At 44.1% G+C, this 72089-nt stretch overlaps 2 protein-coding genes and 1 long non-coding RNA gene across 8 annotated transcripts; 1 reads left to right on the forward strand and 2 right to left on the reverse strand.

Moving 5' to 3' along the window:
• Positions 1–4129: 4129 nt before the first annotated feature.
• LOC129823019 (G-protein coupled receptor family C group 5 member C-like) lies at positions 4130–14881 on the reverse strand. Of its 2 annotated transcripts, none has more exons than XM_055881690.1 (5): positions 14461–14881; positions 12330–13330; positions 9113–9213; positions 8869–8991; positions 4130–8615 (listed from the first exon to the last, which is right to left on the reverse strand). In XM_055881690.1, exons 2-5 carry the CDS (start codon positions 13321–13323, stop codon positions 8583–8585), a joined length of 1251 nt encoding a protein of 416 aa, XP_055737665.1. In that variant the 5' UTR covers positions 13324–13330; positions 14461–14881; the 3' UTR covers positions 4130–8582. The 2 variants fall into 2 exon arrangements, with proteins under 2 accessions (XP_055737665.1, XP_055737659.1); XM_055881684.1 differs by having other exon boundaries at positions 9113–9216.
• A 5399-nt stretch (positions 14882–20280) lies between these two features.
• On the reverse strand, positions 20281–30663 carry amdhd2 (amidohydrolase domain containing 2). Its single transcript, XM_055881703.1, has 12 exons — positions 30574–30663; positions 28476–28627; positions 28166–28302; positions 27813–27952; positions 26109–26163; positions 25643–25855; positions 25086–25174; positions 22693–22837; positions 22362–22469; positions 22220–22288; positions 21655–21756; positions 20281–21228 (listed from the first exon to the last, which is right to left on the reverse strand). The coding sequence occupies exons 2-12, from the start codon at positions 28556–28558 to the stop codon at positions 21155–21157; spliced, it is 1215 nt and encodes a 404-aa protein (XP_055737678.1). The 5' UTR covers positions 28559–28627; positions 30574–30663; the 3' UTR covers positions 20281–21154.
• A 272-nt stretch (positions 30664–30935) lies between these two features.
• Positions 30936–40763, forward strand: LOC129823101 (uncharacterized). 5 transcript variants are annotated; one of them, XR_008754561.1, is made up of 7 exons: positions 30936–31381; positions 32037–32075; positions 34008–35439; positions 35549–35642; positions 35743–35867; positions 37987–38097; positions 38372–40763. It is a non-coding gene; the product is annotated as an uncharacterized LOC129823101 (long non-coding RNA). The 5 variants fall into 5 exon arrangements; XR_008754569.1 differs by having other exon boundaries at positions 34008–34689; XR_008754573.1 differs by having other exon boundaries at positions 34008–34320.
• The last annotated feature ends 31326 nt before the right edge of the window (positions 40764–72089 follow it).

Genomic DNA, 72089 nt, shown 5'->3' on the forward strand with positions numbered 1-72089 from the left:
GATCCCAGGGCTGCTGACTGACTGAACAGCACAGGTCACGAGGAGAGGAGTGGGTGGGTGAGGAAGAGGTTTCTCAGCCTGCTGCTGCTAGGCAGCCATAGCTCAATGAGAGTAATTTTGTGTGTTTGTGTATGCCTGTGTGTGTGCAATGACAACTTACACATGAATAAATATCTTATAGCTACTTCTCCCAGTGGGAAGGGAGAACTCATTTTAATGAAGCAAACAAGAGGGCAGCTGCCTCAACTCAGACTGGGCCATGTTTAGTGAAAAATCAAATAATACTGTGAATAGAATATGGCTCTGAACTTGTATTTTTTACACAGCTGCTACTCTTCGTACAGCTGTTACCATTACCCATACACTATTGTATATCCTGTGTAATATAGAAAATATAACAAACATTCTTGTGTAGGTTGGTTGTGAGAGTGCTCTACTCGCAGCCCACTCAACTCCTTTTATATTACATGTACTCCTGCCTTCTAGCCCTGGATACCTCTGGATGGAAGACTGTTCTTGATGAATACACTGACATGACTCACCGGTTTCATAACCACAAGGACTTATCGCATCTTGAATCGATGTTTTCATCTCAAATGGCACCCTATTCCCTTTATAGTGTACTACTTTTGAACAGAGCCCATAGGGGATATGCTGCCATTTGAGATGGACACTATACTGCATTAATGTACTGCATCATTCCACTGTCCCAACAAAACTCGTATTAAGAATCCTGTTCTCATATCCTTCTGGCTTGATTGAGGGGATACACATATTCAGGTTCTTAGTTTCAGCTACTTCATTCAAGGATAGTTTGATCTCTATCAAAAGCAGTGTGGTTGGGTAGTATACACGAGTGGACATGCAGTGTGTAGCTGTGCAGTATTTATTTCATTGATGTTTTACCTTTATTTTAACAGGGAAGACATTGAGACCTAGGTCTCTTTTACAAATGTACCCTGTATATACAACAGATATACACATTATAACCAACATGTATAATACAAAAACAGTCACAGTCTCCCCAAATCACCCAGACAAACATAACTCCACAAATATGCAGTGTGCCTGTGTGTACAGTAGTATGCAGTGTAGAGCTCTGCGATCCGAGCCCGATGGGCCCCGAGATGATACTTTGGGTTAGTTTAAATTATTATTATTTTTAAATCAATTACTAGGTTTACAGGTGGGACGCAGGTATCACAAAATTGATCGGTAACATTTGAAGCTGAGCCATTTGCTTGTGCTCTGCTGCGCAGTACACAGTACGCAGTACACATACTGATAACAAGTTCAAACAGGTGCCATTAATACAGGTAACGAGTGGAGGACAGAGGAGCCTCTTAAAGAAGTTACAGGTCTGTGAGAGCCAGAAATCTTGTTTGTAGGTGACCAAATACTTATTTTCCCCCAAAATTTGCAAATAAATTCATAAAAAATCCTACAATGTGATTTTCTGGATTTTTTTCTCTCATTTTGTCTGTCAAAGTTGAAGTGTACCTATGATGAAAATTACAGGCCTCTCATCTTTTTAAGTGGGAGAACTTGCACAATTGGTGGCTGACTAAATACTTTTTTGTCCCACTAAAATTACAATTGTCTGTGTATAGCAGTGGCGGCTCCTCAGAGGAGGAAGGGAAGGACCATACTCAATGAATTTCATAAAAATAGTGAAACAAAGTTATCATTTTTAGATAAGAAGCATACTAAATATATTTTGGTTTTTATTAATTTATTGCCACGGGGCCTGCCGTAACTCCTAGCTGCTGACTGTACAATGTACTGCATGATTGTAGCGAGTTTACTAATGTCTTAGTTCTAGTAGCCATGTTGACTGACATAGCAGCGACATAGGCTGTGTGTACCGGTTAGGGTTTTTTATTTGCCTGGTTACAGACAGCTGATGTGTTGTGCACTGAAGTCCACTTGTGAAGGGAAAAGGTGAGAGGAGGAGAGTGTGTAGATGCGAGAAGGAATTCTACAACAATCAAAGGGATCATGCTGTTTGTATGTGGCTGCTATGAAAGTGAACTGTGTTTGCGTGTGATCAGCGGTGTATTCATTCCACCGATTCTATTGAAAAACGTTTCTGAAACAGAGATAAACATACCTGAATTCATCCAGTAGAAACTCTTGTTTGCAACTATTGGACTAATGATTACAGCCAGTGGCATGGATGCCAAGGGAAGCCAGGCTTCCCCAAAAATGTAAAAAAAAACAATTATAATAATTTTTCATCTCTCTGTGTTTCATACATTTCCTTCAGTTTGCAAGAGGCTGAATGTATCTCACCGGAGAAAGCATCCGAGCGAACAAAACAGCGCCCCTCTGTCTCAGTATGTGTAGTATATTTAGCTGATGCTGTCTGGTCAGAAAGAGTATGACATTGTTGCTGCCTGTAGCATTGAATGCAAGGGAAGCCAGAGAGCATTTGGCCTCTAAAAATAAAATAATTGCCAATCAAAGTTGACCTAAACAGTGAGCTCAACTGTGAATGGTCCTGGCGCACCAAAAAAAAAAAAGTGTCAAGGGGAGCCAGTTTGGATTTGGCTTCAGACCAATCACATCACACATCTGCACATCTGTCATTATTGACAGAAAAAAACTTGAATTGTTGCATCTCGTTGTGTTGTGCGCCGGTGGATAGCTAGTTAGCTAAATTCGTCCCTTTCCTAAATTAACCATGGATGGAGATAGGGATTTGGACTTGTGGATTTACTTAATTCTCCTTACTGGCCAATGATTTATAGCAGTGATTCTGATCCAACCATAAATTCATACATTGTACCCCTGGCCTGAGGATGGAGGTTCAACATGTAGCTAGATGTAGTATGCTAATGTTAATTAGCTGGCCTGGTGTATCGTTGTCCATGAAAGTAAGTTAGGCTAGCGAGCAAGTATTTTAGCCAGGTAGCCTAGGACAACACAAACTAGAAGTGTGTACTGTATGACAGTCATAGACAAAACTGTCTAGACAGTTTAGACAGTTTAGGCAACATGAAAGAGGATAGTACTGGCGTTTCTCTACAAGTAGGGTGAGTCAACATGTTTTTTTTCTACTTGTTCACAAGAAATCAGTACCATGGACAGCCACATATTTAGCTTACGTTGATTGGACAGTAGTTTTTGGTATCTTTTAGTTGTCACTATATTAGACTAAGCATAGGTGATTAGTGGTGCTGGAATAGTGGAGGCAGATCCTGTTTTCTTTGTGACTTGCGATAACTCTGGTTCTAAATCAACAGTTTAGTAGTCCGAAAATGTCTGAAACATTACCTTACTTGACCATGCTATAGGTTACGTAACTGACAAGCAATATGTTTTGTGGACATCACCGGAGAGATGTTGCTCTCAGGTTTTGTAATGAAACAAATTTGTGGTTGAATTTATTCTGCCACTGTGTCTTATTGTCTCAGTCTTATATATCACGGTATATGAACCGTGATATATAACTAACAGGTTATAGAGCAAACAACGCAATTATCACAACACATCGGTTGTAATATGGCTTTTTCCCCCCCCTGGATTGGCTTCCCCAGGGATTTTACCCACGCACCTCTACTGATTACACCCTAGATCAGCTAGATGCAGGCAAGAGTGTTTCTCTCGACCGGTGCACCTACGTTTTAAACATTCATAGGCTAGGTTGTAGCAACCTCATGATGGGTATAGAGCATTTGAGTATCATGTAGTAACTTAAACCTATCGATGTTACATTGAACTGGGTGAATGGAATAAGAATGACTGTCATCCAATATGCTGTAATAGAAATAAGGCCATGATCATTTAAAAAAACATCATCCCTCATCTTAAACGGCACAGACCGCCACTAGTGTATAGTGTGTATAGTATGCAGTGTGTCTGTGTTGGTGTGTAGTATGCATGTGCTTGTGTGCGATTCAGGAACACTGATGCCCACGCAGACATCCATGTCGGAGGCCCCAGCAGGCAAAGAAGCTTATCAGAGCTGTGTATGTAAATAACTCCTCAGAGGTGTATTTTCATCCTCAGGACACTTCCTCTTGCAATGTTCCCTACTACACTATCTGCATCTTTTCCAGGTACAGTATTGGAGCTATTCCCACCTTGACCGTTTTATCCATGGGATGATATCAAACAATACTTGTAGTTTGATTTAATAATTTATTTAATGTTGAATGTTTCTATTGACATAAAATGACAAGTTAGCAATATTTTCTATTATGGCTGATATGGTTAATAATTAAAAAATATTTAGTTATTACACTTCTGAACAGTAAAATGTAAACACAGAAGCACCCAAACAAGTCCCTATTGAGGGAGGAATTCATAACCAGTAAAATAACAATTTACAGGAAAATCAAACTAGAGAGAATATACACTGCTCAAAAAAATAAAGGGAACACTTAAACAACACAATGTAACTCCAAGTCAATCACACTTCTGTGAAATCAAACTGTCCACTTAGGAAGCAACACTGATTGACAATAAATGTCACATGCTGTTGTGCAAATGGAATAGACAAAAGGTGGAAATTATAGGCAATTAGCAAGACACCCCCAATAAAGTAGTGATTCTGCAGGTGGTGACCACAGACCACTTCTCAGTTCCTATGCTTCCCTGGCTGATGTTTTGGTCACTTTTGAATGCTGGCGGTGCTCTCACTCTAGTGGTAGCATGAGACGGAGTCTACAACCCACACAAGTGGCTCAGGTAGTGCAGCTCATCAAGGATGGCACATCAATGCGAGCTGTGGCAAGAAGGTTTGCTGTGTCTGTCAGCGTAGTGTCCAGAGCATGGAGGCGCTACCAGGAGACGGGCCAGTACATCAGGAGACGTGGAGGAGGCCGTAGGAGGGCAACAACCCAGCAGCAGGACCGCTACCTCCGCCTTTGTGCAAGGAGGAGCACTGCCAGAGTCCTGCAAAATGACCTCCAGCAAACCTTCTTGCCACAGCTCGCATTGATGTGCCATCCTGGATGAGCTGCACTAACTGAGCCACTTGTGTGGGTTGTAGACTCCGTCTCATGCTACCACTAGAGTGAAAGCACCGCCAGCATTCAAAAGTGACCAAAACATCAGCCAGTAAGCATAGGAACTGAGAAGTGGTCTGTGGTCACCACCTGCAGAATCACTACTTTATTGGGGGTGTCTTGCTAATTGCCTATAATTTCCACATTTTGTCTATTCCATTTGCACAACAGCATGTGACATTTATTGTCAATCAGTGTTGCTTCCTAAGTGGACAGTTTGATTTCACAGAAGTGTGATTGACTTGGAGTTACATTGTGTTGTTTAAGTGTTCCCTTTATTTTTTTGAGTAGTGTATATACAGTCCTGTATATACATTTAAAGAGCTCAAGGTGAAAATACAATAAATGATACATTTCCAAAATATGTAAAGACCTATATTTAGTGTATACCTCAGTGGTGCCTGGGTGTTTTAAGCACATAGAGATAATGTAAGACCAGTTTCTTAAACAATATCACTGTGTTTAGACAGGCACCCCAATTATATATTTTTCACTAATTGGTATTTTGACCAAACCGTGCTGCTGTGAAAAGATATGATTTGATTGGTCCACCCAAAACATGGCGGAAATGCAGCTTAAAAGCCCTGGTTTGTTGATAAACTTGTTTGAATCCCTTACCTCCATTCCCTGTACAATATAACAGAACTAAAAGGAGACTCATTGCCATCCTGTGAAAGTCTGTCGATTATAACAGGACAGCAGTGACCCCAGAGAGAACAGAAACTAAACACACTAGTCTTAGGGGTCAGGGGTGAAAGTGGATGCTGATAAAAACAGGTAAGCGTAAGATAAGAACAGACAACGTGAAAGAATCCATCCTATCTCTCCTGTCTCACTGTCCATCTCTCGCCTTCCCTTTCTCTTCATTATAATGTGATTCTCAGTCACATTAATTTAACCCCCTAGATTCAATGTTTGCACCCCCAAGGAAATCAAATTAGAATTAAAAAATATGTCTCTTTAAGCTAGAGATATCTTGCATTGGATGCGTCTCAATCACCCACATCAGCCGATGTCGCACTTGCGGTGAAAGAGTGGTGTTTGTCAGACCATGAGACATCCTGAAACACAACATTGTCTGTAGCATCGAAACGGTTTGGCCTACAAACTATTATAAAAGTTGAGACTCTCACGAACACGATGGTGGTCTCCGTTTTGCTCTACGACCCCCACAAGCGTCTTGGGACTTATCTGAAGTAGTTACAGCTGATCTGCCAATTTCTGTCTGTAGTGTCTGAAAAGTTTGGGCTACACACTAATAACCCCTCTGTAGAAAGGTGAGTATTTCACATACATGTCAGTCATATAGTGCCTTGCGAAAGTATTCATCCCCCTTGGCATTTTTCCTATTTTGATTCATTACAACCTGTATTTAAATAGTTTTTTATTTGGATTTCATGTAATGGACATACACAAAATAGTCCAAATTGGTGAAGTTAAATTAAAAAAATTACTTCTAAAAAATAAAACATAGAAAAGTAGTGCATGCATACGTATTCACCCCCTTTGCTATGAAGCCCCTAAATAAGATCTGGTGCAACCAATTACCTTCAGAAGTCATATAGTTTAGTTAAATAAAGTCCACCTGTGTGCAATCTAAGTGTCACATGATCTGTCACATGATCTCAGTGAATATATATACACCTGTTCTGAAAGGCCCCAGAGTCTGCAACACCACTAAACAAGGGGCACCACCAAGACCAAGGAGCTCTCCAAACAGGTCAGGGACAAAGTTGTGGAGAAGTACAGATCAGGGTTGGGTTATAAAAAACTATCTGAAACGTTGAACATCCCACAGAGCACCATTAAGTCCATTATTAAAAAATGGAAAGAATATGGCACCACAACAAACCTGCCAAGAGAGGGCCGCCCACCAAAACTCCCAGACCATACAAGGAGGGCATTAATCAGAGGCAACAAAGAGACCAAAGATAACCCTGAAGGAGCTGCAAATCTCCCAGTGGAGATTGGAGTATCTGTCCATAGGACCACTTTAAGCCGTACACTCCACAGAGCTGGGCTTAACAGAAGAGTGGCCAGAAAAAAAGCCATTGACTAAAGAAGAAAAATAAGCAAACACGTTTGGTGTTTGCCAAAAGGCATGTGGGAGACTCCCCAAACATATGGAATAAGGTACTCTGGTCAGCTGAGACTAAAATGGAGTATTTTGGCCATCAAGGAAAACGCTATGTCTGGCACAAACCCAACACCTCATCACCCCAAGAACACCATCCCCACAGTGAAGCATGATGGTGGCAGCATCATGCTGTGAGGATGTTTTTCCATCAGCAGGGACTGGGAAACTGGTCAGAATTGAAGGAATGATGGATGGCGCTAAATACAGGTAAATTCTTGAGGGAAACCTGTTTCAGTCTTCCAGAGATTTAATACTGGGACGGAGGTTCACCTTCCAGCAGGACAATGACCCTAAGCATACTGCTAAAGCAACACTCGAATGGTTTAAGGGGAAACATTTAAATGTCTTGGAATAGCCTAGTCAAAGCCCAGACCTCAATCCAATTGAAAATCTGTGGTATGACTTAAAGATTGCTGTACACCAGCGGATCCCATCCAACTTGAAGGATCTGGAGCAGTTTTGCATTGAAGAATGGGCAAAAATCCCAGTGGCTAGATGTGGCAAGTTTATAAAGACATACGCCAAGAGACTTGCAGCTGTAATTGTTGCAAAAGGTGGCTCTACAAAGTATTGACTTTTGAATAGTGAATAGTTATGCACCCTCAAGTTCTGTTTTTTTGTCTTATTTCTTGTTTCACAATAAAAAAATATTTTGCATCTTCAAATGTTGTTGTGTAAATCAAATGATACAAATCCCCGAAAAATCTATTTTAATTCCAGGTTGTAAGGCAATAAAATAGGAAAAATGCCAAGGGGGTGAATACTTTCGCAAGCTACTGTACATTTGCTCTAGGATGCCCAGAGACTTTTACAGGACTCGTCTGAAGGTTCCCCAGTACCAAATGAATGGAAGTATATATGGAGACTGTTCAGTTCCAAAAAATAAGGGGTTAAATACATGTATATTAAAAAAAAAAGTATTTCTTATATATAGGACAGACACTTCAGAACAAACTTACTTTAGATTTTTTTACAGGGCTTAGACTGAAAGGTTTTTATGGCTGTGCAACAAATTTATCTTAACTGACTCATTGTCCATTCACTCTGGCCACACTGCTGTGTGTTGCTGTGTTGGTTGGATCTCCCATCAGTGCATGGCGTTGTGGGGTGGGGAGTGCTGGCTTGGGAGATGGGTAGGTAGAGGGTGGCTAGTACTGCCACTGGGATAGACTGGGTGAGACACAGGGAGATGAGAGACACACTTGTTCTGGGTGCACAGCACCAAGACTGTGGCCTCTCCTCTGACACTGGCTCCCTCCAGCCCTACTGTATGTACAGAACAGCCTGGCCTCTTACAGTGGTCAAAGGCTCTGGGTTTTCTCAGGGTCCAATCCTGACAAACACACCCAGGGGCTGCAGGGGAAATGAGAGCACAAAGTAGAATAGGGGGAGGCTCTAGAACAGGAACCAGGTTGTAGTAGCGTAGCGTAGATTCACCACAGAGGCTTCTTATACACACCATTTCCCTGAGAAAGACAAGGCAGAAGAATTAGACTTGAAATCCTCCACCTTCCACTTATATACTTTTCACACCGTCGTGCCAACCCAAACAGGCTCAGATATGTTCTTTTCACTTTTCCAGCAACTATGGTGGATGCATAACCAGGCCAGCATAGTACAGCTCAGCTCAGCTCAGTAGTTTTAAAAAGGGAAAGAAGACAGCAAAAACACCATGGATGCACAGTATCCTGTTGTGTATGATGGCAGTGAAGTGCTTACACTGACTGCTGGGGACAGTCCTGTGGTGGGTAGGGGCAATAGGGAGCGAGGCAGGGAGCTGCTGCTCTGGTTTAGACGGGGGGCCGTGGCCCTGGGGAGGCCAGTCTCATGGGAAGGGTCCCTCTGTAGAGAGGACACGCACACACAGAGAATTAAAAAACAGTTGGTTTCGGTATGTATTTCTTGGAGAATAACACTAGTGATATGAGGGTTTAAGTCCGTGTATTGGGTAAAACCCACTCACATTTGCCAGGCTCTTGGTGATTAGAGCTAGTTCTGTGGGCTGGTACACACAGCTGCGGAGCTGACCACTATAACCACCGTATGGAGATACAGGCTTGTTGGCTGCTAGAGAGAAGATGGAGAGAGGAATGGAAGAAAGAAATTAAAACTTCAAATCTCAGCTGCAAGGGCTGAATGATCAAATACACACTGGAATTACACAAATACACACTCAGCTTCCCTAAATGAGACGTTAGCTCTCCTAAATGCAACAAAAGTCAAACTTTGGGGGGGGGGGGGGGTCTTTAAATAATGCTAATTGAACCATGAACCTTTGTTTAAAATGCAATGGTAAATATTAAAATAAAAGCTTCCAATGAAATGAACACCCCCATCTCTCTGTCATGGTTTAAACCCTTTATTTCTATGTGCTTGTGCTGTCCACTTAGTAGTGCTGAATTTCGGCCTCAGCTGAGCACCTTTTACGCATAGATTTTCCTTTGTACTTCCACATTTTCGCCATTTGTTTGCCATGCGTCCTTGATAAAAATAGCATATGCCTTTATTCCAATGCATTCAATTTATCCGTTGATTTATCATTGTTTGCTTTTGTAAGTCAGCTGTTTAGAGTGCTCATTGCTTTGTTTTTCACGTGCATCCGTTCTCCATGCCATCCATGGCCAGAAGTAGTAGACCACTGATTTAGCTTTATTATTTTCTATAAATATCTGTTTTCTTTGCTGGTAGCCTAGTGGTTAGAGCTTTGGACTAGTAACCGAAAGGTTGCAAGATTGAATCCCCGAGCTGACAAGGTAAAAATCTGTAATTCTGCCCCTGAACAAGGCAGTTAACTCTCTTTTCCTATGCCGTCATTGAAAATAAGAATTTGTTCTTAACCGACGTGCCTAGTTAAATAAAGGTTAAAAAAATGATGGTCGACAATATTACTCGACAACTAGTCTACAGCTAGACACCAATGCGCATCCATCCAACAAGTATACATTAATGACAGTTGGCCTATAGTTGACTCTTTCAGTTAGAAGCAGTTGATTTTGCATTGGCATACATTATTTGGGATTTGTGTGCCCATGAGAACTGTTTTCACTGCGATGCATTATGAAATGTTACATAGACAGTTACACTTACTGTGCATTTTTGAGATCTCCAAGATCCATTATTCATACAGGGTTTAAGTTCAATGTTCTAATTCAATTGTTAAATGCTTAATATTTACAAATAACACTGTCATAAATGTAATTCATGTAAGGAAAGAAAGGTAATGTTTTATGTCACGCATCTGTGAAGACTCCAAGCATTAACTCATGAATTATGGACAACTCATGAACTAGGGTGTAAACCTGTTTTGATTCAACTCATGGATTATATTGAATGTAGGCTACCTACAACTTTGAGCGTGGTATGATTGTCGGTGCCAGGCACTCTGGTTTCAGTATTTTAGATGACCCCTAGATGGGTGTACTTAATAAATGTATATTTAAGTGATAATGACTGAGGAGCCAGTGTTTGGAGGATATATTGGCATGGGTGTTGTTAGGCCTGAGACGGCACGGGTCAGTGCCAATATATCCTCCAAACACTGGCTTCAAGGGCATTATCACTTTTATACAACGGGTTACCAACATATTCAAATAATGATTGACATTTTCATTAAAAACGTTATTTTGATTAATGTATTCAAACTATTTCATCCTTCAACAAGATATAGTCCCGACACAAATCTAGGCTTGCTAGAGACGCGACCCTGACGTTCAGACTTCTTGTTCTGCATCTATGGACGCGACCCAGTCGTTCGTTCTTAATGTTCCATTGCCATACTGGCTGGCAACATTCTTATACATTGCTTGCTAGCTAGCCAACTACGGCTAACGTACAGTCGCGTCAAAAAGTGCAGCCAGAATAACAGCAAAGTAGCTGCATTTGCATTTGTTTAAGCTGTTTTCTAGTGGCATTTATTTGGATACATCCTCCCCCTGGGGATCTTGGTTTACACACCGCAGTCATCTTTATTATGATTGGCTGGACAGTAATCATTTCAGTCTGATTGGATCAGGCTGCAAGTTATAAGAACGTTGACCTAATGAGTCGCGTCTTCGCCTGGAATAGAAAATGTGCTCACTCGTAAGGAAACTGTTGTTCAGAGGAGCTAGCCAACGACACAGCCACATGAACACAATCACTTTAAACTGAAGCTGCAAAGACTGCAATTTAGCTGTGTTTCGTTTCACCTTTTTCAATTGACTTTTTTTTTGTATATATCCATTAAAATGATGCCAGCTGATTCATGATTTCGACTGGCTGAGAAACACTGCCTGCCTGTCTGTCTCGTCCCAGCTCCTGACACGTTCATTACAATGGGACAGCAGGAGATTGAATTTGAATATTGAAACAATGTTGCAAATGTTGGAGAGATAGACACAAGGTTTATACAAATCTCCGCTGTTAAAAACGAAATGTTGGTCTGTAAGAAATGTGAGATAATGTCTAGATGCTTTTTATAGTGGATATCAAGTGTATAACTTGCCTGGCTGGGCTGATGAGACAGTGGATTACGCAGTCAGATGGAACAGAGTAAATAGGCATTTTAAATAATAGATTTAGCCGTGGCAATTTGTAGAATAGACACTGGCTGGAATGCGGTTTTAACCAATGAGCATTCAGGATTAGACCCACCCGTTGTATAACATAATTTACATCACTGTAGGGTGAGAATGGGCAAAGAATTGCTAGGAACAGAACAGATCAAACCTAGAAGAGCGCAAAACTATTTAACCAAGATTAATTTTTGTTTGTCCGCTTTGAGTTGATCTCTGTCCAATCTATACATAATAACACTGTGTTACTGCGTAGACCAGGTATGTAACTTGTCACTCTATACGAATGTTGAAATACGGGAAAATTAATAAGATAAGGGCGTGAGAGACTGATACTATTAGATAGTATTATTAGATAATGATTAAGCCCTGTGATAAATAAACATGGATACCGATGTAACAGAAAATATTCCAATAAATCAGATGGAACAGATTCAAATTATTAAACCTACATGAAATACATTTCTAGTGGATGGAAAAAAAGGTATTCATGATGCTGTGATGGCACACTTTTTTTTAAAAGTTTGTATATTTTGTTGTTTTTATCCTGACTGCACTACAAATTTCCCAAATGGGACAACAAAGATATTGATTGATTGATTGGTTGGCTGGGCCTTCTTACTGTACCTGTGTTGGGTTCGTCCATGGAGAAGGCCTTGTTCTCCATGTACATGTTCTGATGGGCTGCTGCTGCTGCAGTGTTCTGCTCCTTCAGAATGTTATCATAGACCAAGCTCCTGACCGGGTAGATAATGTGTTCCCCATCGCTGGGCTGCTCATCCTGATCCTTGGTGAGGGAGCAGATTTCTGGGATGGTGTATAGGACCAAGAACACCCAGGCATTGCTGACCAGGGCAATGGCCAGGGTGGGGTCGTCCCAGCTGGGGTCCCCGGCCACCTGGTTCCCATAGATGTACATGACGATCCAGGCCACCCACACGGCCATGGAGCAGACCCCGGTGGCCAGGATGAAGGCTCCGTCCCGCCGCCAGGCCTTGTGTTTGTGTGTGAGCGAGGGCACGGCCATCAGCACCACGCCCAGCATCAGGGCCATGACATAGATCAAAGCCATCACAAAGTCCTGGTTGGTGATACTGCAGGAGATGTCAGGGCTGCCACTGGCCGTCATTGGCCTCCTCTCCACCGTGATGATCAGCCACTCTGTATTGATGATGATCTCAACCAGCCAAAAGGCCAGGGCCCCCAGACACAGCATCCAGCCCTGGGGGTCCTGGCCCTGCCGGTTCAGGAGCACCAGCCACAGCCCATGCATCAGGAGGCAGGCAAGACCACCGGCAAACAGTACACCAAACAGGAAGCGGCGCGCAGTGCAGCTTGTGAAGTCCCGGCCCACGACAAAGGCAAAAGAGAGGCCAAAGAGGCCAAGGGTGAAGACCAGAAAGCTGGCCTGCAGTGCCACCATACCTTTCCTCTTCCTGTCTGTCACGAAGGGAAGGCTGGCCATGAGGATGATGATGAGGACGAAGGCCGTCACCACACCTAAAGCCGCCAGTGACTCCACCACGATGCCCCACACTGCAGTCAAGTCACACAGGTTGAAGTACAGGGAGCCCACGGAGGGGCCACAGCCTTTAGGAACGTTGGTGGTGGGGGCCGCCATGGCACTGCTGGGACACACACACATCAGAAACACACATTCAGAACATCTAGAGCCTGAGCCCCCCTTTATCCCTTATTATGATTGAATCAGTCAAGTACTGGGGATGGCAGGTACTCAACGTGATATTTAACCATCGCATGGTAACCACTTAGCTACATGCAGTAACCTGGTCAATGCATCCTATAGGTTATACAGAATACTCTCAGTGATTCCAACAGGTTATATTGAATCCTGGTGCTACCTATTCAACATTACATGAAACACTGTGTGTCTTACATAAGCTGGTACATGACAGAGTGGCTGGCTGGATCAGAATGGCTTCAGTCCTTACATCACCCGCATGGCGCCAGCCAGGTAATGGAAGGTGCCACACACACACCTGTTTCCTGGATAATTCTACCACTGATTAAGAAATCCCACACAACTGAAAGTGATCACTGCTCAGCTTATCAAGGACTGTGTGTCTACAGGTCTAATCTTTGTGAGAAGAGACCCTTAAACAGAAAGCAACCCGCTGGGCACACTGATTGAGTGAATAAAAGTAGTTTCCATGTAATTTCAATGAAATTACATTGAAATACATTGTAATAGAGGTTGAATTGACATCTGTGCCCAGTGGGAAGAGTGTACTGTACATCCAAGATGGAATATCTGGGCAAGTAGGGGGCTAGCTAGCCTATATTTAAAAATAACCAATGCATTGCCATAGTAACTATGTAGCAGGCAAGGAAGACAAACACACTGATACAAAGAAATACTTGTGTGTCTAACATAAAGGTTGGGTGACTGACAGCCAGGCCAAAGCAACTGCTAAATACATTTGTCCTGTTGAACTGCCTCCATTTGAGGCAGTTCAACTACAGAAACATGATAAACAACCTATTTGAATGGTATTGATTAATCAATAATGAGCCATTTGATCAACTGAATACTAGTAATACCAAACTTCCATAGAACACTAGTATGCCATTTGAATAATATTATTTTCTTATCAAGTATTTAATTGTGTTCCTAATTCTAATGAGTAGCCTATGCCTATAGGGCATACTGATTAATGAGTAATACTATTAGGAATGATAGATAACCTTTACAACTCAGTTTCCAGTCATTTATCATTCTACTACGCCCGTTTATTACCTGCCGACAGGGATTCGCTCCGCTCCTCTTTCTCGTCAAAAGCAGACAGAAGAATACAGGTAATTTAAACTAAACCTGTATTGATATTTACTCCAGAAAAATCGAATTCCTTTTCGCAACGGGTGTTTATTTTCTATTGATTTCAATATGTTTTGATTTGAAATAGTTTACAAAGAACAATCCGTAAAGACACTGCCAGTTTCAATTTGACAGATTTCGCTCTACGTGTCCAAGTGTCTTCCTTTGGTGGTCAGTGTTCGTCTCCAATAATTCGCAAAGATTTTGAAGGTGTGACTTCTTGATAACACAGCCAGTATTTTTTCTGACTACTCCCACTCTGCTATGATCGACGGCATACCAGGGCCGGCTTACCAAACGGGCACGCAGGGCACGTACCCCGGGGCCGACCTGTGCGTTTGGATTGTTGTGTAGTCTAAAAGTTCTCTAGGGCTATTTTGGAAGGATGGGGAGGCTGTAGTTGGCAGGGCCGGACACATTTTGCTATCATATGCCATCTGGGGGGGCCCTAACCTCCAGCCCCCCCCCCCCCCCCCCCCCAAACAATTATGGAATCATTTTTACACCCTTTCCATAACCAGTTTAGGGTCTCTCACCAATATGCCTCTCTTTCTCACTCAATCGCACCAATGGAACCCCTGTTTAACTAAAGCACCCTTACAGTTGAGCAAACTCTGCTACAGGTTTTGTTTGGGTTTGAGACATAAAATAGAGAACGTTTTAGTAAACTACCAAACATACATAGAATGAAGGGATACATTCAGCTGTGCATACTGGGACAAGATACACGTGCATGTTATTAAGTACTTATTTTAATTTCCTAAAATATCTTAATTCGATTAAGAAACATGCCTTTAGCCCTCTTTTTAAAATGTCATGATATGGTATCGAATACTAGGCTAATCCATAGATTTGCAAAGTGTGAACAAACATAATTAGTCTTGGTCTTGCAGTGCCACCTGGTGGATGATTATGATACAGGATTAACTGAGATTTTTAAATATGCCAGACATTTGATCATAACCACTTGTATTGCGCTGTCTTTAGCCTTGCTCATACCTGGGGCTATGTGTCCTTTTTCCTGATCTCATATACAGTCAGAATGTCAATTGCGTGTGACAACTTTATTACATTTTACATGTAAAACCTGAACATTTCAGGAAAATTTGCAACCCTATTCCTTCGGTGTCATTCTGCCAAAGAGTAGGAAACTAATCTAGCCATCGACATTTATCAATTCAGAGGTAAAATTGTCACTCAATTAAATCATAAGAAAATATAAAGAATATATTTGAGTATGTGACTGTTATGAGCAACGCAAATACAAATATTTGTGCCTCTCAAATTTCTTTAAGGTAGGAATATGTATTTGTACAGAAAGGACATACACATATCCTGTCTAAGATCACTGTTGTATCCAACCTGAACGTTCAACACCCTCCTGTGGATAGAAGATTTTTAACCACTGCGATGTTTTTATGCTTAGCACTCCTGTAATGCCATACTTGATTTTTCCTAAACCAACACATGTGTTTGTCTCTTGGAATCACTACCATGATCACAGATTATTATAATGATGATGACGTTAAGATTGTGTCGATTTCACTTTGATCTGGGTGGGTGGTCCTCGTTTTAGCTGTTAGCACAGCTGACAACTGTGGCCTGATTAAAGAAGCAATAAAACTGGCCTTCTTTAACTAGTTGAGTATCTGGAGCATCAGCATTTGTGGGTTCGATTACAGACTCAAAATTCAAAAGGCACTCGCACATCTGAGCAATCTTTTTGCAGGTGCAGGTGCATAGCAACAGTTGAACAAGATGAAGGAAAAAGGAAACCGCACACTGCTCTTGATAGTATCACTGATATTTAATAAGCTTACGTATCGGACTCACAGCCTTCGTCAGAGCTTTTGTGATTAAAAAAAAAATGAACACCCTTATGTAGACCTAGCCCCACCCACATCCGTTCCACACATCGAAAGGGGTTGGAGGCAAAGGAAAAACAAATAAGTGCTACCAAATATAACAATATACATTTCATAAATATTACAAAAGTGCATAAATAAGACGTATTAAACACGTCTGTAAAACCACAATGAGGACATTGCAAGTATTCATTAATCATTGGGTACATCGTACGAAAAACAGAGTAATCTTAAATAGGCACATAATTCATGTTCAAATTCACAACATAACATACATAGGCATTTCATCATTAAGTCCGTTAGGAAATAATGTCTGGAGGGTAAAAATCCCAAAACATTCTCTTTTACTCAGAGTATTATTAATATCACCTCTCCTGTCTGATATCTTAACTTTCTCGATGCCACAAAATCTAAAAGGTAGAAATGTCATGCTTTAGGTCATTAAAATTTACTGCGACTGGATAATCCCTGTCGTTTCTCCTGATTGAACTTTTATGTTCACTAATTCTCTGTTTGAGAGAGCGGGAGGTTTTACCAACATAACCGAGCCCACATGGACATTTAATAATGTAAATAACATGGGTGGTAGAACACGTAATAATGTCATTTATTTGGAACCGTTTTCCTATGTGTGGGTGGCAGAAATATTCACACTTCATATTGTTGCATTGTGCGCATCCTCTGCATTTATAGCTACCATTTGGTAGAGGGTGTAAAAGATATCAGCCAGACTCTTTATTGGAGTATTGGAGTGGCCATCACAAATCCCTGACCTCAATCCTATAGAAAATGGGCAGAACTTTTGGGCAGAACTGAAAAAGAATGTGCGAGCAAGGAGGCCTACAAACCTGACTCAGTTACACCAACTCGGTCAGGAGGAATGGTCCAAAATTTACCCAACTTATTCTGGGAAGCTTGTAGAAGGCTACCCGAAATGTTTGACCCAAGTTAAACAATTTAAAAGGCAATGCTACCAAATACTAATTGAGTGTATGTAAACTTCTGACCCACTGGGAATGTGATGAAAGAAATAAAAGCTGAAATAAATCATTCTCTCTACTATTATTCTGACATTTCACATTCTTAAAATAAAGTGGTGATGATCCTAACTGACCTAAGACAGAAAATTTTTACTTAGATTAAATGTCAAGAACTGTGAAAAACTGAGTTTAAATGTATTTGGCTAAGGTGTATGTAAACTTCCGACTTCAACTGTATAACAATATATATATATTGTTTTGTCTTGAGGCACAACCTATTTCCTCATTCATCTAGATGTGGGTGTGGCATGTGTGGGTGTGGCATGGCCAGAAGCATTAACACAAGTGAGATTCCTGAGAGCCCACTTCCAAAATGAGCACCACAACGCATACACACACGTACTCATGGATTTTGTATCTGAGGCCACACACTTAATGTGTTGTGAAAAGTGTTATGAAATGTAACGTAATATTGTATATAAATGGCTTAATGTTGCTGTACCCCAGGAAGAGTTGCCTAGGCAGCAGCTAATGGGGCTCCTTAATAAATACAAACAACATCTAGTGTATTTGGCACACAGGAAAACACATCATCAACATCAAACCAGCTTCCTCTTACACAATAATGTTTATGGATGTGTGCTGTTGGTGAGACTGTAGAGTTAAAAAAGTACTCGCACTCAAAACCATGAAAAGGAATAACCCAGAAGCTGAAATGCAAAAATAATATAATCCATGCTCAAAAGATTGCAAAAATGTAAATCCTTGTATGAACAGCAACCATTCACAACATGGGCAACAAACTCCATTACATTTGACTCATGTAGCCCCTAAAACCCTCTCAAACTTTTACAGATGCACAATTGAGAGCATCCTGTCGGGCTGGATCACCGCCTGGTACGGCAACTGCACCGCCTGCAACTGCAGGGCTCTCAGGAGGAAGGTGCGGTCTGCCCATCGCATCACCAGGGACACCTACAGCACCCGATGTCACAGGAAGGCCAAAAAGATCACCAAGGACATCACCACCCAAGCCACGGCCTGCATAATTGCACACCCAGCTCACTCAGGTGCTTCGCTATATCACATTTGACATTGTCTGTAAGCTTGAGTTCATTTGCACACAAAACAATCATACAATGATGGAAAGACCTGTGTGTTGTCCTTGTTAATGCAAACAGAGAAGAGCTCCAACTTGTTAATCATAGCCTCAATTTTGTTCCGCACATTGAATATAGTTGCGGAGAGTCCCTGTAATTCTTGATTCAGATCATTCAGGCGAGAAAAAACATCACCCAGATAGGCCAGTCGTGTGAGAAACTTGTCATCATGCAAGCAGTCAGACAAGTGAAAATTATGGTCAGTAAAGAAAACTTTAAGCTCGCCTCTCAATTTAAAAAAAATGTCAATACTTTGCCCCTTGATAACCAGCGCACTTCTGTATGTTGTAAAAGCATTACATGGTCACTGCTCATATCGTTGCATAATGCAGAAAATACACAAGAGCTCAGGGGTCTTGCTTTAACAAAGTTAACCATTTTCACTGGTGTGTCCAAAACATCTTTCAAGCTGTCAGGCATTCCCTTGGCAGCAAGAGCCTCTCGATGGAAGCTGTAGTGTACCCAAGTGGCGTCGGGAGCAACTGCTTGCATACACGTTACCACTCCACTATGTCACCCTGTCATGGCTTTTGCACCACAGATACCAACACATCTTGACCACCAAAGTCCATTTGAGGTCACAAAGCTGTCCAGTACTTTAAAAATATCCTCTTATGTTGTCCTGGTTTCCAGAAGAGGATGTCTTCCTTAATTGACACCCCATAAACATAACAGATACCAGGAGCTGTGCCAGGCCCGCCACGTCTATTGACCCATCCAGCTGTAATGCATATAATTCACCGGCTTGTATGCGAAGCAGTAATTGTTTCAAAACATCTCCTGCCATGTCAATGATGCGTTGTGAAACAGTGTTGTTTGATGAAGGCATTTTCTGTATAGTTTTTCTTCTTATTAATGGTATCTGTTGCTTTTACACATATTACTACTCGAAAGTCGTTTTTTTTCCTCGCTCAAACTTTCGTGGCTTATTTTTCAAATTGTCATGTTTCGTTTCTAAATGTCTGCGCAAGAGGGAAGGTTTCAAGCGAGAGAGTAACGGTTAATGTGATTGATGTTAATTATTTGACTAGGCTACCTGTAATCAATATTGTGTTGTTCTGCTGAACATTAGATGGTTTAATTTCATTTTTGGCAGTGAAACGAGGCTACTTAGGCGAGAGAAAAAAAACTCACCCAAATGTTGGAAAATATAAATGTACCGTTTGAAAATTTGAAGAAACTCATTTTTATTTGGCGTACCCCCAACGGCATTGCGCGTACTCCAGTTTGAGAATACCTGATCTAGAGAATGTGAGACAAGTTTTTGAGCGGACTATTGCATCACTATTAGTCACTCTTAGGCCCAGAGCATAGCGGAGCAGAGTAGCAACATCAGGGATCAGGGATTTTCACCAAACGGACAACTGGTGAAAAGAAAACAGTTACAGTTGTGTGATAAATTAGTCTATTATATCAGATACAGCAGATATTTAATTAATTCTATAAAGGAAGTAAAATCATGCTTAAACGTTGTACCTTGTTTAGGGTTTGGGAGCGTGGGGCATTTAACCCTGTGTTTGTACTTGAGTGATGGTCAGACTTGAATAAAGCATAAACAATCCCAGTGTCTAACAAGCAATTGTGAGCTCACAGCCAAAAAGGCATCTAATTATATAGCTATGTCATGTTCCTACACAATTTCCTGATTTTCACAGGCCGACCACTTAGAAGTTAAATCATGGAAAATCATGGAAAATTAGAATTTTACCCACTAATAGAACATAGGCTTTCACCAAATTGACAGGAGTTTTATGATTTTATTTATTGGGGTGGATTATCCCTTTAACTGGTTTTATGCATAACAACTTTCTATCCAAGCTGGGAGAGATCGAGAACAGCTCATGTCCTGCAGGTTCCGGTAGCCTATACTGGACAGATGTACAATATATTCAAAAAAATCAATTGGTAGCTGATTAGTATGCTGTTGCATCGCAAATACATTTTACACTCTGCAATGTCTGAATTTACAACTTTAATTACTTAAGTAATTACATTATTGCCATCAGCCAGCAGTCCAAAAATGTCAGCATTGTGACACCGTGTATAGCTTTGTGAAATGTTTGGCTTAACATGAGAAAATTATAACCAAATAGGCCTACCAATAAACACTGATCCATTAGCTAATGCAAAGCTTTACATGCCCTTCCACCACAGAAATCCTATCATCGATTCGATATGCATGCAGCTGCATTGATATGTCACAATTTCAGCACAATGGACAACAATCGGTAGTCTATACTTTATGAGTGGCTGTCTGGCTGACACTTAAGATTTTGTTTTAGGGAGGGATCCAACCTTGCGGGGGTCCAGAGAAACTGCGTTACCCCAGTGCTATGTTCCCATGTTTCAAACAACAGATTATTAAAATAATCTCACTGCAGTATATGTTGTGTTTAGGTGTCTTAATGCAAAATGTCAATAAAAATGTAGCACAAAACTATTGCATTCTATACTGTAGCATTTTACAAGTGGCTCCATTTTACCAGTGTGCAGCTCAAATAGCACCCTATTCCCTACATAGTGCACTTCTTTAGGGAATAGGATGCCATTTGGGGCATGCACATTTGGTTCACGTGGGTTGGGCAGTGGTGGGGGACTGATTATTTTGAGGTCATTTCCTCCACACTTCCTGGCCTGCGATGTAGGTGGCTCTGACATTGAGAGCATCATCCAGCAGAACGAGATCTAACGGAGGAGAGAGGGGGACACGTTTTACTATTTAGTGCTTCTTCCTCCACCACACACAAGACCTAGACCAGTTGTTGTCAAACATCTCTTCAGGACCCACAGACATTTCAATTTTCTCACATTTGTGGAATAGTTAAAAAACATGGAACAGCTGGGGGTCCCCGAAGAGAGGTTTGAAAACCCCTGACCTACACAACCAGTTGAGGAGACCAATCCTAACTAATCAATGACCTTAATCAATCAATTAAGTACAAGAGGGAGAGAACCGGTAGACATTCAGCTCTCCAGGAATTGAGTTTGACACCCCTGGAGTAGACAGAGCGAGACCGCCCTCTGCTGTTTACTTTCTCACCTGCATCTGCCCCTAGTCCAGGGGACCTTTACAATCGCTTACTTAGGTGTGTGTGCGTGTGTGTGTATCACCTGCGTCTGCCCCATAGTCCAGGGTGCCTTTACAATGGCTGATGCCCAGGAGCTGGGCCGGGTGTAGCGACGCTGCCTCCAGGGCTTCCTCCACACTGCAGCCTGTCATCACAAACACACACAGGGCCGGATTACCGAATGGGAATGCAGGGCACGTGCTCCCAACCTTCAGGGAACCCCCAACCAAATGTTATTCATTTTTATCTTTGGGGGTTTGGGGGCCCGCTGGAGGTCGGGGGCCCTGGAACACACGCCCTGCATACATGGCAAAATTCTCTCTCAGTATCATGTTAAAATGTTTAGAATAGCAGGACATCAGCTTTAAAACTGCTACAATAGCATTATAAAAGTGCAACAAAAAATGTTTTGTGTTAAAATTCAGGAAGTTATTTTCCTAAAAGGGGATGGGGGCCCCCTGGAGGTCGATGACCTAGGGACCCAAATGTGGTAGTCTGGCCCTGCACACACACGTGTGCACACAGACACACATGTAGTAAGTAACCACATATTTAGAAGGACTGAATAACTTTTGTAAGACAGTAAAAGGGCGAACACACACACTCACCTGAAGCCTGTTTGAAGTGCCTGACACACATGTCCATTGTGGCTATACTGCCACTGAGCGTCTTGGTGCCTATGAGTAAAGACAGTTTTAGAGACAGCTTTGGGGAAAAGTTATGTTGACACCTTACAAAAGAGATTCTGACCTGCTACATAAGCATGGAGCCCCTGGATCTCAATGACTTGCTGACCCAAGGTGTGGCGGCCCGGAGGTAGACCCATCGCTGTGATGGCATCAGTCACCAACACTAGACCTGTAGGACAAACACATTAAGCCAACACAAGCATTGCCATAGATTTCTTGCGATTAGTATGCATATTATACCTGACATTGCTTGAACAATTGCTGGTTTCAAGACTGAAACCCACAGCATTACAACAGAAGACTCCAATAGACACTCCAACACAACCCCACACACACAGAGACACATCAGAGCACACACACACAGAAGATGTGCGTGTAGTTCTTATACAGACCTGTAGGGTGTGCTCTGTGGGCAATACGCAGGGCGGCAGAGTTGGTGTGGATGCCATCGGCAATCATTCCGTAGAAGACCGTCCGGTCCTGGGGAACCTGGTCGCTGGTGAGGAGACCCACGATGCCCGGGTCTCGATGGTGGAACTAACCCACCATGGTCACCATGGCAACAGAGAGAGACATCCATCATCTTTCATTACGTTATTACAGTAGCATTGTGAAACTGTAGTTGAATAGACTTGGCAAGGCATCTGAAGCATGTGTCCAACAGTATAGAGTAGACAGTATGTCTGTGATTTGGCTGACCACACCCAGAGGTGGACAGGTTATTCATTGACCCCATTTACACTTCTCTCCTATTTATACTGTATGGTTTGAGAAACAGAAACACTATCAGTGTAGAGATGCAGGTCTTTTGATGTTGTACACATGAAATTGTGTCATTCCAAATTTTATAAGCAACGTTACATTACATTTTGTATGTCTCCAGCCGTTTCCCCTATCCAGCTGTTCCATACTCCGTGTAGCCTGCTGCTAGAATGGATGGAGATGTATCGTTCAAGTTGCAAAAAAATGGATTATAACGTTGCAGATAAAGTTGAAAGTGAAATCGCACAAGAAGTGTCTTTGGTGGTAAAAAAAGCAAGATTCTCCTATAAGGGTTGTCCAGTAAAACGTCAGTCAGCGATGTTACTGGAGGGAGAAACAGATGATTGTACTACACTCAAATACGAAAACTAACATATACAGGACATACTAAAAATGTACAGTTGAAGTCGGAAGTTTACATACACTTAGGTTGGAGTCATTAAAACTCGTTTTTCAACCAATCCACAAATTTCTAGTTTTGGCAAGTCGGTTAGGACACCTACTTTGCGCATGACATAAGTAATTTTTCCAACAATTGTTTACAGACAGATAATTTCACTGTATCACAATTCCAGTGGGTCAGAAGTTTACATACACTAAGTTACCTGTGCATTTAAATAGCTTGGAAAATTCCAGAAAATGATGTCATGGCTTTAGAAGATTCTGATAGGCTAATTGACATCATTTGAGTCAATTGAAGGTGTACTTGTGGATGTATTTCAAGGCCTACCTTCAAACTCAGTGCCTCTTTGCATGACATGGGAAAAGCCAAAGAAAAGACCTGTGTAGGCCCCCACAAGTCTGGTTCATCCTTGGGAGTAATTTCCAAACGCCTGAAGGTACCACATTCATATGTACAAACAATAGTATGCAAGTATAAACACCAAGGGACCACGCAGCCGTCATACCGCTCAGGAAGGAGACGCGTTCTGTCTCCTAGAGATAGACGTACTTTGGTGCGAAAAGTGCAGAACAACAGCAAAGGACCATGTTAAGGTGCTGGAGGAAACAGGTACAAAAGTATCTATATCCACAGAAAAATTAGTCTTATATCGACATAACCTGAAAGGCTGCTCTGCAAGGAAGAAGCCACTGCTCCAAAACCGCCAGACTACGGTTTGCAACTGCACATGGGGACAAAGATCGTACGTTTTGGAGAAATGTCCTCTGGTCTGATGAAACAAAAATAGAACGGTTTAGCCATAATGACCATCGTTATGTTTGGAGGAAAAAGGGGGAAGCTTGCAAGCCGAAGAACACCATTCCAACCGTGAAGCACGGGGGTGGCAGCATCATGTTGTGGAGGTGCTTTGCTGCAGGAGGGACTGGTGCACTTCCCTAAATAAATGGCATCATGAGGATGGAAAATTATGTGGATATCTTGAAGCAACATCTCAAGAAATCAGTCAGGAAGTTAAAGCTTGGTCGCAAATGGGTCTTCCAAATGGACAATGACCCCAAGCATACTTCCAAAGTTGTGGCAAAATGGCTTAAGGACAACAAAGTCAAAGTATTGGAGTGACCATCACAAAGCCTTGACCTCAATCCTATAGGAACTTTGTGGGAAGAACTGAAAAAGCGTGTGAGAGCAAGGAGGCCTACAAACCTGACTCAGTTACACCAGCTCCTTCAGGAGGAATGGGCCAAAATGCACCCAACTTACTGTGGGAAGCTTGTGGAAGGTTACCTGAAACGTTTGACCCAATTTAAACAATTTAAAGGCAATGCTACCAAATACTAATGGAGTGTATGTTCTGACCCACTGGGAATGTAATGAAATAAATAAAAACTGAAATTAATAATTCTCTCTACTATTATTCTGACATTTCACATTCTTAAAATGAAGTGATCCTAACTGACCTAAGACAGGGAATTTTTACTAGGATTAAATGTCAGGGATTGTGAAAAACTGAGTTTAAATGTATTTGGCTAAGGTGTATGTAAACTTCCAACTTCAACTGTATGTGCTCACTGTGCTAAATGGAAGACATAATACAATATGATGCTGTGTTATATTACTCACAGGCAGCATAGCATTGAAGAGATGTGTGATGAATGAAGCACCGTTCTGCACAGCCTCCTCAGCTTGGGACAGGTTGGCTACAGAGTGTCCTACACATGGAATAGGTTGACAGGTACACTTAGTGATATCACATCATCCTACACAGTGTGGCAACCTCCTGCTTACAGACAGGAGATGTCTATTGGATTTTATCAACAGCCTGGTTTTCTGTTGTTTAAAATAAGTCTTCATAATCCCTTTATAAGGCCTATATAGATGCTTAATAAAACATTTGAGCAGATGTAATACATACAGTGTAAAGGCTATGTCATTCCCTGCATGCACATAAAGAGTAGTATCTAAGTCATACATGTAAATTATATTTTATTCCCATTCCCAGAATACTACACCTACCTAGAGACACAGTGATGTACCTCTGAGCCATCTCTGACCATATGACATAGATGATTCATAAAACACGCATAAGGCCTACATAGATGCTTCACAATTAAATCATGCATAAGCAGATGTCATAGGCCTACATAAAGAGTATCCTATTCCCAGTTTAATACACCTACCTAGAGAAACAGTGATGCCCCTCTGAGCCAGCTCTCTAATCACCGTCTCACTGTTGGGTAGCTCGGGGGCCAACGTCACCATGGCAACATTATCCAGGGTCCCGTAGGTCTCAATCAGGTCCAACATGCCGCCCGACTGGAAGGAGCGCAGGTACTGCTCCGGATGGGCTCCCTTCTTCTCTAAACTGATGAATGGACCTTCTAGATGACAGCCTTGAGAGAGAGCGAGAGGAGGGGGGGGGGGCAGAGACGGCGAAATGGACAGAAAGGGCAGAAATATGAAATATTGACAGAATGTGTAATGGAGTAAAATAGACAACATATTTCAAGCATATCACACTGTTTTATAACATTTCCTCCATCACCATACAGTTATATGGAATACAGTATTGGAAAACATGTCCAGATATAAGGACCACTCAGACATATGAAGATGTGTCTACATCCTTCCTGACTGCATCCTTACCCAGAACTCCAGCTCCCTCCACTCCTCCACTATGAACTTTAACCTCAGCCAAGACCTAGAAAAAAGGTATTTTACTTGAAAAGGTACACGCATAAGGATTTCATAGCACATGCATAAATATTGCATTCATAAGCAATACATAAGAATTTGATCGAGCCTGCCTGGAGTGCCAGGCCAGGTGGGTGTGGTTTGCATATTTGAGACTATTTGGATCCAAATCAAATCACATTTTATTGGTCACATACACATATTAAGCAGAAGTTATTGTGGGTGTAGCGAAATGCTTGTGTTCCTAGCTCCAACAGTGCAGTAGTATCTAACAATTCACATTGCACCAGACAAGATCAATCCACCACAGCTCAAGTATTTGAAAGAAAACCAACACTATTTGAAACACATTTGAATGGGAGTCACAAATTACATACATTATATGTACAAAAGTATGTGGACACCCCTTCTTATTAGTGGATTAGGCTACTTCAGCCACATACGTTGATGACAGGCGTATACAATCAAGCACACAGCCATGCAATCTCTATAGACAAACATTAGCAGTAGAATGGCCTTACTAAAGAGCTCAGTGACTTTTTACTAAAGAGCTCAGTGACTTGCAACGTGGCACCGTCATAGGATACCACCTTCCCAACAAGACAGTTCGTCAAATTTCTACCCTGCTAGAGCTGCCCTGGTCAACTGTAAGTGCTGTTATTGTGAAGTGGAAACATCTAGGAGCAACAAAGGCTCAGCTGCAAAACGGTAGGCCACAAAAGCTCACAGAACAGGACCACCGAGTGCTGAAACGCGTAGCGCGTAAAAATCGTCTGTCCTCAGTTGCAACAATCACTACAGTGAGGTAATATGTACATGTAGGTAGTTATTAAAGTGACTATGCATAGATAATAACAGACAGTAGCAGCAGTGTAAAATGGCGGGAGGACAATGCAAATAGTCTGGGTAGCCATTTAATTAGATGTTCAGGAGTCTCATGGCTTGGGGGTAGAAGCTGTTTAGAAGCCTCTTGGACCTAGACTTGGCACTGCTTGCCATGCGGTAGCAGAGAGAAAGGTCTATGACTAGGGTGGCTGGAGTCTGACAATTTTTAGGGCCTTCCTCTTGACAACACCTGGTATAGAGGTCTTGGATGGCAGGAAGCTTAGGCCCAGTGATGCACTGGGCCATACACACTACCCTCTGTAGACAATTCTGTGCTTCCAACTTTGTGGCAACAATTTGGGGAAGGCTCTTTCCTGTTTCAGCATGACAATGCCCCCATGCATAACGCAAGGTCCATACAGAAATGGTTTGTTGAGATCGGTGTGAAAGAACTTGACTGGCCTGCACAGAGCCCTGACCTCAACCCCAACGAACACCTTTGGGATGAATTGGAATGCCAACTGCGAGCCAGGCCTAATCGCCCAATATCAGTGCCCCGCCTCACTAATGCTCTTGTGACTGAATGGAAGGAAGTCTCCGCAGCCATGTTCCAAAATCTAGTGGAAAGCCTTCCCAGAATAGTGGAAAGCCTTCCCAGAATAGTAGAGTCTGTTATATCAGCAAAGGGGGGGGACCAACTCCATACGCCCATGATTTTGGAATGAGATGTTCGACGAGCAGGTGTCCACATACTTTTGGTCATAAAGTGTATGTGAGACAATGGTGAGAAACGGGACATGTTGTTGAGAGTTCAGGTGTAGAGGTGCCTACCTTGTGGTAGATGTTTGGAGGGGAGGTGACTAGGGTGGGTAAAAAAGAGGTGACACCATGCTCCAAGATTTTCTTGGCTACTAGGGCCACACCTCCTCTGACATTACTGGTTGCTTGCGAGAAGTCGATGCCATATCCTCCTGTGGTTGTAAAACAATGGATCATTGATTGAGTTTGGAAAATTCTGTATCCAATGGCTTCCTTGTTCTGGTGAGAGAAACAGCTCGCAGGCTCTGTTAGTTTTTAGCAAGGAACACTCCTCCAATAAAGCTTTAAGAAGCCCATACCTGCAATTGAATTGGGGACAGTCCCTGGAGTGAATTGACCCCCCCCCCCCCAAAAAAAAGACTAACCATTGATCTGAACGTCAATGAACCCAGGAGCGATGATGAGGCCTTCACAGTCAACACGTTGATCTGCATAGCCTTCCTCATCAAAGAACAACTTCTCTGGGTCTAGGATCCTCCCTTCCCGCACCCACAGATCCTCTCTGGAGGAAAGACAGGAACAATACACACATTGTTACACACACACTGTTACACAAACACAGTAACACACTTCGTAACAACGCTTGTTTTACATGTAACGGTATTTATTTTACATGTGTAACGGAGTGTGTATGTATGTTCATATCCACGTGCTTGTGTGTTTGTTTGTGTGTACCTCTGCAGCTTGTGATCTCTTAGTATCCTGCAGTTGACGAACTGGGTGATCGGCGCTTTCGACACAGACTTATTGGTAGGCATCTTCCACAAGACGCTATGTCACCTCTATGACACCTCTCCTGAAGTGTAGTCACTTCAAGCAGACTCTCTCTATAAATAACAGCCAAAGAACAGTACAGACAAGTTATCAAAGAAAGCCTTTGAGGGTTACACTATTACAGTACACTATTACAGTACCAACCTGTAAAACCTTGAATAGCCAACTGTTCCGTCTTTATTTTTCAGGTTACATATCACATCTAGAATAATCAGTATACCAACCCACCACCATAAACAGACACACCAAAGTAAGAACCTTCCTATAACGACATTGTACAATGCTGAAGGTGCAACATTGGACTTTGACCCCCATGGTGTCATTGCATTTTATTTCACCCTAGAACAGATCTGATAAGAATCTAACACTAAAGCCATTTGAATACAGTGATGTTAGTCAATTAATGAATAACAGTGTGTAGGAAGGCAAAGATACCGTAAATTACATGATAACAGGAAATAAATGTATTTCCATGACAGAATAAAAGCAATGTTGGACTTACCTTGCAGAGAGCATAGCTTCAAATACATGCAACTTAAATGTTACATATCCCAAAATGTGTATTTGAAATCTTTTGGACATCAGAGCATCCTTAAGGGAATCTTATTTGAGTCAGAAAATGATGTTCATATGACAGAGAAGATATACAAAACCTTGCAGAGAGCATATCCAACTGACAATCCCTTAGAAAAAAAATATAAACTATTGGAACCAAGACTTAATAAAAATAACTGATGTTGGCACAAGGTGGAGGGAAAGCTGGAGCATAACTAACTAAATTAAAGTTAAAGAAAATGTATGCTTAATCCAGTATGAACGAATGTATAGAATTTATAATACAGAAGACAAAATTCAGAAATTCAACAGCACAACGGCAGTCATATCTTAAGTGTAAAACTATACTGACCAAAAATAAAAAATGTAAAGTGTTGGTGCCATGTTTCATGAGCTTAAGGAAAAGATCACTGAAATTTTCCATGTGCACAAAAAGCTTATTTCTCTCAAATTTTGTGCAATATTTTGGGGCATCCCTGTTAGTGAGCATTTCTCATTTGCCAAGACAATCCTGACAGGTGTGGCATATCAAGAAGCTCATTAAACAGCATGATCATTACACAGGTATACCTTGTGCTGGGGACAATAAAAGGCCACTAAAATGTGCAGTTTTGTCACACAACACAATGCCACATGTCTCAAGTTGAGGGAGCGTGCAATTGGCATGCTGACTGCAGGAATGTCAACCAGAGCTGTTGAATGTTCAATTCTCTACCATAAGCTGCCTCCAAAGTCGTTTTAGAGAATTTGGCATTACGTCCAACTGGACTAAAAACCACAGACCATGTGTAACCACACAGGACCTCCACATCCGGTTTCTTCACCTGCGGGATCATCAGCGACCAGCTACCCAGACAGCTGATGAAACTGAGTATTTCCGTCTGTAATAAAGCCATTTTGTGGGGAAACCGAAAACGAATTCTGATTGGCTGGGCCTGGCTCCCAAATCATGTGAAATCCATGGATTAGGGCCTAATGAATTTATTTCAATTGACTGATTTCCCTATATGTACTGTAAGGCAGCAAAATCTTGAAATAGTTGCATTAATAGTTTTGTTAACTATATTTATATGATGCATACTTTCATGCATCATATAAATATAGTTAACAGTTTTTCCGAACACACGCGCATAAGGGGGGGGGGGTCTTTGTTCTGCGCGCGCAGAACAAATATACCGCTGGAACGCCGATTAAGTTGTTTACATGTTCGAATAATTCGAAAGATTTCGGCGTACGCTTATTTCAATTTTTACCTTACACCGATTAATATAAGCATAGTAAAGTTTGTACATGACCATTTCCATAGTCGGCGTAAGCAGTTTAATATAGAGTTATTAATATGCATGTAAACGTACATCAATGTCTTACATGAAAACGTTGGTCGGATCTCAGCTGTAAACGAATAAGATAGCTCATCTTTCTTTTGAATAAATCGAATACTTGCCCCATAGAAGACAATCAAGTCGCAGTCAGTGAGAATTCCAACAACCGTAGACGGATGGAATCATGTGAGAATGCTGCAGTCAGCTGATCAAAACAACGACCGGACTTGCGGAAGCGAAATAGATAGGAAACACGTAACAAAGAACAATGATGTTTGGCGGATGTATAAATCTGAAGCATCCGGTTAGCGTTTCCACTCGAAGCAAAGCTCTCGTAGTAACTTGCGGACAGGAGGGTCTGAGGACTGGCAGAGAGCGTTAGCTCCAGAGGCGGAGGAGGGTGGTGGTTGGAAGAGCGCCACGGTAGCTCTTGATAAAGAAGAACATCAAGACTGCGTTTCAAACTCAACATACAGTCCAAACACTTAAAAGACACACCCTCGTCCACTTACCCTTGCCTTATACCCTTACGGGAAACACCGTCGCCATCTTGGTGGGTGGTCCAAATGATTAGCCAAGCAAGGGACGTTTGCAACGTAAGCCCCTCAGCCCTCGTTTTTAGTCGGCTTTGCGAGTGAACAATTATGTTCACTCCGGGGCCTGAAACTCCCCATAATTAAATTCGCGACGATTGTACAAGTGGCGTCACTACAGTCCCTGGTTCAAATCCAGGCTGTATCACATCCAGCCGTGATTGGGAGTCCCATAGGGCGGCGCACAATTGGCCCAGCGTCGTCTGGGTTAGGCCGTCATTGTAAATAATACTTTTTTCTTAACTGACTTGCCTAGTTGGATCAAGGTTAAATACATTTTTTTTTAAAGTCCGTGAAAACTTAAAAACAACATCAATGGAGAAGTCAACATACAAGTGTAAGTATAAACGAATGCAAATAAGTTATCAATTGTGGTACTAATGCAAAAAGTAAACACTTTTGTTTGGTTATCATTTTCCTTCAGAAGTTCCAGCTAGGCATTCTAACGGTAGTTAGAACATTTATTTGCTAGCTATCATACAGTGCAGTAGGCGAACATTAATAATTATATATTTAATGAGTAAACATGCACTCATATTGACTGCAGCGCATGTAAAGCACCCACAAGCTACCGGTGCCTGAAAACAAAATCATTGCGGGATGAACGAGTGAGGAATTAACAAAGTTAAGTTGGTTTTATAGTCACACATTCAGACGATTCGGATGTTTAACAGACGTACCAACAGACGTTCGCCAAAAGCCATTTAAAGTGGTAAAAATCAATAACTAATTAATTGATTACCACAAACGAAAAAAAATAGATATGATTTATTCTAGAAATGTCTAGCATACTTTTATAACCTTTGTTTTGAATACAAATTCCAGTTTCGATTTGATAGAAATACATAGAATCTATCAAATGCAATTTAAAACTGTATAAATCAATAAGTAATTCATTGATTGTCACAGAAACATCAAACTATGTATGATTTATTCTATAAATGTCTAGCATACTTGTACAACCTTTTTGGCTAATCCATTTGTGGTTTCAGGGTGGGCGAAAACAGTTGGGTGCTGTGGAATCAGTGAAGGTAACCAGAAGTGGTCTTGTGATAATTGTTTGTGTTTCTGCTGGTCAGAGGGAGCAGGCGCTCCATGTTAAATGAATGGGGGCAAGAGATGTGAATTGTTTTGCTCTCAAGAAAATGATGCCATTGAAATGAGTGATTACAGGGGTAGCGGTAAATGTGAAAGTTGACCAACTGAAGGGGAAGATTCCCGGTGTTTGTGATGCTCGTCGTTTGGTGCGGCGCAAACAGGATTTTTAAAATTACAAATTGGCTGTAATGACCATCGTTATGTTTGGAGGAAAAAGGAGGAGGCTTGCAAGCCAAAGAGCACCATCCCAACTGTGAAGCACGGGGGGGTTGGGGGGCAATCATCATGTGGTGGGGGTGCTTTGCTGCAGGAGGGAATGGTGCACTTCACAAAAGAGATGGCATCATGAGGGAGGAAAATTATGTGGCTATATTGAAGCAACATCTCAAGACATCAGTCAGGAAGTTAAAGCTTGGTCGCAAATGGGTCTTCCAAATGGACAATAACCCCAAGCATACTTCCAAAGTTGTGGCAAAATGGCTTAAGGACAACAAAGTCAAGGTATTGGAGTGGCCATCACAAAGTCCTGGCCTCAATCCCGTAGAAAATGTGTGGGCAGAACTGAAAAAGCGTGTTCGAGCAAGGAGGCCTACAAACCTGACTCAGTTACACCAGCTTTGTCAGGAGGAATGGGCCAAAATTCATCCAACTTATTGAGGGAAGCTTGTGGAAGGAAGGCTACCTGGAACATTTGACCCAAGTTAAACAATTTAAAGGCAATGCTACCAAATACTAATTGAGTTTATATAAACTTCTGACTGGCTGGGAATGTGATTAAATAACTAAAAGCTGAAATAAATCCTTCTCTCTACTATTATTCTGACATTTCACATTTTTTAAATATAGTTGTGATCCTAACTGACCTAAAACAGGGAATTTTTACTAGGATTAAATGTCAAGAATTGTGAAAAACTTTATTTTGCTAAGGTATATGTAAACTTCTGGCTTCAACTGTATTTATTTATTTTTAGCAAAGTATAAGGGAATTATTCTCCAGCCTAGTTGGATGCGATAATGTAACATTTATTGGATGCCAACCGCCATTAAACCTCATTGAAGAAGGAATTTTCACTCGCCACCAAATTTGGTGATGAGAGAAAGCCCAGTAGCTGGCGGTGGGAGATGTAGCGAGATGGATTTTGGCTGACATTCTGCATATTTTCTCATCAATAAAACATTTAACCTCAATTGTTTTCTGTTCCCAAACTAAAATATGTTAGAGTGGACTATGTTTGTAGACTTTACCCTTTGCCAAAGTTAGATTTTTTTATTTGATTAGAATTTAAAGGGTGAATTGAGTTATTGCATACATGCAATTCACAGAGTAGGCGTTCCCTTCCGACTTCAGTGCGTTCAAGACAACTGGGAACTGGGACAGCAACGACCACCCACTGGCAAAAATAATTTTGAACGGTCATCCAACTCGGAACTCGGGCCTCTTTCTAGAGCTCTGAGCTTCTGACCTAAAGATCACTGACATCATGATTTGACCTCATATTTTTCAGACTTTCCAGTTGTCTTGAAAGCGCCATGAGTACCACAGTATGAGTCATAATACCCATAAACCCTAGTTGTAAAACCAATAAAAAAAATGTTTTTATTTTTTGCCAAATTTTTGTGTCTGGGATTTTAGAACCACTTCATATAAGGTCTGTGTTTCATGTAGGCTTACCCTGGCGTGACGTTTTAATAACCATTCAAATCTCTCTCAGACAAGGTAGCATAGTAGGATTTTAGATGTGCAGATAGACCTAAGCCCAGTCTATTTTACCGTTACTATAGTAAAGTCTGTGGGTTAGGGGAAAATATAGACATTAGCATTTTAGTAATCAACCTACCTAGTAACTTTTTTTTTGGTCTTTCAGATTGGTGGACCGGAAACCCAGTGACAACACTCGGGTCTGCAGCTGACATTTTCCGTTGGGAAAGAGAAATGGCCCTGTATTTGCCAGAAAATGTTGCTCATCCATCATCGCAGAAGAGGAATGGCAGAAGAGGTAGATCCAGACACATTCAACATGGCAGACGAAGTTCCAGGCGCCTCGGCCACTGAAGATTGTAGGAGGCTGCTGTCTACACCGCTGCGGAATGTTCTCACTGAGGTGCATCTTGAGGAAACAGCGCCGTTGAAGGTTCTACAAAATACCTGCAACAGGTATTCAGCATCCCAGCTGTCTGGTAAAGTACTTAGAATGGAAACAGGACTTCCAGACAAAGACATGTTCAACATCGTTGTTGAATACTTGGAATGTTAAAAGGACTGCGTTGTCTACTTTGCCAAGTGGAGGGTGAAGATGCTGTCCTTTGAGGATCAAGTGTTTATGGCTCTTATGAAGTTGCATCACAGCTACACCAACTTGCACCTGACTCAACTATTCTGTTGTAGTGCAATCACTGTCAGCAATGTTACCATTGCTGACACGTGATCCACAAGCTTTTTTTCATTAGCATCATGAAGACTTCCAAGTCGGGAGAAGAACCAAACGCGCTTGCGTCTTTTCAGGGGTCCAGAGGGAACTGCAGGATGGTCATTGACTGTACTGACATGTAAGTTGCTACTCCAAGTCAGATGGATCTGCAGAAGCATACCTAATCTGTGTACCATTCAATGCACTCCTTCTAGCTAACTTAATACAGTGATATCATACTGCAGTTATCTATCGGACAATGCCAGAAGTCGCGGTTTGTCCAGAATGTCCAGAAGTCGCGGTTTGAGAACATTTTCATGTCTTCATGTCTGGAGACATGATTTTTGTCAGACAAAGGCTTCTTTTTTTTACCTGTTTTTTTCTCCCCAATTTCGTGGTATCCAACTGGTAGTAGTTACAGTCTTGTCTCATCGGTGCAACTCCTGCACGGACTCGGGAGAGGCGAAGATCGAGAGACATGCGTCCTCCGAAACCCAACCCAACCAAGCCGCACTGCTTCTTGACACAACACGCATCCAACCCGGAAGCTAGCCGCACCAATGTGTCTTGAGCTTGACGCGTGCAGCAATTACTGTGAACATTCCTCCATTCCTGAACCACGAAGGTTCACAGAGCGTGAGATGCGTCTCACAAAAAACATAGTGAGAAACGGGATCCATGTTAACAGGGCAAATGCTTGACTAAAATATGTAAAAATCCTGAAATTCATCCCACCTTGTCTGCGTTATAGTAATATGCTGGTGCAGACTTGCTGTGCACTTGTTAACCTCCAAAACACACTCATCAGAGAAGTAGCTGTTGGTTGGGAAACGAGAACAACGAGGCAGGAGGGTTTGGTGTTGAGGGACGATTTGTCACATTGTCGAAGGTGGGGTTGTGTTAGGATAAACAATGCATTTTCTGTACAGATAAAGTTGATACAGCATTGAAGAGGACCCACTATTGACCAAATGTCTCTTTGTTTTCCATTCCAACAGGAGTGCCTCCCTCAGACCATCCGGTGCATGGACATCCTGTGCCAGTGTGATGTGGTCGTGGAGACTACAGTACATCGAGCCTGTGGACGAACAAGTCAGTAACTCATCAAATATGATACAATATTGTGTAAAACATTGAATTTGTAGATGTCTCAATTTTGACTGTCCCCTTTTCCACATGTTTTGTACATGAGACGTGACATGCGGAACATCAGGCTCACCCCACGAGAAGTATGATCAATGCCACCCTCAGCAAGGAGAAGTGATGTCTCTCCCATCCTGCATTTACCAGAAACTGAAGCTCCACACAACAAAGGGGGTAAGAAATAATTTAAACTTCACAGATATAAATTCCCACTGTGCCCATGATAAAATGCAATGTGAATTGTGTTGTACTACTGAATGAAACTGTGAGGAGATGCACTCAGACCAGCCCTTGTGATTGAACTTACGTTAACTACGTTACTTTAGTTGGCTGCTTTGAGCAAAACGTGAATGTAATATAACCTATTATGGGAGCCTAGTGTGTGTGTGTGTGTGTGAACTATGTGTCATATTTTTGGACCATTTGCTTCCCGGAAAACAGGTACTGACAGGTGGTGCGATGAAGACTCTGATCCAGTGCCCCCCAAAAAACATTATAATAAAACTTCAAAGTAAGAAAAACTAATATGTGCAAAAAGTATTTACAAGATATTTACAGATTTTCACTGTTGCGTTGCCAACTTTGGGGGCATGTCGTCCTTGAAAAACTCCTCCAGTCCAGCAATATGAGTCTGCCAGAGGTTGTCACACTGGATGGGGATGGTAATGGAGGCTTTGGTGGTCCACACAAAGAAGAAGCAATTGTCCCTTCCAGTGATGTGGTGCTGCCCTTGGACCTGGTGCCGGTAAGGATGGTCTTCACGTAGGCTGTAAGACCCTCCCTTCTCCTAGATATAGAAGTCCTTTGACATCACCGCCTCTTCAATGGAAAGTTCCCTGGACTTCCTAATGGGCCACCCCCAGGTGGTAAGGTTAGGTAAAAACACATCTGCCACGCTGATCCTCAACATGGGGGCCCCTCAGCGGTGCATGCTCAGTCCCCTCCTGTACTTCCTGTTCACTCATGACTGCATGGCCAGGTACGACTCCCAACACCATCAAGTTTGCTGATGACACAAGTGGTAGGCCTGATCACGACAACAATATGACAGCCTATAGGGAGGAGGTCAGAGACCTGGCCGTGTGGTGCCAGGACAACAACCTCTCCCTCAATGTGATCAAGACAAAGGAGATGATTGTGGACTACAGGAAAAGGAGGGCCGAGCACGCCCCCATTGATGGGGCAGCAGTGGAGTAGGTTGAGATGTTCAAGTTCCTTGGTGTCCACATCACCAACAAACTGACATGGTCCAAGCAAATCAAGACAGTCGTGAAGAGGGTACGACAAAACCTATTCCTCCTCAGGAGACTGAAAAGATTTGGCATGGGTCCTCAGATCCTCAAAAGGTTCAACAGCTGCACCATCAAGAGCATCCTGACTGGTTGCATCACTGCCTGGTATGGCAACTGCTCGGGTCTCTGACCGCAAGGCACTACAGAGGGTTGTGCGTACGGCCCAGTACATAACCGGGGTCAAGTTTCCTGCCATCCAGGACCTCTATACCAGGCGGTGTCAGAGGAAAGCCCGAAAGACTCCAGCCACAGTCTATATTTCTAGTCATTGACTGATCTCTCTGCTACCGCACGGCAAGCGGTACCGGAGTGCCAAGTCTAGATATACAAAATGCTTCTCAACAGCTTCTACCAGCAAGCCATAAGACTCCTGAACAGCTAATCAAATGGCTACCCAGACTATTTGCATTGCCCCCCCCCCCCCTCTTTTACGCCTCTGCTATTCTCTGTTTATTTTCTATGCATTCCACTGAACCTGCCTCCTTAGACACTGAAGATCCTTCTCTGTGGGCTCTCGGGACAGAGGGTTGTTGTCTTAAGCCAGGTACAGATCCTCCACTGACCACCTGGTTGGGCACGGCTGGCTCCCTCAACTTGCATTCCACATCCTTACAGCCGATATTGTGAACTGCAAAAATAGCCAATGGTGCCGCCTGGCTACACTTATAAGCTCTATGGGGCATTCACATGTGGTAGAAAGAATCCCCTGGTCACCTGTAGAGATCTGCCAAGAGGAAAGATGTTAAGTGCTATATGCCTTTCAAAGCATGACTTTGAACAGCTTGAAATGCATTTGTTTTCAGAAATGTGATTAAAGTTATAAAGTTTGATTTGATTGATGACATTACAGCTGTAGAATTTTTAATAAACTGTCATTTACATGAGGACGAGTGCAGTTTTTCCATTACATTTTTATTGAAAATGTATGATATTATCACTAGACATCAATTTGTAGATGCATCGAAATGTTGACTTTATGTCCCCTTTTCCCCACGTTTTAGAAATGAGGTGTGGCTTGCGGAACATCCTGCTCACCCCATGAGAAGCAGAGCATGATCAACGCCACTTGCAGAAAGGAGATCTTCTGGAATGGATGTACTCTCACTCTGGGGGTAAGATAATTTAAACATCACAGATCTAAAATCCTACTGTGCCCATGATAAAATGCAATATGATTTGTGTTGTACTACTGACTGAAACTGAAGAGATGCACTCAGACCAGCCTTTGTGATTGTACTTACGTTAACTATATTACTTTAGTTGGCTGCTTTGAGCAAAACTTGAATGTAATAACCTTTTCTAGGAGCCTATTATTTGTTTACAGACAACACCCTATCCAACAAATGCATCTTTATTCATTGTTCACTGGTTTTTCGACAATGTCAGGTAGAGGCAGGGATGACTGGGTTCTTCAGCAAGTAAGACACGGGGTAAGAAATAATTTTAACATCACAGATATAAATTCCCAATGTGCCCATGATAAAGTTAACTACATTACTTTAGTTGGCTGCTTTCAGCAAAAATTGTATGTAATGTAACCTATTCTGGGAGACTAGTGTATGTATGTACAATATTTTTGGACCATTGGCTTCCCTGAAAACGGAGACTGACAGGAGGATCAATAGGAGTCTGCCAGAGGTCGTCACGCTGGATGGTGATGGAGGTTTTGGTGGTCCACACAACGAAGAAGCAGGTGTCCCTTCAAGTGACGTGGAGTTGACCTTGGACCAAGTGCCAGTAAGGATGGTTCTTCACGGAGGCTGTAAGACCCTTTCTTCTGGATATAGAAATCCTTCAACTTCACTGCCTCTTCAATGGTAAGGTCCCCTTGCACCATAGGGGCATTTGACCTCCACCAATGCTGTGGTGCCCACCAGACCATCTGGTGAGGCACCCAGAATCCCAGAACCCGTGACCCAAAGCCCAGACTCCTGCACATCCATCCCTGTAGCCATTTTTTTGGAATAAAAAGATAAATAAAAAATTATCCCCTTTTCTCCCCAATTTTCGTCGTATCCAATCGCTAGTAATTACTATCTTGTCTCATCGCTACAACTCCCGTACGGGCTCGGGAGAGACGAAGGTCGAAAGCCACGCGTCCTCCGAAGCACAACGCAACCACTGCTTCTTAACACAGCGCGCCTCCAACCCGGAAGCCAGCCGCACCAATGTGTCGGAGGAAACACCGTGCACCTGGCCCCCTTGGTTAGCGCGCACTGCGCCCGGCCCGCCACAGGAGTCGCTGGAGCGCGATGAGACAAGGATATCCCTACCGGCCAAACCCTCCCTAACCCGGACGACGCTAGCCCAATTGTGCGTTGCCCCACGGACCCCCCGGTCGCGGCCGGCTGCGACAGAGCCTGGGCGCAAACCCAGAGACTCTGGTGGCGCAGCTAGCACTGCGATGCAGTGCCCTAGACCACTGCGCCACCCGGGAGGCCCCCTGTAGCCATTTTGAATGCCTTGATGCCCTCCTCTTTATCTGTGCCCCACTTTACACACAACACCCCATCCAACGACTGTGAACACCTTGAAATGTATGCATTTTAAGAAATGTGATTTAAAAATTGTTTGATTTGATTGATGACTACAGCTGTAGAATATTTAATAAACTGTAAAGTGCAGTTTTTCCATAAACTTTTAATTGATAACTTGGGATTTTGTCACTTGACAAATCAATCATACAGTGGGAAGGATCCTATAAGTCAAGACTGTGTGGATGCATGTACCTCTCCGAATAAATAAATACAATAAAGTCTGTCTAAACAAAGTCAATTCTGAATGTCAATTAGTTTTGGTTTAATTCTCATCAATGACAACATTCTAGAACTGAGTTATCACTAATCGAAGTCTGGTATCCGGGGTAATCTGGTTATTGACTATATGATAAAGTGTCTGTTTCCTTATAGAATGTTGACAGCTGTATAGAACAAATTGTATTGCTATGATGCTCAAACTTAATAGGTTGCATGTTCAAATCCAGCGATAGATTTTTGTTTTAAGCCTATCCCAAACCTTAACCATTGCGGTAATGCCTAACCTTAAGTTTTCAGAGTTAATGACTGAACTTAACCTTAAACACTTCAAAATTTGACTTTTGAGAAACATGGATGAACATCTACTTCTAACTTGAGACTGTGAGAGCCTGTTGGCTTTTTTTTGCATGTGACTACTCATGTTTGTTAATAACAAAAACATAAATAAATGTGCACAATGAGCACTTGTTGTCTTTCAAATACACCATTAGAGTTGTTGGTTAGCTAGTTAGTGAATTTTACATGGAGAAAATTGGGCTTCTGAAATGAAAATGGATGGCCCTCCCTTCAGCAAAATATATTTGACCTAAAACCTCCCTGAATGCTTGGGGGGAAAAAAAGTGACCGTCCCCGATACCCAAAATATTAATTAAAACAAAGTTAATAGCAGAGAACATTTCTACCGTTTACCCTCACTTCTTGGACAGACCAGAGCCTTCGTCCTGTAAGCATTACATGGCAACGCAGGAAATTTGATCGCGCAGAGGGCTGCGGGTCAGAAGCTTGTGTGTTCGCAGACCACCATGGACAAGAGTAGGGTTGGAAAGATCTCCTTTATAGTTAAAAGCATTGCATTCATCTGTCACCATATCTGCAGGTCAGAGACAAAAATTGACTTTTATAAAAAATTTCATGCAAATCTACGTCATTTTACATATCAAAATCTTTTTTTAATACCACACATTACCAAATTACAAGCTAAGAATGGACAGGAAGGGAGTCCTGTGTTCATCTTATCATACACTGCTCAGTGTTAAAAAAAAAAAAATTAAAAAAAAATAAAGGGAACACTTAAACAACACAATGTAACTCCAAGTCAATCACACTTCTGTGAAAACAAACTGTCCACTTAGGAAGCAACACTGATTGACAATAAATTTCACATGCTGTTGTGCAAATGGAATAGACAAAAGGTGGAAATTATAGGAAATTAGCAAGACACCCCCCAAAACAGGAGTGATTCTGCAGGTGGTGACCACAGACCACTTCTCAGTTCCTATGCTTCCTGGCTGATGTTTTGGTCACTTTTGAATGCTGGCGGTGCTCTCACTCTAGTGGTAGCATGAGACGGAGTCTACAACCCACACAAGTGGCTCAGGTAGTGCAGTTCATCCAGGATGGCACATCAATGCGAACTGAGGCAAAAAGGTTTGCTGTGTCTGTCAGCGTAGTGTCCAGAGCATGCAGGCGCTACCAGGAGACAGGCCAGTACATCAGGAGACGTGGAGGAGGCCGTAGGAGGGCAACAACCCAGCAGCAGGACCGCTACCTCCGACTTTGTGCAAGGAGGTGCACTGCCAGCGCCCTGCAAAATGACCTCCAGCAGGCCACAAATGTGCATTTTTCCGCAGTGGACTGCGGGAGGAGGTACATAAGGAGTTAGCCTGCCACAATGACAACCTGTCACTCGACCAGCTCATCAGCATGGCGATCCGGTTGGACAACCTTCTGCGGTCCCGATGTAGACCTGCGCAGAATCCAGAGCCCATGGCTACACCTGCTCCGTGGCCAGAGCCGATGGACGTGGGCTCTGCACGTTTGCCCGAGGCAGCGTGTAGAAGGAGAAATCTGGGCCTCTGCTCCTATTGTGGAGAAAATTGTAATTTCTCCCCGACCTGCCCTCTATCCACTAATAGGCGAGGAGGTGACAAGCCAGGGAATTCCCCTGCTCCCACCCAGGGAGGATGCAAGATCTCCTCTCCTTTTCTGTCAACTCAACCAGTGTGTTTTCCCATTAAATTCCCTGAATATCCTAGCCCCTCACTCCCGTTAGCTCTGATTGATTCTGGAGCTGCCGTGAATCTTTTAGATATGGCCTCTGCATTACGCATTCCTTTGGTTCCCCTACAGTCATCCGTTCCGGTTCGTGCTCTAGATAATCGTCCAATAGGGACAGGGCTCGTACATCACATCACTGTTCCCATTTCTCTGCTGATCTATGACACTCATTTAGAACAGATGACCTTTTTGATTATAGACACCCCCACGTACCCTGTTGTTTTAGGTTGTTTTGATCCATCTGTGCCCAGTTTAAGACACCCAGACACCTCCCTTATGGAAAGCTTCTTCCCCTGCCAGTTCCACAACAACCCTGGTCTCACCTCTTGGTGGACTTTGTCACAGACCTTCCCCCCAGCCAGGGGAACACCACTGTTCTCGTCGTTGTGGACCGGTTTTCCAAAGCTTGTCACTTCCTTCCTCTGCCTGGGCTCCCGTCGGCCATACAAACCGCGGAGGCTCTTTTTTACACACGTCTTCCGGCACTACGGGATCCCGGAGGACACTGTGTCAGACCGTGGCCCTCAGTTCACCTCGCTTATGGAAGGCGTTCATGGAACGCCTGGAGGTCACGGTCAGTCTCACCTTCGGGTACCATCCTCAAGCAAATGGGCAGGTGGAGAGGGTCAATCAGGAATTGGGCAGGTTCCTGAGGTGTTACAGTCAGGTCCGGCCGGGGGAGTGAGCGGATTTTCTACCTTGGGCTGAGTACAGTCAGGTCCGGCCGGGGGCGTGCTATTTTGGCTAAAGAAATTAAAATCGTATTCCTGCAGCTGTCTCCTATCATTATACAACGTGACAAATACAGATAAAAAAGGGCTTATATGAAAACAACACCACAAAAAACTGATTAATTATAAATGTATAAATGAATTGATCAATAATCATTTTTATTGTTTAAATGTGTGTGTGTGCATGTAAGTGTGGAGGAGATTACTGAGTAGTTTGGTTCATCAGGCTGACCCCCAGTCTTAGCTTGACGTTATTGAGGGATGATGATGTTTTGGCGATGTGAAGATAAGAATTCCAGACAGTGGTGGGCCGTCAGGGCCTGCAAGGCCTTCTCTGCTGGCCTCAACATCATCAGAATATAATTTTAAAAAATATATATTTTCCCACAAATATGTATTAAATTATTCCCCAGAGTAAGAGTTATACTCTTCATTTCATAGCTTTCCTCTTGGTTGCACTGCTTCCAGCCCCAGGTTGAGATTTGGAGGGCTGCTCTTTATGTTAGATCTTTTATCCAATCATATTCAGCCATCATGTGTTGCCAGGGCTCTAAAATCTGCCCTCAGGCCTTCAGAATCAACAGTGCGGGCGCTTGTCGCTTATAGTGAATGGAAATTAAAATTTAGTGTCAACCAATCAGCTTTAGAGTTGGCTATTGTACGCCTGCTGGCTGGCTCCAGTGTTAAACAGGAGCCAGCTAGCAGGCGTAGTGCGTGCACGTCTTTTGATTGGATTACCAATATTGAGAGGCAGGTCCTATGGAGATCTAGGAAACTGAATTTGATAAACAAATTAATTTGCGTACTACTAAACTGTTTTTTCAACCCACAATGGCGGAAGGAGGAGAAGATATCGATTTGGTCGAGGATATAATTATAACGCCATTCTCAAGACGAGCTTTTCAAGAAAAGTTAGACATTGTAAGGAGAGGTCGCCCGACGCCACAAAGCCTGTCACAGGCGGGAAAGGGCTTTGTTCGCTCGCCACTTTCAAAGTTTCAACTACGAGCGCTGTCAATGGCTCCTTGGCTCCGAGAAGCACTGCAAACTGTACTGCTGGGAATGCCTATTATTTGCAAGTGATCGATTTGGTGTTTGGAGCCACACTGGCTTTGCAAACTTGAGTTGTCTAACCAAGGCAGCAATGAGACACCAAAGTACGGCTGGGCACTAACAAGCAATGGTGCTTTTAAAAACTTTTGGGGACACCGGAGTGGATCTACAGCTCAAAGAACACACGCGCAGGGCAACGGAGCTGCACAATGAAAAGGTGAAGGGAAATATTGAAAAGACTCATTGATTGTGTCATGTTTTGGGGTAAACACTGTTTACTCAAAAATGTCAATTTGTCAATTTCAAGGTGACGCAACCCCTGGTTATACTGCGTTTCTGTCTAAATGTATAGTGTCTAGAGGCATGGCATCATAATGAGGTGGATTAATTCGGGTGGGACTGTGTAATACCTCACTGGAGGCCCAGGCCCCAGGCCCACGGCACGCCACTGATTCCAGAGTATGGTACCTCTATATCTGATAGAGAATTGACTGTGAGGTGTGGCAGTTGGGAGGGTGAAGGTTATCGCAGAATTAACCTGGAAGAATCCATTAACGGATTTAGGTAAATTGTCTGGAAGATATGAGTATTTGTAGGAGACACCTGAAACCCCACCTCTTCAAGGAATACCTAGGATAGGATAAAGCAATCCTTCTGCCAGCCCCCCCCCCCCCCTTAAAAGATTTAGATGCACTATTGTAAAGTGGCTGTTCCACTGGATGTCATAAGGTGAATGCACCAATTTGTAAGTCGCTCTGGATAAGAGCGTCTGCTAAATGACTTAAATGTAAATGTAAATGTAGGTGAAAGTGCATAATTGGCATACATGTCGTAAATAGACAAGATATTGAGTTTCTTAAACAATGTTTCAGATGGAGCCAGGTAATTAGAGGAGGTGGCTAGTCTCGCAAATTTATTTTGTATGATGAGTCATTTGTGTAGGTAGGAGGCATATGTACTGGCCCTGACAGTCCTTGCCAATGACAAGCATACACATAACATGATGCAGCCACCACCATGCTTGAAAATATGAACGAGTGGTACTCAGTGTTGTGTTTTGTTGGATTTGGCCCAAACATAACGCTTTGTATTCAGGACGTAAAGTAAATTTCTTTGCAACATTTTTCCAGTTTTACTTTAGTGCCTTATTGCAAACAGGAATATTTGTATTCTGTACTATCTTCCTTATTTTCATTCTGTCATTTATGTCATTTACATTTTGGAGTAACTATACTGAACAAAAATATAAAAGCAACATGTAAAGTGTTGGTCCCATGTTTCATGAGCTGAATTAATAGCTTAAGTGGGCAAATGCTCACTTTCGATGGCCACTGGGACACTGTGCTCTGCATCGATGAATCCCGGTTTCAACTGTACCGGGCAGATAGTGTCTTGTTGGTGAGCGGTTTGCTGATCTCAGCGTTGTGAACAGAGTGCCCCATAGTGGCGGTGGGGGTATGGTATGGGCAGGCATAAGCTACGGACAACGAACACAATTGCATTTTATCGATGGCAATTTGAATGCACAGAGATACCCTGACGAGATCCTGAGGCCCACTGTTGTGCCATTAATCTGCTGCCATCACCTCATGTTTCAGCATGATAATACATGGCCCCTTGTCACAAGGATCTGTACACAGTTCCTGGAAGCTGAAAATGTCCTAGTTCTTCCATGGTCCTGCATACTCAACAGACATGTCACCCATTAAGCATGTTTGGAATGCTCTGCATTGACAGCGTGTTCCAGTTCCCGGCAATATCCAGCAACATCGCACACCCATTGAATTGTATTTATTTATTTTACCTTTATTTTACCAGGTAAGTTGACTGAGAACACATTATCATTTACAGCAATGACCTGGGGAATAGTTACAGGGGAGAGGAAGGGGGACGAATGAGCCAATTGGAAGCTGGGGATGATTAGGTGGCCATGATGGTATGAGGGCCAGATTGGGAATTTAGCCAAGACACTGGAGTTAACACCCCTACTTTTATGATAAGTGCCATGGGATCTTTAGTGACCACAGAAAGTCAGGACACCAGTTTAACATCCCATCCTAAAGACGGCACCCTACACAAGGCGATGTTCCCCAATCATTGCCCTGGGGCATTGAGATATTTTATTTTAGACCAGAGGAAAGAGTTCCTCCTAAAGAGTTCCTCCTACTCCTCCCATCCAGGGACCAACCAGGACCAACCCTGATTAGCTTCAGTGGCTAGCCAGCAGTGGGATGCAGGGTGGTATGCTGCTGGCCAATTGAAGAGGAGTGGGACAACATTCCACAGGCCACAACCAACAGCCTGATCAACTCTGTGCGATGATGTGCCGAACTGCATGCTGCAAATGGTGATAACACCAGATACTGACTGGTTTTCTGATCCACACCCCTACTTTTTTTTAAAGTATATGTGATCTGTATTCCCAGTCATGTGAAATCTATAGATTAGGGCCTAATGAATGTATTTAACTGGACTGATTTCCTTATATGAACTGTAACTCAGTAAAATCATTGAAATTGTTGCATGTTGCGTTTATATTTCTGTCCAGTGTCGTAGAATTACAACATTATGTTAATCACCTTACTTTTATATTAGAATGTCTCCCTATATTAGTACATTCCCACTGTCATATCTAATAGGCAACATAATAGTGTTCTTAGAACTCTATGTGTCTGTGTGAATTGAGAGGAGCTGCTGAGATATTAATACTGACAGGAGATTTACGATGGCTTGGTGAAAAGACAACATTCCATTCTATGATTGGTGTCTGTGTGCCTGTTTTTCTGTGCCAGGGACATCCAATCTCCTTTTCCTCTCCCATATGGCAGATGAACACTGAACTTAATCGTTCGAGGGAATGACCTACTGTCTATGTTACATTAGTACTTCTGTATAAACAAGCAGTAAATGACCAAGAGACTTGTTGCGATGTATTCTTGATGTCTGTTGCATGAGAGCACAATGTACCTTTTGTATAAATTCTCTCATCTGTGATTTGTCATGAACATCCAGGAGGATGGACTTTACTATAAAATGCCTTGCATTAGTCCCGCTGGTTGAGTTCTCAGTCATCAACTCCAAGGTAGTTATCAACCCCTTTTTTTTTTCTTTTTTTTTTTACAGTGGGATGCCAGAGGGTAGTACGTTGAACTTTTCTAGGGGTTGGGCACAGTCAAACTGGATGGATGTCTATGTCTTTGTCTCTGTGTCTCGCTTCATCAATTAAAACAGTCACCAATCAATTTCATTAATTCGGGGAGAGTGGGGTAACTTGAGCCATGTTTTACATTCAGCATCACTTCGTCAAGGGAAATATAGTATTATTTCTAACAAATAGGTCTACAGGCCTTGAGAAGGTTTTCACACCCCTTGACTTTTTACACATTTTGTTGTTAGCCATTTTTTTACATTCAACATTACTTTACAAGGAAAAAAAAATATTCTTTCTAACAAATAGATCTACAGTGCCTTGAGAAGGTTTTCACTCCCCTTCACTTTTTACACATTTTGTTGTGTTACAGCCTGCATTTAAAATGTATTACATTTAGATTTTTGGGGGGCACTCGCCTACACTGATAAGGTCAGTGGAGTTATGTTTACAAATTAATAAAAAATTCAAAGCTGAAATGTATTGACTCAATACGTATTCAACCCCTTTGTTATGGCAAGACAAAATAAGTTCAGGAGTAAAAATGTGAGTAACAAGTCACATAGTAAGTTGCATGAACTCTGTGTGCAATAATAGTGTTTAACATGATTTTTGAATGACTACCTCATCTCATCTGTACCCCACTCATACAATTATCTGTAAGGTCTCTGTCGAGCAATGAATTTCAAACACAGATTCAACCTCAAAGACCAGGGAAGTTTTTCAATGTCTCGAAAAGAAGGGCACCTATTGGTAGATGGGTAAAAATATAAAAGCAGACATTTATTCACCAATGTCAAATGTGACATATCCATTATGTTGAATATGATAAAACATGTGCTTTAAGGGTGACATGTTGAAGGATGACACATGCTCTAAAGTAAAGCTCCCGAGTAGCACTGCATCTCAGTGCAAGAGGCATCACGAAGAATTTGTTCTTAACGGACTTGCCTAGATAAATAAAGGTTAAATAAAAATATATATTAAAAAAGTCATCTTAATTTAAAATTTCATCTTCAATTGATGTCCCAAGGACCAACGCATCAAACTTGGCCTTCGTTAGCCAATACAGAGTGCCGGGAGAATCTCCCAGCGCATTACTCATTGGCTTAATCTACAAACCAATCATCTCCCACAACACCTTCCCCCATGTGTCTTGTGCACCTCTGTTGTATTGGTCTGACGTCTTGGCAATAAAGATATTGTGTTTGTAACTCTGACACACCACAGTTTCTACAGGTGTAGTCTTTCTTCTTCTCGGTGGAGCCATTAGCTAGCTAGCTCTGTCCATTGCTAATTAGCTAGCTGGAAGGTAGGACCTGTTTTTTTCATATAACTAAATAACACAGACACAAAGTCAAAATTGACTATATCGTACAAATTCATGAGAACTAAAATAGCTTTTTGGTCTTAATTTAATATGGAGGACCAAACCTTCCATAATTAGAATTAAATAAATGCACACATACAGTGCCTTTGAAAAATATTCAGACCCCTTGACTTTTTCCACATTTTGTTACGTTACAGCCTTATTCTAAAATGTATTAAATAAAACAATTTCCTCAGCAATCTACACACAATACCCCATAATGACAATGTGAAAATAGGTTTTCAGAAATTGTAGCAAATTATATTAAAAAACAGAAATGCACTGTAAATAGATACATAAATAAATCGAGACATTATTAAATAAATGAGAAAGGAAATATGAAAAAAACTGACGACAATGTATTAATTTGCTCTACATATCTCTACTTATTTAATTATTTATCTATGTATTATCTAATTATTCAAACTTTAATTTAATTCATTTATATATTTATTAATTTATTTCTGTATCTCTTCCTCCAATATGATAATATGGGTGTGTCAATCAAACGTCTGTGGGTGGTATCTAACACACCATTGGTTGATCGATGTCACGGTGCATTGCTCGACTGATTTTGCCTGCTTTTGCACCATGGAAACAAGATTAATAGGTTAGGCTGTATATGTGTGTAAACTATTCACAGTTGTGTTCTGTGGGTGTCACTGAATAGGCTGATTCACAATTCCATTGATCCACAATTCATAGGTAAGGCTCTACAGTGAAATATACACTGAGTATACAAAACATTACATGGACTGACCAGGTGAATCCAGGTGAAAGCTATGGTCCCTTATTGATGTCACTTGTTAAATCCACTTCAATCAGTGTAGATGAAGGGGAGGAGACAGGTTAAAGAAGGATTTTAAGGACTTGAGACATGGATTGTGTATGTGTGCCATTCAGAGGGTGAATGGGAAAGACAAAAGATTTAGGTGCCTTTGAATGGGGCATGGTGGTAGGTGCCAGTGCACCGGTTTGTGTCAAGAACTGCAATGCTGCTGGGCTTTTTCACAGTCAACCGTGTGTATCAAGAATGGTCCAGCACCCAAAGGAAATTCAGCCAACTTTTTTTTTTTACCTTTATTTAACTAGGCAAGTCAGTTAAGAACAAATTCTTATTTTCAATGACGGCCTAGGAACAGTGGGTTAACTGCCTGTTCAGGGGCAGAACGACAGATTTGTACCTTGTCAGCTCGGGGATTTGAACTTGCAACCTTTCAGTTACTAGTCCAACGCTCTAACCACTAAGCTACCCTGCCGCCCCAACTTGACACAACTGTGGGAAGCATTGGAGTCAACATGGGCCAGCATCACTGTGGAACGCTTTCGACACCTGGTAAAGTCCATGCCCCGATGAATTGAGGCTGTTCTGAGTGCAAAAGGGGGTGCAACTCAATATTAAGAAGGTGTTCCTCATGTTTGGTATACTCAGTGTAAGTATGCCCCAATTCAACTATGAAGACTAATACATTCACAGTGCGATTTTAAATAATTTTTCCTTTTTGTCAAATTAATTCATTATTGTCTGTTGTTGAATTTATATAAAAACATTCCAAACTTGTTAAGTATTATCTAGCACAAGTTTGGAACTGATTCCACTATTTGTATCCGTTTCAATCAGGGACTTTTATTTTAAAGGCGGACTGCAAATTCCACTATTGTGGCTGATCTTTATTGTGAATAGCTTCACATACAGTGCTGGCCACTGCTGAAAACGAAGGTTATGTATGTAACCATGGCTATGTGCGCTATTGGATCACTCCAATATGGTATCCTTCTGCACGGCAGGATGCATTCCGAGTAAGAATTTCAAATGAGTCCCGTGTACCGGGTAGTGCTGCGGCTGACCCCCTTAAAGAGCTCCTGCCGCACTACTTCCACCTCGTGTTCTTTTCGAGGCGCCGTAGATCACTGACCAAGAGGATTGGAGTGATCCAATAGCTCACATAACCGTGGTTACATACGTAACATTCGTTATATTGCACTATATTGGATCACTCCAATATGGTATCACAATACCAGATTAATCGGTGACTCTGACCCTTAAACAGGAAGGAGTGGGATAGCCACTTCGATAGGGTCCTCAAACATGCACTCATCACCAACAGATGACGGTGTTGTTTTGGATGCCGGCCGTGGGAGTGGCCTGATTGAGAATGCCCAGCGGAACCAACAGTGAAGTCACCGTCAGTAGGCCAACTAACTGTTGGCACTCTAACACCTACGGCTCGTCCGAGCCGAAATCGGTTGAGGTAGGTTAAGATTTTGCTACTCTAACCTGAGGGAGACGTGCCCTCATGAGAGTCAAGTCTATGGACATCCTGAGGTAGATCACTTCCACCAGGAGGTCAGGTGACTCTTCTACTCGTTTAGGGTGAGGCCCATAACTCGAATGTGATTCAAGAAGGTCCTCATGTCCATTGTGGCCTGTTCCCTGAATGGGGCAGATTATCCAATTGTCCAGGTAAGGCAGTTTGTAATGATGTGCTCTGAGAGTCGGGAAGCAAGTTCAGGGAGTGAGTGTTTTAATAAAATTAACAACATAATACAAAACTAGAAACCCTAACAACACACAGACATGAAACTGAAACAGAAACACCTGGGGAAGGAACCAAAGGGAGTGACATATATAGGGAAGGTAATCAAGGAGGTGATGGAGTCCCGGTGAGTGTTATGACGCGCAGCTGCGCATAATGATGGTGACAGGTGTGCACCAAAATGAGCAGCCTGATGACCAAGAGGCCGGAGAAGGAGCACACATGACAGTGCGGCTCCAGCCAAAATGACGATCCCAGGGATCAGGAGCGGACCGGACACCTCTGCAAAGGCGCGGGAAACCTGTCAATCTGGCTAAGACGCAGGAGCATGGCGACCTAGAGTGCCCGGAGAGAGAGCATACCTGACGGTACCCCCTCCCCGGCGCGTTCGTCTCCAGCCGCAGGACGCCAACCCAAGGGACGATCCCAGGGATCAGGAGCGGATCGGTCACCCCTGCTGATGCGTGGGAACCTGTCGCCAGCTGGGCGCGGGAACATGACAGACTGGCTGAGGCAGGGGAGTATCTTCTGTTTCCAGAAGGTGTCAAAGTTATCAATAAAAGTGACTCCAGCAGAGCTACAGTAGTCTTTTAGCCAGATGTGTAATGCCAGCAGTCTGCTGAATCTTTCACACCCAACGATGGTACTGGACCTGAAATTATTGGTCATTTTTTGGAGTCTTTTAATGCTGAAATCAGTTCTTTAAATCCATTTTCAAATTAAGGTGACATCATTAAGGTTTTCTGTGATTGTATTGACTAGGTGCTGAGCTCAGTGAAGGGAATTTCCAATGCTGTCGGCTAACTTTAAAGACGTCTATATTATGCTGATATTTTATATATTTTGTGATATATTGAGTCTTTTGGGGTGTCTTATGCCTAGAATTAGCCAAGGAGGTTGTATGGTTCATTTGTTTCCTATTCTGAAAGTTTGATAAAATGTGCACAATGACGTGTATATTTAATTGTGCAACAAATGTATTTAGGGTGTCAGACTCATATACTGCATTTCAATGCACCGAGCTGTCTGTCTAAACTACTGGCACACAGCTCGGACATCCATGCATACCCCAAAAGACATGCCACAAGAGATCTCTTCACAGTCCCCAAGTCCAGAACAGACTATGGGAGGCAGACAGTACTACATAGAGCCATGACTACATGGAACTCTATTCCACATAAAGTAACTGACGCAAGCAGTAAAATTAGATTGAAAAAAAACTGATTAAAAAACTTTAAAAACACCTTATGGAACAGCGGGGACTGTGAAGCAACACAAACATTGGCACAGACACATGCATACACACACACACACACACACACACACACACACACACACACACACACACACACACACACACACACACACACACACACACACACACACACACACACACACACACACACACACATGATAACATACGCAATATACATGCAGATGGATTTAGTACTGTAGATATGTGGTAGTGGTGGAGTATGGGCCTGAGGGCACACAGTGTGTTGTGAAATCTGTGTACGTATTGTAATGTTTTTAAAATTGTATAAACTGTCTTAATTTTGCTGGACCGCAGGAAGAGTAGCTGCTGCTTTCACAGCAGCTAATGGGGATCCATAATAAATACAAATACAAATGAAAGTTAACCAAATCAATAATGTGCTATATAAGTTGTAATCATTTTGCTGCAGGCTACACACTATGTCATGATGAAACTGTGTGAAATTATATCCAATGTTATGTAAGCTAGTTGGACAGAAAACTGTGTATAATAGCATACCAGGCAACATAGGCTAACAAACATAAGTGTTATACTAGCCTATTTCATTACATGCATAATATTATACTAATAAAGAGATGACATAGCTGCATACCTTTTATCTTTTGCGCATTTCTCCTCTTCTTCTTTCCTCTTTTTGCCAAACTGGGCACCTGATGCCTTAGACCTTTTCTTATCCATTTGTTTTGATTTGGCACTCGAGCATCAATACATTCATTACCCATCCCCCATTACTGTCAACCAAGAGTCAAGACTAAATCAATTCACCTTGGTGGTGAGCAGACTGGTTTTATATTATTCTTAATGATTTCGCACAAACCAGAAGAAAATGCTACTTATGCCTAACAGTATACCAGTAACACTATTATGCCATATTATGTTAAACTAGACCTTTGATAATGAGGGTTAATCTACATTTACATTTTAGTCATTTAGCAGACGCTCTTATCCAGAGCGACTTACAGTAGAGTGCATACATTTTATTACATTTTTTACATACTGAGACAAGGATATCCCTACCGGCCAATCCCTCCCTAACCCGGACGACGCTATGCCAATTGTGCGTCGCCCCACGGACCTCCCGGTTGCGGCCGGCTGCGACAGAGCCTGGGTGTGAACCCAGAGACTCTGGTGGCGCAGCTAGCACTGCGATGCAGTGCCCTAGACCACTGCGCCACCCGGGAGACTAGCCTCTTTCTTAGCCTTTTGGGTTAATACAGTAGTATCATGAATGTACTATTAGGAGAGGAGCACTCTAAAATAATCATAAAAGAGAACATCCCTAGCTCTTTCCCTGACAACACTATTACCAAAGTCATACTGATACAATATAAAATACTGTATAACAATACAATGTAGCCATATAGTTATTCTGGTTATTTGTCTGTATACTTTGTTTATTGTCAAATTCCTGGTAAATGTAAATGTCTTTAGTGAATAAAGATTATTCTGATTCTGATTTTCAGCGTTCTATTTAATTCTGTGGCAATGACTCCCGAGTGGCGCAGGGGTCTAAGGCACTGCATCTCAATGCAAGAAGCGTCACTGCAGTCCCTGTTTCGAATCCAAGCCATATCATATCTGGCTGTGATTGGAGTCCTGTGTGGTGCACAATTGACCAAGCATCGTCCAGGTTTGGCGGGGTAGGCCATCATTGTAAATAATAATTTGTTCTTAACTGACTTGCCTAGTTAAATAAAGGTTAAATAAAATGTGTAAAAAAAAATTATGGACAGATCCTGTCCTCTTCCCTCTGGACAGACGTGGTGAGTGACTGTGGCGCGAAGATGACTCAGCCACAACTGCGTCACTGGGGCCCTGAACAACCCTGCAGCCCACCGTAGGCCATCACCGAGCTTGCCTCAGCAGCCAGAGTGGCAGACCAAGCGCGGGGGTGTTAAAGGTGAGTGGTGCCACTCAGATCAGCAGCTTCACACACTCCTCAGGGGCTGACACACACATTACTACCAAGCCATGTGTGAAATTTGATTAGACTATACAGGAGGGGTCCTCTGTCCCAAATGGTACTACTTTGACCAGTGCCCATAGGGAGCTTCGTTTCCTTGAATGCGTCCTAAATGGCACCCTATTATTCTCATTCTTTATTCAAACAGGGAGTCACCATTGAGACCAGGGTCTCTTTCACAAGGGAGCCCTGCACACACAATTCATCAGACAAAATTAAATTAAAATCAGATACAATGTAAAACAAACTAAAATACAGCACAAGAAAAACAATTACATTCATCAGAAAGAAGGTCCCCAATCAAAAAAAGAGGATGCTGAAAGTAGACAACGCTAGGCTGAAATTTAAAAATCCTATTGGAAACTTTCTACAAAATGTAAATCATGGCTATTAGTATTTTTGTATTTGTATTTATTAAGGATCCCCATTAGCTGCTACTTTTCCTGGGGTCAAGCAACATTAAGGCAGTTATAAACCACTTAAAATATCACATGACATTACATTTCATAACACTTTACCCAATACATTTAATGTGTTCCCTCAGGCCACTACTCCACTATTGTAACTGCGTTCCTCTCTCTCTTCATAAGAAGAGGTGGAGTAGTGATCGAGCCAAGGCGCAGCGGGTTGTGAATACATGATGATTTATTAAATAAACAAAACAGACAAAGACGAAAACGAACTATACTTGATATAACTAACAAAATAACAAAACGATGTAGACAGACCTGAACAAACGAACTTACAAATACACGAAGCACGCTGACACAGGAACAGACTACATAAACGCACGAACAAACCGAAACATTCCCGTATGGTGTAACATCGACACAGACACAGGAGACAATCACCCACCCCCAAACAGTGAGAACACCCTACCTAAATATGACTCTTAATTAGAGGAGAACGCAAAACACCTGCCTCTAATTAAGAGCCATACCAGGCAACCAAAACCAACATAGAAACAGATAACATAGACTGCCCACCCAAAACACATGCCCTGACCTAAACACATACAAAAACAACATAAAACAGGTCAGGACCGTTACAGAACCCCCCCCCTCAAGGTGCGAACGCCGGGCGCACCAGCACAAAGTCCAGGGGAGGGTCTGGGTGGGCAGTTGACCACGGTGGTGGCTCCGGCTCTGGACGCTGTCCCCACACCACCATAGTCACTCCCCGTTTCTGTCTTCCCCTCCCAATGACCACCCTAAAACTCACATCCCCTAAATAAACGGCCAGCACCAGGAGAAGGGGCAGCACCGGGACAAGGGGCAGCACCGGGACAAGGGGCAGCACCGGGACAAGGGGCAGCACCGGGACAAGGGGCAGCACCGGGACAAGGGGCAGCACCGGGACAAGGGGCAGCACCGGGACAAAGGGCAGCACCGGGACAAAGGGCAGCACCGGGACAAAGGGCAGCACCAGGATAAGGGGCAGCACCAGGATAAGGGGCAGCACCAGGATAAGGGGCAGCACCAGGATAAAGGGCAGCACCGGGACAAGGGGCAACACCGGGACAAGGGGCAGGTCCCGGCTGATATACTCTGGCAGATCCTGGCTGAGGGATTCTGGCAGGTCTATGCAGGCTGACGGCTCTCGACGCTCATGGCAGGCTGACGGCTCTCGACGCTCATTGCGGGCTGACGGCTCTCGACGCTCATGGCGGGCTGACGGCTCTCGACGCTCATGGCGGGCTGACGGCTCTCGACGCTCATGGCGGGCTGACGGCTCTCGACGCTCATGGCGGGCTGACGGCTCTCGACGCTCATGGCTCTCTGACGGCTCTCGACGCTCATGGCTCTCTGACGGCTCTGGCTGCTCATGGCTCGCTGGCGGCTCTGGCAGCTCATGGCTGGTTGGCGGCTCTGGCAGCTCATGGCTGGTTGGCGGCTCTGGCAGATCCTGTCTGGTTGGCGGCTCTGGCAGATCCTGTCTGGTTGGCGGCTCTGGCAGATCCTGTCTGGTTGGCGGCTCTGGCAGATCCTGTCTGGTTGGCGGCTCTGGCAGATCCTGTCTGGTTGGCGGCTCTGGCAGATCCTGTCTGGCGGACGGCTCTAGCGGCTCCTGTCTGGCGGACGGCTCTAGCGGCTCCTGTCTGGCGGACGGCTCTGTAGGCTCATGGCAGACGGGCGGCTTTGCAGGCTCATGGCAGACGGGCGGCTTTGCAGGCTCATGGCAGACGGATGGCTCAGACGGCGCTGGGGAGACGGATGGCTCAGATGGCGCTGGGGAGACGGATGGCTCAGATGGCGCTGGGGAGACGGATGGCTCAGATGGCGCTGGGGAGACGGATGGCTCAGATGGCGCTGGGGAGACGGATGGCTCTGGCTGGATACGGCGCACTGTAGACCTGGTGCGTGGTGCCGAAACTGGAGGCACAGTGCTAAGGATAAGCACCTTCCTACTAGTGCGGGGCGCAGGGACAGGGCACACTGTACTCTCAAAGCCTACTCTATCCCTGGTGCGAGGTACCGGCACTGGTGACACCGGGCTGAGGACAAGCACATCAGGATTAGTAGGGGGAGAAGATACAGTGTGTTCAGGGCTCTGGAGACGCACAGGAGGCTTAGTGCGTGGTGCCGGAACTGGAGGCACCGAACTGGATACACGCACTACAGAGAGAGTGCGTGGAGGAGGAACTGGGCTCAGGAGACGCACTGGTAGCCTAGTGCGTAGTGTAGGCACTGTAGGTACTAGGCTGGGGCGGGGAGGTGGCGCCGGAAATACCGGACCGTGGAGGCGTACTGGCACTCTTGAGCATTGAGCCTGCCCAACCTTACCTGGTTGAATGCTCCCGGTCGCCCGACCAGTGCGGGGAGGTGGAATAACCCGCACCAGCCTATGTAGGCGAACCGGGGAAACCATGCGTAAGGCCGGTGCCATGTATGCCGGCCCGAGGAGACGCACTGGAGACCAGACGCGTTGAGCCGGCCTCATGACACCTGGCTCAATACCCAATCTAGCCCTACCAGTGCGGGGAGGTGGAATAACCCGCACTGGGCTATGCACTCGTACAGGAGACACCGTGCGCTCTACTGCGTAACACGGCGCCTGCCCGTACTCCCGCTCTCCACGGTAAGCCTGGGAAGTGGGCGCAGGTCTCCTACCTGCCCTTGGCCCACTACCTCTTAGCCCCCCCCCCAAGAAATCTTTGGGAGTTACTTACGGGCTTTTTGGGCTTCCGTGCCAGACGCGTTCCCTCATAGCTCCGGTTCCTCTCTCCGGTAGCCTCTGCTCTCTTCAGTGCCTCCAGCTGTTCCCATGGGAGGCGATCCCTACCAGCCAGGATCTCCTCCCATGTGTAGCAACCCTTTCCGTCCAATATATCGTCCCATGTCCATTGCTCCTTCTTTTCCTGTCCCTTACTCCAATTACTCCGCTGCTTGGCTCTGGAATGGTGGGTGATTCTGTAACGGCGTTCCTCTCTCTCTTCATAAGAAGAGGTGGAGTAGTGATCGAGCCAAGGCGCAGCGGGTTGTGAATACATGATGATTTATTAAATAAACAAAACAGACAAAGACGAAAACGAACTATACTTGATATAACTAACAAAATAACAAAACGATGTAGACAGACCTGAACAAACTAACTTACAAATACACGAAGCACGCTGACACAGGAACAGACTACATAAACGCACGAACAAACCGAAACATTCCCGTATGGTGTAACATCGACACAGACACAAGAGACAATCACCCACCCCCAAACAGTGAGAACACCCTACCTAAATATGACTCTTAATTAGAGGAGAACGCAAAACACCTGCCTCTAATTAAGAGCCATACCAGGCAACCAAAACCAACATAGAAACAGATAACATAGACTGCCCACCCAAAACACATGCCCTGACCTAAACACATACAAAAACAACATAAAACAGGTCAGGACCGTTACAACTATCACATATTTACAATACAACATCCATGTGTACGAGTGTGTAGAATGCGTGTCTTATCATGTGTACAGTGGGGCAAAAAAGTATTTAGTCAGCCACCAATTGTGCAAGTTCTCCCACTTAAAAGGATGAGAGAGGCCTGTAATTTTTATCATAGGTACAGTTCAACTATGACAGACAAAATGAGAAAAAAAAATCCAGAAAATCACATTGTAGGATTTTTAATGAATTTATTTGCAAATGATGGTGGAAAATAAGTATTTGGTCAAAAACAAAAGTTTATCTCAATACTTCATACTTCAAACAGGTGCATCCTGTTTCGATTGATCATCCTTGAGATGCTTCTACAACTTGACTGGAGTCCACCTGTGCTAAATTAAATTGATTGGACATGATTTGGCAAGGCACACACCTGTCTATATAAGATCCCACAGTTGACAGTGCATGTCAGAGCAAAAATCAAGCCATGAAGTCAAAGGAATTGTCCGTCGAGGCACAGATCTGTGTAAGGGTACCAAAAAATGTCTGCAACATTGAAGGTTTCCAAGAACACAGCTGCCTCCATCATTCTTAATGGAAAAAGTTTGTAACCACCAAGACTCTTCCTAGAGCTGGCCGTCCGGCCAAACTGAGCAAACGGGGTAGAGGGCCTTGGTCAGGGAGGTGACCAAGAACCTGATGGTCATTCTGACAGAGCTCCAGAGTTCCTCTGTGGAGATGGGAGAACCTTCCAGAAGGACAACCATCCCTGCAGCACTCCACCAATCAGGCCTTTTTTTTTTTTTTTGGGGGGGGGAGTGGGGGTGGATCAGCTTAATATTGCGGAAAGAATGTTGCTTCCAATGTAATTGTCTGCATCATTTCCAATTCCCAATCCCCCATTTCCAATCCCCCTCCAATCCCCACCAATCAGGCCTTTGTGGTAGAGTGGCAAGACGGAAGCCACTCTTCAGTAAACGGCATGACAGCCCACTTGGAGTTTGCCTAAAGGACTCTCAACAAGAAACAAGATTCTCTGGTCTGAAAAAAACAAGATTGAACACTTTGGCCTGAATGCCAACCGTCAAGTCTGGAGGAAGCCTGGCACCATCCCTACGGTGAAGCATGGTGGTGGCAGCATCATGCTGTGGGGATGTTTTATAGCAGCAGGGACTGGGAGACTCGTCAGGATCGAGGGAAAGATGAACGGAACAAAGTACAGAGAGATCCTTGATGAAAACATGCTCCAGAGCGCTCAGGACCTCAGACTGGGGCCAAGGTTCACCTTCCAACAGGACAATGACCCTAAGCACACAGCCAAGACAACACAGGCGTGGCTTCAGGACAAGTCTCTGAATATCCTTGAGTGGCCCAGCCAAAGCTCGGACTTGAACCTGATCGAACATCTCTGGAGGCCTGAAAATAGTTGTGCAGCGACCCTCCCCTTCCAGCCTGACAGAGCTTGAGAGGATCTGCAGAGAAGAATGGGAGAAACTCCACAAATACAGGTGTGCCATGCTTGTGGGGTCATACCCAAGAATACTCGAGGCTGTAACCGCTGCCAAAGGTGCTTCAACAAAGTACTGAGTAAAGGGTCTGAATACTTATTTAAATGTCATATTTCACTTTTACTTTTAATACATTTGCAAAACTGTATAAAAACCTGTTTTTGCTTTGTCTTTATTAGGTATTGTGTGTCGGTTGATAAGGATTATTATAATTTTTTTTATCCGTTTTAGAATAAGGCTGTAACGTAACAAAATGTGGAAAAAGTCAAAGGGTCTGAATAGTTTCCGAATGCACTGTAAATAAGGTTACTTACATTGTGTCTTCCACCGCGCCACTGTGATAATATAAATTAGCTGATTCAGTATGACAACTAAGTGACACAATGGTAGGGTTTAACTGAGCTTGGCTTGTGTCATTGATATGTCATTTTCTCAATGCAGCCTTATAATGCCGTGGAAGGATCCAGGAACATAAATGATTTGGTTGGATCCCATCCTCCTTATAAAACAAGCTTTGTTTCCAGGTATCAAAATTGTCAATGAATGTTACACCCACAGAGCAGCAATCGTCTCATAGCCAGTTATGGAGGGCTAAATGTCTGCTGAAACATTCAAGGCCACAATTTCGGGAGGGCACAGGTCCAGATTTTATTGGCCGTTTGTTGGTGTCAAGTAAAGGCCCAATCGGTTCTCAGCTGTTCTGAGCTGCCCTTCATAATGTCATTGAATCCCACATGAACTATGATAGACTCGATTTCGTGATGCTGGTTTAAAATGTTTGGGAGCAGCTTGTTGATGTCCTGTACTTGTGCTCCTGGATAGCACAACATTTTTGCTCCAGGGACTGAGACATTTCTCACCATTGAACTGCCCAATACAACGGCCGGAGAATTACTGATTCTACCTGTATTATGTTGGAGAGGTTTTCGTTAAAGAACACCATCTGTGTTTTGTTAGAAAGGCAACTCCTTATCCACAATTATAGCAGGTGGTGTAAAGTCATAACACATAAGCTTTTCCATCAGCAGACTATGATCAATAATGTTAAAAGCCACACTGAAGTCTGAAAAAACAGCTCCCACAATCTTTTTATAATCAATTTCTCTCAGCCAATCATCAGTCATTTGTGTAAGTGTCATGATAGTTGAACGTCCTTCCTTATAAGTGTGCTGAAAGTCTGTTGTCAATTTGTTTAAAGAAAAATAGCATTGTATCTGGTCAAACACAATTTTTTCCAAAAGTTTACTAAAGGTTGGTAATAGGCTGATTGGTCGGCTATTTGAGCCAGTAAAGGGGGCTTTACTATTAATGGGTAGCGGAATGACTTTAGCTTCCCTCCAGGCCTGAGGGCACACATGTTCTAGAAGGCTTAGATTGAAGATATGGCAAAAAGGAGTGGCAATATTGTTCGCTCTTATCCTCAGTAATTTTCCATCCATGTTGTCAGACCCCGGTGGCATGTCACTGTTGATAGACAACAATCATTTTTTCACCTCTTCCACACTCACTTTACGGAATTCAAAAGTACAATGCTTGTCTTTTTTAATTAACTATACTTCGATGTGTAGTGTCAGCGTTTGTTGCTGGCATGTCATGCCTAAAGTTGCTAATCTTGCCAATGAAAAAATAATTTAAGTAATTGGCAATATCAGTGGGTTTTGTGATGAATGAGCCATCTGATTCAATGAATGATGGAGCTGAGTTTGCCTTTTTGCGCCAAATTTAATTTAAGGTGCTCCAAAGCTTTTTGCTATTATTCTTTATATAATTTATCTTTGTTTCATAGTATAGTTTCTCTTCTTTTTATTCAGTTTAGTCACATAATTTCTCTAATTTTTGTACGTTTGCCAATCGATTGTGCAGCCAGACGTATTTGCCATTCCTTTTGCCTCATCGCTCTCAACCACACAATTTTTCATTTCCTCATCAATCCACTGGGATTTATCATTTTTTACAGTCATTTTATTCATGGGTGCATGCTTATTAGTAACTGGAATAAGCAGAGTCTGGTTACTCCTCATTACACACCACAGACCAACCAATATTCTTTACATCAACATAGGAATCATGACAACAACTTAATGCTTGACCTCTTATACACTATATTAGGCCCAGCCTTTGGAACTTTGGTTTTCCTAGATATGACTACTATATTGTCATTACTACATACGATGGGTTTGGATACTGATTTAAAGCAAATTTCTGCAGAACTAGTAAAGATGTGATCAATACATTGATTTAATTCCTGTTCTGTTTGTAACTACCCTGGTAGGTTGACTGATAACCTGAACCAGGTTGCAGGCACTTGAGTGGGCAGCTTGATGAAAGCCAGGCAATATTTAAATTACCCAGAAAATATACATCTCTGTTGATATCACCTACATTATCAAGCATTTCACAAGTTATCCAGATACTGACTGTTAGCACTTGGTGGTCTATAGCAGCTTCCTAGAAGTATGCTCTTTAGGTGAGGCAGATTAACCTATAGCCATATCAGAGTAACCTACACTTTTAGTAATCTTGCATGATACCTAAAGACTCACTTTAGCATCTGAGCTCATGCCTATCCCTCTTAGAGAGATAACACAGTCATGTGGCGCGCAGGGCAGGGGACCCAGGTAATGTCCCAAATAAGCCACTCTGGTCAAAAGTAGTGCATTGGGAATAAGGTGCCATTTGGGACGCAACCCCAGGTTTCGAAACCATTGGTCACTACTGCTGCTGTGCGACAGTAGTTGATCACACTGGTCACTATTGCTGTGAGATAGGTCTATTCTGGGATGCTCAAGGCTGTCTGGAGTTGCCAATGCCCTCTGGAGCGTCCGGGAGCTCCACTAAGATGCAGCCAGAGCCCAATAAACTGAAATTAGTGCAGGGGTGCTAACATAAAGAGCGATGATCAAACAACTTCTATCTTGTGTACCCAACTTTGAGGCTAACTTTAGCATTAAGTATCAGGGTATTACTGCTAAAATTCACACACACTCGCTAGGAAATAAGTGGAAAATATGCTCAGTGTTTGATGTTTTTTGGTGTGTGTTGCAGTGAATATCCATTGAGGATTTTGGGTGGATTATTGGATTATTATCCTTCTGTTTTCTTCTGTGTGAGGGATATTGTGTGTGTGTGTGTGTGTGTGTGTGTGTGTGTGTGTGTGTGTGTGTGTGTGTGTGTGTGTGTGTGTGTGTGTGTGTGTGTGTGTGTGTGTGTGTGTGTGTGTGTGTGTGTGTGTGTGTGTTGTGTGTGTACATGTGTGTGTACATGTATGTGTACATGTGTGTGTGTGTACATGTGCCTGTGTGCGTGTGCGTGTGTGTTCTTCTGTGTGGTGCGTCTGTTTCAGGGAGTGGGGGAGAGGGGCTGGAGATGAAAGAATCAGAGATCAAGGAACAAGGGTGTTTGGGGTGGTGGGTCACAGGGGTGGGGGTTGGGGGGGCTTAACCCCTTTATCCTGTATGGGGGACTTCAGCTGTCCCCTGCCCTGACTGTCCCCTTCAATATCTGTCTGTCGGGCTACCCCCATCATCATCCAATTTTATATGTCTCTGTCCCCTCTCATCTCTTTCTTTCTCTCCCTGTCCTCTCCCCTGTCTCTGTCCCCTCATTCCTTCCTTTTTCTCTCCCATTTAGACATGTGTCAGTGTGGGACGGGTTGGCCTTCCTAGTATATCCTGGTATATCTGTTCTTCACTGCCACAGCCAAACCACCATCATCCATCCACATCTACGTATCATAAAAGTTATATTAAGATCCACCACTTCCTCTTCAGCACCTTTTTACACACGGGCCACGCAGACGCGTCCAAGCAGAAACCTGAGACCACCACCCACTCAGGCCTTGAATGTCACAGGAAAACTGGGTATCCGTGCTGTTTTTAGTGACACGTCTTCACTGTGGCGTTATGCACCGGTGCTTATTGGAGCTGAACAGCTAACAATTCTAGGATGAGAGAACGTTTTTGTAATGTTAGACGTAATGTTCCCCTAATGTTTGAGTATCCAGCTTTCCTTTAGTTAGGGGAAGAAAAACCTGCAAACAGTTTTATTATGTTGTGGTGTTAAAGTTAGAACATTCCCTTAATGTCAAGCTGAACTTAGAACGTGGTTATAATGTTCTCAGAATATGCAATACTAATGTTCTAGAGACGTTTCAGGGGACGTTGCAAGAACATTCATGTGTCCAGTTTTCTGAGAGTTAGGAGAATATTTCATTGAGCTTTTCTTGACATAATATGGACTTGGTCTTTTACCAAATAGGACTATCTTCTGTATACCACACCTACCTTGTCACAACACAACTGATTGGCTCAAACGGATTAAAAAGGAAAGAAATTCCACAAATGAACTTTTAACAAGGCACACCTGTTAATTTAAATGTATTCCAAGTGACTACCTCATGAAGCTGGTTGAGAGAATGCCAAGAGTGTGCAAAGCTGTCATCAAGGCAAAGGGTGGCTACTGTCACGTTCCTGACCTGTTTTCCTTTGTTATGTATTTGTTTTAGTTGGTCAGGGCGTGAGTTGGGTGGGTTAGTCTAGGTTTTCTATTTCTATGTGGGGTTTTGTGTTCGGCCTGGTATGATTCTCAATTAGAGACAGGTGTGTATCGTTTGTCTCTGATTGAGAGTCATACTAAGGCAGCCAGGGTTTCACTGGTGTTTTGTGGGTGTTTGTTTCCTGTGTCAGTGTTTGGGCCACACAGGACTGTTTGAGGTTAGTCACGTTTGTTGTTTTGTATTTTGTAGTGTTTTCTTGTTATTTACATTAAACATGTACAATTACCAATCCGCATCTTGGTCCGATCCATGCTCCTCCTCGTCTGAGGAGGAGAACGACATTGACAACCTTAACAGAAACACCCACCACAACAGGACCAAGCGGATTGAGGAAGGAAGGAAGGAACTAAAGCAATGGAGAGAAGAGGAATGGACTTGGGAGGAGATCCTGGATGGCAAAGGACCCTGGACTCAGCCAGGGGAATATCGCCGTCCCAAAGCGGAGCTGGAGGCAGCGAAAGCGGAGAGGCGGTTTTATGAGGCAAAGGCAAGGCAGAGTAGCTGGAAGCCCGAGAGGCTCACCCAAAAATTTCTTGGGGGGGGGCTAAAGGGGAGTGTGGCGAAGCCGGGTTGGATACCTGAGCCAACTCCCCGGGCTTGCCGTGGAGTGAGAGGGCGTCGTACTGGTCAGACACCGTGTTATGCGGTAAAGCGCACGGTGTCCCCAGTACGCGTGCTTAGCCCAGTGCGGGCTATTCCACCTTGCCGCACTGGGAGGGCTAGGTTGAGCATCGAGCCGGATGCCATGAAGCCGGCTCAGCGTATCTGGCCTCCAGTACGTCTTCTCGGGCCGGTGTACATGGCACCAGCCTTACAGGTGGTGTCCCCGGTTCGCCTGCATAGCCCAGTGCGGGCTATTCCACCTCGCCGCACTGGCAGGGCTACGGGGACCATTCAACCTGGTAGGGTTGGGGAGGCTCGGTGCTCAAGAGCACGTGTCCTCCTTCACGGTCCGTTATATCCGGCGCCACCATCCCACCCCAGCCCAGTACCACCAGTGCCTACACCACGCACCAGGCTTCCAGTGCATCTCCAGAGCCCTGTTCCTCCTCCCCGCACTCGCCCTGAGGTGCGTGCCCTCAGCCCGGTACCTCCAGTTCCGGCACCACGCATCAGGCCGATTGTGCGTCTCAGCCGGCCAGAGTCTGCCGTCTGCCCAGCGGTGCCTGAACTGCCCGGCTGCCCAACGCCATCTGAGCCATCTGTCTGCCCAACGCCGTCTGAGCCATCTGTCTGCCCAACGCCGTCTGAGCCATCTGTCTGCCCAACGCCGTCTGAGCCATCTGTCTACCCAACGCCATCTGAGCCATCTGTCTGCCCAGCGCCGTCTGAGCCATCCGTCTGCCAAGCGCCATCTGAGCCGCCCGTCTGTCCCGAGCCGTTAGAGCCGCCCGTCTGTCCCGAGCCGTTAGAGCCGCCCGTCAGTCAGGAGCCGCTAGAGCCGTCCGTCAGTCAGGAGCTGCCAGAGACGCCAGCCAGTCAGGAGCTGCCAGAGACGCCAGCCAGTCAGGAGCTGCCAGAGACGCCAGCCAGTCAGGAGCTGCCAGAGACGCCAGCCAGTCAGGAGCTGCCAGAGACGCCAGCCAGTCAGGAGCTGCCCTACGGTCATGAGCTGCCCTACAGTCATGAGCTGCCCTACAGTAATGAGCTGCCACTCAGTCCGGAGCTGCCACTCAGTCCGGAGCTGCCACTCAGTCCGGAGCTGCCACTCAGTCCGGAGCTGCTGCCCTTTATCCCGGAGCTGCTGCCCTTTATCCCGGAGCTGCTGCCCTTTATCCCGGAGTCTTCTCGGGCCGGTGTACATGGCACCAGCCTTACAGGTGGTGTCCCCGGTTCGCCTGCATAGCCCAGTGCGGGCTATTCCACCTCGCCGCACTGGCAGGGCTACGGGGACCATTCAACCTGGTAGGGTTGGGGAGGCTCGGTGCTCAAGAGCACGTGTCCTCCTTCACGGTCCGTTATATCCGGCGCCACCATCCCACCCCAGCCCAGTACCACCAGTGCCTACACCACGCACCAGGCTTCCAGTGCATCTCCAGAGCCCTGTTCCTCCTCCCCGCACTCGCCCTGAGGTGCGTGCCCTCAGCCCGGTACCTCCAGTTCCGGCACCACGCATCAGGCCGATTGTGCGTCTCAGCCGGCCAGAGTCTGCCGTCTGCCCAGCGGTGCCTGAACTGCCCGGCTGCCCAACGCCATCTGAGCCATCTGTCTGCCCAACGCCGTCTGAGCCATCTGTCTGCCCAACGCCGTCTGAGCCATCTGTCTGCCCAACGCCGTCTGAGCCATCTGTCTACCTTAACAGCTACTTTGAGGAATCTAAAATATAAATATATTTCAATTTGTTCAACAAATTGTTCAACTACATGATTCCATATGTGTTATTTCATAGTTTTCATGTCTTCATTATTATTCTACAATGTAGAAAATAGTAATGTCACGTATAATCCCGCTCCTTCCCTCCGGCGTTCGACGTCGCCGATTTACTAACCACCGGTTGTCACGCTCGCTATCCTCAAACTCCCCGTCATAAAACAACCAACGCGCAGCGTGCATGTCGTTCCACATCTTTTAATAGGAGTGAAAAACTTAATCAACAAAACAAACAGGTAAACAGCAAAGAACGTGACGCAACTGAGGTGCACACAAACACACACGGAAAATAATAATTACCCACACATTAGGTGGGAAAAAAGGCTGCCTAAGTATGATTCTCAATCAGAGACAACGATAGACCGCTGTCCCTGTTTGAGAACCACACCCGGCCAAAACATAGAAATACAGAAACCTAGAAAACAAAACATAGAATGCCCACCACACATCACACCCTGACCTAACCAAATAGAGAAATAAAACGGCTCGCTAAGGTCAGGGCGTGACACCGGTCCTGGCATTCATCATTACGTGCCCCTGGCATTCATCATTACGTCAACCTGTGCTTCATCAATAGGACTGCATCACTTCACTGATTACCTCCCCTATATCTGTCACTCCCTTAGTTCCATTCCGAAGGCAGTATTGACTATGTGTTTCATGTCTGTACACTACTCGTGTATCTTGTGTTGTTCCGTTTATTATTAAACTCAACACCTGCACTTGATTCCCGACTTCCAGCTTCCACATTACAGAACACTGCCTCGCCAAATTGAAGCAGCAGGAAATCAGAACATCTCCCAGACGGTCGATGATCAGGGATACCTACTTCGTAAGCACCATGACCAGCTGGCGCAACTGGGGACGGCTATGGAAGAGGTTCTTCGCAGTCTTCAAAGTCTAGAACATGCCCTAGAGGCATTGCCTTCCACTAGCGGAGGATACTCTGCCACTAGTCGACCCAGCACATCAGTCCATTCAGCAGTCTGCCCAGGTCAGCGATGCCAGTTTGTCCCTCCTGGATAAATATGACGGACCCCAACTAAATGCCGTGGCTTCCTACTCCAGTGCTCCCTCTAGTTTACGCATCAGACGGGAGTCCCCACCACCGAGAGCTGCCACCGTTATTTCTCTACTGACTGGGTGGGCGTTGGAGTGGGCTACGGCTGTCTGGGAGAGATGAGAGGAGGAGCTGACTTCGTATGAGGGGTTCATGGCTCTGTTCATAGGTATTTTTGATCATCCACTGGAGGGCAGAGAGGGGGGTGAGCACCTACTCCAACTACGGCAGGATGACCAGACCACTGCCAGAGTACACGCTCACCTTCCGGACAGTAGCAGCATCCAGTAGATGGAATGAGCCTGTGCTCAGAATGCTTTTCCAAAGAGGACTGCGCGAGCTGGCATGTCGTGACGACAACCTCTCCTTGGACGCAATCATCGTGATGGCCATCCGGTTGGATAATCCACTTCGGAGGTGTCGGTACCCACATCCCTTCTCTCTCTTCCTCAGTGAACACTCTGTAGCAGAGCCTGAACCTATGGAGGTAGGGGTCACACACCTCCCCGAGGCCGGGCGACGCAGACGGAGACAGCTGAGGCTCTGTCTCTATTGTGGTCAAGGGGGTCACCAACTTCAGCAGTGTCCGGTACTTCCAAACTCAGGATACACAAGATAAGAGGGACGGTCACGTGATCTTCCACCTCCTGGGACAGGTTTGAGTGTCCCATCTTCATCAGTTTCTGTTAAACCCTTTTTATTGTCAATCACACTGTCACTTATGTACTGTTTCTTCAGTGCTAGTGGATTCCAGTTCCGCATGGAACTTTATTGACCAGACCCTCTCTGAACATCCCCTAATACCTGCTCTCCTCTCCATTTCCGGTTCAAGCCCTTGATAATTGGCCACTAGGATCCGGAACCATCACACACATCACCACACCACACAACTCACCCTCACCTTGGAGTCCATTCATCAGGAAGACATCCCCTTCATCACTAGTGCACCAGCTCACAAGAGCATCCTCTGCCTCCTATGGCTGGTCATAACCCCACCATCTCATGGTCGAGGATGAGAATCATGGACTGGTCACCCAAATGCCGGAGGACCTGTTTTCCTGTTCCCTCCCATGTCGTAGCCTCTGTCTTCCTGGACGTAGATGTGGACATTTGCAAGGCTCTGGAGAGGGAACCCACCTCCACTACCTGTCCTCCTGAGCGCATCTACGTTCCCACGGGGATAAGGGAGCGACTGTTGACCTGGGCACACACAGTTGTCGTTGCTGGACATCCTGGGATCACCCGTAACACACAATCACTCTCCGAAAAGTATTGGTGGCCCACCTTGGCGCAGGACGTTACTCGCTACGTCAACTCCTGTTCTGTGTATGCCCAAACTAACAGGGAAACTCCTTCCCCTTCCCGTGCCTCAGCATCCTTGTTCTCATCTGTCCATTGACTTTGTTACCGATCTCCCCTCCTTTGACGGTTTCACCGCCATTGTGGTGGTTGTGGACAGATTTTCTAAATCATGCCAGTTTATTCCTCTCTCTGGTCTCCCTACCTCTCTCCAGGTTGCTGAGGCACTGTTCCAGCAGGTCTTCCGGCGCTATGGCCTTCCGGAGGACATCATCTCCGACCGTGGCCCCCAATTCACGTCACAGGTATGGAGGGATTTCGTAGAGAAACTGGGGGGTCATGGTCAGCCTCACTTCCGGGTACCATCCTCAGTTCAACAGGCAGGTGGAGAGGATGAACCATGAGCTGGGGAGGTTCCTGAGAGTCACTGCCAGGACCGGCAGGGGGAGTGGGCCCAATTCCTTCCCTGGGCGGAATGCACCCAGAATTCATTACGTCACTCTTCCACTGGGCTTACCCCCCTCCAACGTGTCCTGGGTTATCAGCTGGCCCTGGATCCATGGACTCTGAGCCAGACCAAGGCCCCTGCAGTGGACAAATGGTTCCGGCACGCAGAGGAGGTTTGGAGTGATGCACATGTGAAGCTCCAGTGTGCCGTCCGTCGCCAGAAGGAGCGATTGCCACTGCAGTAAGGCGCCCGTGTTCCATCCTGGTGATCGCGTCTGGCTCTCTACCAGGAACCTCACTCTGCCTGCCCTGTAAGAGGCTGAGCCCCTGGTTTGTGGGGCCATTCATGGTTCTCCAAAGGATTGACGAGGTGACGTATAGGTTACAGCTTCCCGTTGACTACAGTATCTTTGTTTCATGCCTCCCTTCTCAGGCCGGTGGTTCCTGGCCCCCTGGTTGATGTTGTCCCCCACGTGGCGGAGATCTTTGTGGGCTATACTCGGCCTTGTCTCAGGACAGTAAGTTGGTGGTTGAAAATATCCCTCTATTGGTGTGGGGGCTGTGCTTTGGCTAAGTGGGTGGGGTTATATCCTGCCTGTTTGGCCATGTCCGGGAGTATCGTCGGACGATCGTCTCCCGACCCCTTCTGTCTCAGCCTCCAGTATTTATGCTGCAGTAGTTTATGTGTCGGGGGGCTAGGGTCAGTCTGTTATATCTGGAGTATTTCACCTGTCTTTTCCGGTGTCCTGTGTGAATTTAAGTATGCTCTCTCCAATTCTCTCTCTCTTTCTCACTTTTTCTCTCTCTATCTCGGAGGACCTGAGCCCTAGGACCATGCCTTAGGACTACCTGGCCTGATGACTCCTTGCTGTTCCCAGTCCACCTGGCCGTGCTGCTGCTCCAGTTTCAACTGTTCTGCCTGCGGCTATGGAACCCTGACCTGTTCACCGGACGTGCTACCTGTCCCAGACCTGCTGTTTTCAACTCTCTAGAGACAGTAGGAGCGGTAGAGATACTCTGAATGATCGGCTATGAAAAGCCAACTGACATTTACTCTTGTGGTGCTGACCTGTTGCACCCTTGACAACCACTGTGATTATGAACAGCCTTTCAAAGCACTTCATGGCTACAGACGTGAGTGCTACTGGTCGGTAGTCATTTAGGCATGTTACCTTAGTGCTCTTGGGCACAGGAACTATGGTGGTCTGCTTGAAACATGTTGGTATTACAGACTCAGTCAGGGACAGGTTGAAAATGTCAGTGAAGACACTTGCCAGTTGACCAGCGCATGCTCAGAATACACATCCTGGTAATCCGTCTGGCCCTGCGGCCTTGTGACTGTTGACCTATTTAAAGGTCTTACTCACATTGGCTACGGAGAGGGTGATCACACAGTCGTCCGGAACAGCTGATTCTCTCACGCATGCTTCAGGCTTACTTGCCTCGAAGCGAGCAAAGAAGTAATTTAGCTTGTCTGGTAGGCTCGTGTCACTAGGCAGCTCAAGGCTGTGCTTCCCTCTGTAGTCTGTAATAGTTTGCAAACCCTGCCACGTCCAAAGAGCGTTGGAGCAAGTGTAGTACAATTCAATCTTAGTCCTGTACTGAAGATTTGCGTGTTTGATAGTTCGTCAGAGGACATAGCGGGATTTCTTGTGGTCCCGTGTGGCTCAGTTGGTAGAGCATGGCGCTTGCAACGCCAGGGTTGTGGGTTCAATTCCCACGGGGGGACCAGGGTTCAATTTCCACGGGGGGACCAGGATGAATATGTATGAACTTTCCAATTTGTAAGTCGCTCTGGATAAGAGCGTCTGCTAAATGACTTAAATGTAAATGTTCTTATAAACTTCCGGGTCGGAGTCCCGCTCCTTGAAAGCGTCAGCTCTAAATCAAATAAAATGTTATTGGTCACATGCACATGGTTAGCAGATGTTATTGTTAGTGTAGCAAAATGCTTACCCTTTAGCTCAGTGCGGATGTTGCCTGTAATCCATGGCTTCTGGTTGGGGTATGTATGTACAGTCACTGTGGGGACGACGTCATCGATGTACTTATTGATGAAGCCAGTGACTGATGTGGTGTACTCCTCAATGCCATCGGAAGAATCCCAGAACATATTACAGTCTGTGCTAGCAAAACAGTCCTGTAGCTTAGCATTTGCTTCATCTGACAACTTTCTTATTCCGAGTCACTGGTGCTTCCTGCTTTCGTTTTTGCTTGTAAGCAGGAGTCAGGAGGATAGAATTATGACCAGATTTGCCAAATGGAGGGCGAGGGAGAGCTTTGTACGCGTCTCTGTGTGTAGAGTAAAGGTGGTCAAGAGTTTTTTTCCCCTCTGGTTGCACATTTAACATGCTAAAACGGATGAGTTTCCCTGCATTAAAGTCCCCGGCCACTAAGAGCACTGCCTCTGCAAGAGGGTTTTCCTGTTTGCTTATGGCCGTACAGAGCTCATTGAGTGCGGTCTTAGTGCCAGTATCGGTTTGTGGTGGTATATAGATAGCTACAAAAAATACAGATGAATACTCTCTTGGTAAATAGTGTGGTCTACAGCTTATCATGAGATACTCTACCTCAGGCGAGCAAAACCTTGACACTTCCTTAGATTTCGTGCACCAGCTGTTGTTTACAAATATACATAGACCGCCACCCCTTGTCTTACCAGAGGCCGCTGTCCAACCTGCCGAAAAAGCTTAAAACCTGCCAGCTGTATGTTATTCATGTCGTCATTTAGCCACGACTCGGTGAAACATAAGTTATTACAGTTTTTAATATCCCGTTGGTAGGAAATACTTGATCGTAGTTCGTCTATTTTATTATTGATTGATCGTACGTTGGCTAACAAATAACGGGGAAAAACATACACAATAGCGCAATTGGTTACGGTATCGTAAAACGGCAGCTATCTCCATCTTCGCAATTCTTCACATGTATGTGTATGTGTGCCTGTGTGTCTCTTCACAGTCCCCGCTGTTCCATAAAGTGTATTTTTTAAATCATTTTTAAAATCTGATTCTATTGCTTGCATCAGTTACCTCATGTGGAATAGAGTTCCATGTAGACATGGATCTATGTAGTACTGTGCGCCTCCCATAGT

This window comes from Salvelinus fontinalis, chromosome 2, assembly GCF_029448725.1.
Source record: "Salvelinus fontinalis isolate EN_2023a chromosome 2, ASM2944872v1, whole genome shotgun sequence".
NCBI lineage: Eukaryota > Metazoa > Chordata > Actinopteri > Salmoniformes > Salmonidae > Salvelinus > Salvelinus fontinalis.

Coding starts and splice junctions, on each gene's coding strand:
- LOC129823019 (XM_055881684.1), bottom strand. CDS start 13,323: ATGGCGGCCCCCACCACCAACGTTCCTAAAGGCTGTGGCCCCTCCGTG. Junction 9,217..12,329: donor CATGGACGAACCCAACACAG/GTACAGTAAGAA, acceptor TCTTCTCTCTAG/CAGCCAACAAGCCTGTATCT. Junction 8,616..8,868: donor GACTGTCCCCAGCAGTCAGT/GTAAGCACTTCA, acceptor TGTCTTTCTCAG/GGAAATGGTGTGTATAAGAA.
- amdhd2 (XM_055881703.1), bottom strand. CDS start 28,558: ATGCCTACCAATAAGTCTGTGTCGAAAGCGCCGATCACCCAGTTCGTC. Junction 26,164..27,812: donor CTCCAAACATCTACCACAAG/GTAGGCACCTCT, acceptor CCTTTTTTCTAG/GTCTTGGCTGAGGTTAAAGT. Junction 25,856..26,108: donor GGAGGGAGCTGGAGTTCTGG/GTAAGGATGCAG, acceptor CTCTCTCTCAAG/GCTGTCATCTAGAAGGTCCA.